Source organism: Cyclopterus lumpus, chromosome 9, assembly GCF_009769545.1.
Source record: "Cyclopterus lumpus isolate fCycLum1 chromosome 9, fCycLum1.pri, whole genome shotgun sequence".
In the NCBI taxonomy this organism is placed as follows: domain Eukaryota; kingdom Metazoa; phylum Chordata; class Actinopteri; order Perciformes; family Cyclopteridae; genus Cyclopterus; species Cyclopterus lumpus.
In genome coordinates, this window is record NC_046974.1 from 6,584,825 (window position 1) to 6,656,245 (window position 71,421).

A 71,421-nucleotide genomic window follows, 5' to 3' on the forward strand; every position below is an offset into this window, starting at 1 on the left:
ACACACACACACACACACACACACACCGAGAGGCATATCCGGAAGGCAAAGACAGATGCGACTCAGTGGTGGCGAAAAAAAGCCTCTGTTTACATTTGGAAATAGTCTCGTTTCGACTCCTCATCGCTCCGTCCCACCGGAGCTCCGCCGGTGCCGGTGCCGGGTTTGTGTGTGGCGGGGGGGGGGGGGGGGTGGACCAAGAAGGCCTCTTTCTTTTGCTTTTTTGTTTCGTCTCTCTGCATCCAAGTGTCCCCCGAAGCTTTGTGTCTCTCTGCCGGTGTTATTGAATGACCGATTGGAGTTCATTCATCAATTTCACTACTTAAGGCACACGGCGGGTGTAAAAGTGTCATTGCCTACAGGCCGAAGGCTTTAAATAAAGCCGATGCGTTCGGGTCCTCGTTGATAAACCGTGTTGAAAAGCGCATTGAAGAGCGTCGGCACGGTGCCGCCGCCGTCCTGCTGGTGTGGACCGGGTGGCCGTCTTGTTATTCTCCGGGCGTGTGCGGCAAGATAATCGGAAACCATAACTGCTGGAGATGACATCTATTCACAAGCCGCCGCTTTTCCTCCAGTCAACATTCAAATGTGTGCAGGTGAAATGCCATTTGATGGCACTCGTGAATAATAATGCTGTTGTACTTTTAAAAGACTATATTTCAACTTTGAATGCGATCTAGATGACAGCTTTTCTCCCCGTTTTTCGAGATTACTTTTTGACAAATAGGGAAAGTGGGAGTGTGTGTGTGTGTGTGTGTGTGTGTGTGTGTGTGTGTGTGTGTGTGTGGGGGGGGGGGGGGGTTCACTTTGTTGCTGTGACAAAAGCCTGACTGTGCTACTGGGCGGCATATATTTCACGATTTCATAGTATTTACCCCTCTTCCATGCTTTTGATGTGTAACTTGCCAATCTGAAACTAAACTATTTTTTTTTTTTAATTTTTGAGGGGGGGGGGAAACTGAGCCTCCCCGAGTGGTCCGGATGAAAAACGGGGAACCGGATCACGACAATCACATTAGTCGCGGTCGGAAAATTGGATGATGACATGTGCACTGGGGCCTGGTGAGTTCACGGTTTAATGCGTTTGCGCGGCCGCGAAGAAGAAGAAGAAGAAGAAGAAGAAGAAGAAGAAGAAGAAGAAGTCTATCTCCGTCTGACATTTTCTTGCCTCCGAGCCCTTCGCATCGCTGCTGGAAATGTTTTCTCATCTTCACCTTGCCAGAAAAAATGGGAGTAAACAACAATAACGGTCGCTGAATTTCACATTACCATTATCAACGTGCGCGCTGCACCTCGCAGCAATTTACGGCACGAGGGCTAGATCTTCAATACAGGAGGAGGAGGAGGAGGAGTGTGTGGGGGGGGGGGGGCGAGGCGCTCGATGTGGAATGGGAGATCAAGGGGCGAGCTGGCTGAAATGGCCACATGGGACGCAGGAGACTGAGAACAATGAGCGTGTGCGTGGGTGTGTGTGTGTGTGTGTGTGTGTTGGGGTCCATAAGAGTGAAATTGTTTTCCAGAGACAGATTTGTAAACCGCTGGTGCAGCTTGTAAGCAGCTTTCACTCAGACGAAACAATACCAACGGCGGCCTGCTTTTGGAGACGTGTGCGCTCTCTGCGGATCAACAGCTAAATACTTTGTGTTATCTTGCATCCCCCCCCCCCCCACACACACACACACACACACACACTCACTTCACTTCATGTACAGCGTCTGCCCTTTGCTGCCCGCGGTGCCTCTCACACCAGTGTGGGTATTAGTGAGTAACTGGAGGGAGGTCGGGGAGCCACTCGGGGCCGGCGAGGCTATAATGATGATCTTCACCATGAGTGATAATGAGTGCTAAGGTAATCCTCGCCTGGGACAAGGACACACACACACACACACACACACACACACACACAGCATGCGTGTGCACAAAATGCCACCAAGATGCCTCACAGACACACATCCAGCCCCCTGCACTCTGCCTGCGTCTTATCAGTCTAGCTAGAGAGCACGCAGGGAAATCAGAGTCGCACAATCTTGCCCCCAGGAGCCCAACTTGCAAGCCCCCCCCCCCCCCCCCCCCCCCCCCCCCCCCCCCCCCCCCCCCCCCCCCCCCCCCCCCCCCCCCCCCCCCCCCCCCCCCCCCCCCCCCCCCCCCCCCCCCCCCCCCCCCCCCCCCCCCCCCCCCCCCCCCCCCCCCCCCCCGCCTCCATCCTCCTCGAAAAAGGCTGTTATGATGATACTCCTCCTCCTCTTCCTCTCCTAACAGCTTCATTCTTTTATCACACAGGCAATCAGTCAGATAGCGGCGCTCTGAAACCCTTCCTCCAGCTCAGTGATGGGGACCACAGACCGAGGACCTTCGCTAATGCAGCCCCCGAGCCCGGGCTTGTTAGCCGGAGTCACATCTGAGGAGGAGGAGGAAGGGGAGATGGAAGAGGAGCAGGGGGGGGGGGGGGGGGGGAAGAGAGAGGAAAGACGAGTGCTGGAGGGGTGTGTGTGTGTGTGTGCGTGGTGTTTGTGTATTTGTGTGTGTGTGTGTATAGAAGAGACACTGTAGTACTTCCGCAGATAAAAACAAGGAAACGTGAATGTTTCCTTGAATCTATCCAATGTGTTATAAGTCTGTCCCGTTGAATGAGACTTAAATCCCTCAAATGAAAAAATCTCTCTCTCTCTCTCTCTCTCTCTTTCTGATCTGATTGTTTCTCTCGACCAAATCAATCTGCCACCCACAGGTCATGCCATCGCGGAGGGGAGACACGGACGAGCCCGCATGGCTATGTGCCATTGCCAGTCCGTGCGTGTGTGTGTGTGTGTGTGTGTGTGTGTGTGTGTGTGTGTGTGTGTGTGTGTCAACCCTTCCCAAGTGTGACAGCAGTCTCCCCGCTATGCCTATGAATAAAGATGATATTAATCCTTAAAACATGGAGCAGGGGATTACTGTGTTTACTACGATGCATGTCGGTGAGTGCTCTCACCCGGTGATGGGGGCACGTCTGGACTTCCAAGGAGCTCCATGAAGCAGGCAGAGAACCCCCTGGCTCTGTGTGTGTGTCTGTGTGTGTGTGTGTGTGTGTGTGTGTGTGTATGTGTGTGTGCGTGCGCGTGTGTGTGTGTGTGTAGCTGCGTAGGTGCCATATGTTCTTTAATTCATGGAAAGTAAGAGACGGGTATTACGGCTCTATTTTTAGCACCCCCAGTCTCAATTCATCTTTGCATGCTTCCATGTTTTCAAATGTGCCCTCGCAACGTGCCAATATTTCCTCTTGTCTTCTCAAAACCCTCATCCGGCAAAGAGAGACTGACTGCAAGGGAGGAACGATTCAGAGACGCCAAGCAACCAATCTCCCAAAAATAGGTCAGTTTGAAAGCACGATGAATTTTATTCGCATATACAGACTCTCTCTCTCTTTTTTTTTTTTTTTTAAAAAGGGTCTTTTTAGGACCGAGCTTTGTGGAGGAGAAGATGCTGCCGAGCATCTCTTTCTCTCAGGCGAAACACACGCAGCCGGCTCAGGGTTTTTTTTTTTTTTTTTTTAAATTTGTGGGAGGACCGGGAAGACTGCTTCTGCCCCCTAGTGTTTGCCACCGGGATAACCTTTCCTCCTTCCAGAGGCTCACCTCTACTGAACATTTGGAGAGGAAGAAGAAGAGGAGAAAAAAAAGCATCCCATCGTGTGGGTTCAGCATCCTCGTATGGGCGGCGTGAAGACGGCTACAATGAAGTTGTGGGTGTCCAGAGCGCTCAGCGAGAGCGGATGAGATGTCCATTTTGCTCCCCCCCCCCCCCCACCCCCACCCCCTCCTTCACACGCCCTCTTTCTGCAGCTCCCATGAATCTGAGCCTACACAAACAACCAGGGAGAGAGGGAGGGAAATCAATGAGGATGTGCCAGACTTGGCTCTCTTATCCAGGAAGGGAAAGGTGGGGGAGAAGAAGAAAAAAATAAATAAAATAAATCAGTCCTCTTATGGGCTGCCGCGTCACATTCTGCCTGCAGGTTGTGTAAGAATAGGGAGGCGCTCTCTGACTCATCATCCTGAAATAAAACCAAGCAATTATTCATATCCCGTTTGGAGAAGAATCAAATAAGTTAATGCCGCCGACACGACTCCCTAATTGTTCTTCCTTTTAACTCCATTCAAACGTGTGTATATATATATATATATATATATATATATATATATATATATATATATATATATATATCCATTTGCTACCGCGTGATTCTTCGGTCTGAAGGCTCGTCACAATGGGGGAACCAGACCTGTGATTAAAGGGTCAAATCAGGTCCATTCATTTGGGACACGCATTTAATTGGTTGAGTTATTCACTGTGTTAAAAGAACGGCTCGGCGCGACTGTTTGATTGAAAAGCTCTGTCCAAGTTAAGCATTCATATTTCACTTGAGGGGGGGGGGGGGATGCGAGAAAAATGAATTTATGCTAATCAGATTTCTTTTGTGCAATTGTATCACGCAGTAGGTGATATGTATTAGCATTGTAGAGCAAACACAAAGCACATTTTGCCAGATACCAAACAGTTGATAAAGATCGATCGTTTTAAAGGTTTCACGGACATCGGCATGGAGCGGCTAAAGAGAGAGAGAGCTCTATACTCCCACAATCACCCAGTCAAGTGGAGGGACACAACATCTCCACATGTTTCTCCACATGGGCAAATAAATCAAATATTGTAATGTTTAGACAGCATGATACTAAATTCAAGTGAAAATGATTCAATTCAAGGTTCAATTCAACCCAATTAAAGCACTCTACTGGCATCTAACCAGGCAGATTTAGTCCAGATTGTAAAGTACCTCGCTCTGGGATGTCTGCGTCCATGTTTTTGTAAAAGCACAGATTCACCTCCAATCAATCCAGGCATGGAGCAACAAATCACATAAGAAATCTCAACACCTGCTACAACCCAAACTATGTGCATGATATGCTTGGTGAAGGAATGTATATCTATATCTATATCTATATATATATATATATATATTTATATATCTATATGTTTGTGATGTGAGTGAATCGAGCCTTTGCAGACACATGTCAGAGAGAGAGGACATTGACATGTTGGATGTGGTGCAGACCCAATAGGTGATGGTTAACTTGATTTACTTTGGTTTAAGCTCGGCTGCCCTCATGCACCTCTGAAATATTGCCCAACAAACCCAAACACCAATCTGGTCGATAGCTGTTTGTTTTGCAGCAAGAAAAGCAGCCCCTCTCTCTCTCTCTCTCTCTCTCTCTCTCTCTCTCTCTCTCTCTCTCTCTCTGCTTTCATCTCAGCATCACTGGTCTGGGTAAATGCTGCTCCGACTGTTCTGGCATGACAATCTTCCCTTCATTTTCTGCGGAAAGATGCTATAATTTCAGTCTCCTGCATGAAAGCGGGGAGTTTCAACACGTCCATCCGCCTCTGCAACGCCCCCATCCTCGCCTTTGAAATTTGCCTCGGCGCATGTCTAACGCACACGCGACTCTCATCAGCACCGGACGTGCATCTCAAAATGCAGATTCGTCCAATATTAGTGTAATTCTACCGGGCTGTTATTTTATGGATGCACTTTTATTTATTTCAAATTAACCGACCTGATCATGATTCGGAGCGGGCAGTTTTCCTTTAATATCACGAGCTTCCACCACGTGGAAAAGTGCATTTGCTGTAATGTTTCCGAGTTCCAAAAAGCGACCTTTTTTGTTCATCATAAAAACCGACGAGAATCTGATCTTAAGAATGCTAAAGTGGCACACGTCGGACTTACTGAGTCAAAGTGCTCGCTAAATTATAACATTGTGTTAGAAACTCAATTTTGATTATCAAACATTTCTCACCGAGGAAGCAAAAAGTGTCTTCTCAGCTGTAAACTGTTGTAAAAACAAACGGCAACCTGCAGGGGCAAAGAAATATGGCCTTGCACGCTCCACCGCCCGGATATATTCACACATATGATCTTTGCACACCCCGAGAAGATGTATGAGTTACCTTTATCCCGAGCTCTATTGTGTACACTCAACATAACCACAGACGCATATGGGCAGACTTGAGTTCAGGTATACAATAAACACACCGACTTGGTTTACCTTCCCTCGGGCATCAAGTAGCCAATTCATCCTGTGACGGGTAATTGCTCTTTTTCTTATTAAAGGAACAGGTGGCCGTGAGATAGACGTCTCATTTGTCACCGCCGGTGCGCTCCATGAGTCCAAACTAATGATCAAAACATTGAGCCGCTGCAAATCATCTCTCACCCCCAGACTGATGGATGCTGGGAACTGATATGGGAGGAGGACCGCGTGTGAGCTCACGCATGAACGTCTTGGACTGGCAGCGAATGCCCTTTTTTTTTCATATCTATATGTTCCTCTTTATGTTTGCGTGGGGGCCACATGTGCTTATGCCAGGGGAAAAAGAAGAAGAAACAACGTTGTTGGCATCTTGTGTTTCTATAGCGGATGTGTCGATTGTCCATGTTTCTGATTAAAAGCAATAAGTTGCGTGAATATGTTTTATTAGCCTCGTATCACGCTCGCAGAAACGCACACTGCTTCTTTGTATATCAATGATTGCTTCGGTTATGGGAACAACACTTGGTTAAAGGAGCCTAATTTGATATTCAGAGCATTATTAGAGCAGCAAACAACTACTCGGAGTGATGTCCATATTCCCCTGTCTTTTGTTTTTCATAGCCTGGGATGCTTTTAGTGCTATGTTCGTGAGCGTGCCGCACTGTCTAGTGAGAGAAAAAAACACCACGATTCGTGTTAAAATAATTACAAAACAATTATAATAACGTAGCGTTTAAATGACAAGCCTGAAGACCAACACTGACCTTTGGTTTCACGTGAGCCGTGAACAGCGGGTGAGTGTCCTATGTCCAGGACTTACTTACAATGTACAATAGCAGTCGTTTGATATATATATATATATATATATATATATATATATATATATATATATATATATATATATATATATATATATATATATGTATAAATTTTCAATGTGTCCGTGGTTTTGTAGAAACAAACAACGCCGACATTTGTGTGCTGGATTTATGCATGGGTGCTCTTCATGCACACACGCACACACGCACACACGCACACACACAGAGAGAGAGAGAGAGAGAGAGAGAGAGAGACAACCTCTCGTCTTCTTCTGTTTTTTTCTCTCCTCCAGTCGTGGCTCATTCGTGCTGCTCTTCACTGTCGAAGGGATCCCGGCGTTCATCTCAAAGAGAAGAGATGAAAGCGGTTTAATGATCTATTATGCATGGGGGGGGGGGGGGCATTTATAGACACGGAACAAAAAGGTTGAGGTGTTGGGGGAGGATTCGCAAACTGTAAGTCGAGGCAAGATGAATTCAACTATACTCATGACTTCAAGGGGGGCGGAGGGTTGAAAAGCCGGCGTCTGGCGTCCATCGCGTTGCTAATTCCTGGAGAACTTTACTCGCCTCCAAAGTGTCATTACTAAAAAGCACAAACCGGTCGGCGATGGCGGACCGACTGGATGAGAAATCATTAAAAAATCAAATTTCATGGGGATGTGTGAGGCGTGTGATGTGTGTTATTTGCATATTTAGTTTCTTTCCTCTTTTTTTTCTTTCTTCTTCTTCTTTTCCTTTTTTTTTAGCCCTCACTTTCACAAGACCTTATAAACGCTCCGCCACACACATCCACTCCGGGAGATTTGACAGATTATTTCAGTGATTTGTTTTTGAAAAGCACAGTGACGACACGTGCAGGATGGAAACACAAAGTGTCCTTCTCTCTCTCTCTCTCTCTCTCTCTCTCTCTCCTCTCCCTCGGCTTTTGATCATCTGTGCCCGTCCCATCTGTTGTGTTTACGACTCATTTGTTTACCTGCTGGTTCACATCAGAGCGCGCCCAGGCCAGGGGGATTCCTTCGGTGCGAAGGGGGGGGGGGGGGGGGGGGGGTCCGGCCTCTGAGGTCAACTTAGCTCAATGATTCGTCACATTTCTCACTAAGTAGCTGTGATGAACAACGCAGACTCCTTTAATTTTGGAAGATAATGAAGGGCAGAGCAGTGGGGAAAACGTGCCCAGTGACAGAGGCCAAAAGGAGAATAGCTGACAGTGCTGTTTGCTCGGATCAAACAACTGACACGCACTCATGTAGCAACAACTTCAAGCTTCCTTGTGGTTACTGTCTTCAGTTAAATAGCTGCGGAGATGAACTTGACAGTGCAGGTGGTGATGGGAAGCAGGCCAGCGATATAGTTTCACATTATGGAGATGAGCATTAACGGACACAGCTGGAGCCATTCGCCATCAAATAAAACAAAGCCGGAAACCCAAAGTTGTCCACCATTATGGTTTTTAATGTATTCCAGATGGGAAATTGTCTCTTCGTCCAAGCTGTTTTTGCACATGCAGGCCCTTGATTTGTCCATCCGTCCCGGGCATCTATTTTTTATTTTTTTTATTTCCCTGTACTCATTCTGGAAACAAGGGAAGCTCATGACATTCGTTCGTCTTGTTGTATAGAATCATCTTCGCACATCGATTGCGTTTGCACGTTTTATAGCCCCGAAATGTCAGTAGTAATTAGTTTTTAATGGTATTTAAATTTCTTTGCTCGGAAATCACTTTTTTTTTTTTTACGTGCAGAACAGTCACAGCTTCTGCAGCTTGGGGCTACGATGGCTCACACTCCTTGTACACACACACACACACAGAGAAAGATATTCAAAGCAAACAAGCCCACAGGAACAAATCATGCTTAATGGGACGTATTATGCTCATTTTGGTTCTTGTAATATGTCAACACGCTTTAATGTTGAATAAACACATTGGATTTCTCTGTCCATCTGAATATATATGTACCTGCTCCGATTGGCTTGAGAGAAAAACGCACCTTTGCAAAGGTAGTTTTCATGGATTGAGATGATGCATCTCCAAATGTATGTGCACAAGCTTTTTAAAAAATAAGTGGTGTTTTTTTTTTCCTGACAAGTCACCTTTAAAGCTCTTTATATATAAATGCATAAACTACGATGGAGGCCATACTTCATCCATATCAATCATCAATGCTTTGAATATATATTTTTGCATTCTTTCATTCTGTGTATTTAAAATGATTTGGTTGGTCTCCATCTGTCTGTCCTTATGTAAAATTTTATCTAAAGGAACGTTAGAAGCTGGAAATATGAGGCTCCTGCCAGCAGGTCGCTAGCTAGGAAACAGCTAGCTTAGCGCTGCCCGTAGGGAACAAAATACACCGACCGCTATCTCTAAAGTACCCTCTTCAACAGGTTTTACCTCATTTTGTGCAATTGTATCTATTCATTCTTTTTACCAGGTGTTATGTGTTGGACTATCGTTTTGGGTTCCTGGAGCTTTGTTAAGCTAACCGGCTGCTAGCTGTAGCTTTATGTTACGTGTGTGTGTGTGTGTGTGTGTGTAAATCTTCTGATCTAACGCTCAGCAAGAAAGAAAATAAGAGTATTTCACAAATATGCCAAACTATTCCTAACTTTCGTTACATCATAGAATCACTCAGGAACTTTTCGTGAGATATTCAATAATTAGCACCAAGTTTCGGGTTTGTTCCTCTGTTGTTCTTTGGTTAGTACTCGGGATCTCGGCCTAATCGTCAACACTTTACAGTGTCTTGCAGAAAGTTACAAACCTCTGTTCTCCTTGTCGAGACATTAGAGCCAAGTTTTCCTCAGATGTCGAAATTAAATATTGACGTGCAGCATCTTCACTGATGCCAATATACTCCGTTATGCTGCGCTTGTCATTCTGACATGGCCATGTAGAAATGATGTTGCGATGATGCTGCAATGTCTGGAAATACAGGCCCCAGTCGTTCGCTGGTCATTCTGAATTGTCTCTCCATCTCCACTGTATTGAAGTCATATGTGTACAGAAGAACCAGATGATTCCAGTAGTGCAGATCACTCCTTGCAAAGTAATGGTAGCTTAAAAAGCAGGCAGTTGGTGAGTGGTACATTGCTACAGTCACATATGTGTACGAGGACACTGGCTGCGGTTCCCACTGAAATGGGAAAAGTGAGAAGATATGTAAATGTTTGGGTTACAGGGTAAGCATATGTTTTAATTTCTTTATGAATGAATTATTCTTCTGTATATTTCAAAACATATTTCTTCTAACCTTTCTCTTCCCCTCTCCTGCCGGAGTGAAATAAAGTTGTAACATTATGCAACTACTGAGGGTGATGATTAGAGCTGTTGAATTGGAACGAGCACGGGCTTTCCAGCTTTCCCGTTGTGTGCACTGTGTGCGCCGGTTATCTCTCCTTTTGCTGCCAAACGATAAAGAAAATACACAATACTCCTGGGCGGCACAAAGCCGTCGTACTCCTTCCTATATCAGTTCATCTATTGGCACACAAGACGCTGATTAGAGATTAAGCGGCGAGCCACTCAACCCATTGTGCTGCAGAAAAGCCACATCTTAACACATTTCTAGACCTGAAGAACAATGTATGAACGGTATGTTTTCAAATGGGGGATCACGTCGCGTCATAATGCAGCTGAGTCCTGAAACCACCGCGGCCACAAACCCAAGGGCACGGCCTAACACACAGGCCAGGACATCAGACCGCGTGGAACCGGTGGCCCGAGGAGCCCGAAAAAAAGAAAGCGGTCGCGTATACGCGCCATCCTTCAACTCGCCTCGTACAACTTCAACATTCATTACGTTTAATGAATTAACCCCCGGCTGACTCCCATCGCATGCCTGCGTTCTTTGAAGTGGAGGTACGTGTGAGATAAGTACCAAAGAAGATGTTGAGCCCCTGCTTGTTTTGATTGACTTGGAACTTGTGTCGAAACATTCTCAACACTTTAATGTGTCCTCTAAATCGGCTTTGCGACTGTAGCTAACGAGGAAAACTCCAATGCCCTATAATAGGGGATTTGTTGGCGAATGTATACCCAAAGGCACATCTTGCATCAAAAGTCGACTTGATTCTTAATTAAACCGATAGAATACAGCAGCGGTGACAGCTCCGTGGCGCTCCGCCTCAGTAAAACCTAACAGCCACTAAAGTTTCTTCTGAGCAATGATTAATGCATCCAATTTCTGTGATCTGTATTGAGCCGAGCATCATGGGTAATTAAAGGATGGTCTACAGAGCACCGACTGCTCCTATAAAATGACAAGGCCATAATTATCATGAAGCTTGGTTACCCTCTGACTCAAATACTAATTGTGTATCAATAACCAAGCGGAAGACGTCACAGAATATACGCCCAAAACTGCAGAAGTCGCGCGGACGCCACACGGCTTCAACGCTGCAAAAAATAAATAAATGGAAGGAGTGTCTTGCTGTGCACACGAGGCATATTTATTCATAGAGAAATATCACAGGTTTGTAAAGTGAGGCGAGTAAAACAAACAAGTGTAATTACCTGCTTCAGATATATTTACATTGCCAAAGATACAAACCGTGCGTGTTATTCCATCAACACGCAAAAGGCCAAAAGGCAGCCGTGTCACGTATTATTTCAACCTCCCAGACTTGCAATACTGAGCTCCGATAATACGGCTTCGTCCGGTACACACACGATACCAAAGGCATCGCACTCTGAGAAGAAGGGGGATGAGCAGCCTGTACTTTCTCTAATTGATTCATAAACGGGCATCGTTTTCTAACGAGCGACCTCAAACACACCAACTGTCCAACAGTCCAAAAGAAATAAAAAGAAAACACCTTAATATAGTGTGGGGGGGGGGGGGGAGCAGATATTGATGTTTCCTTTACTGCCAATTAAATCAAGACTGTTATTTTTATTATTGTTGTCTCTCTCCAAGATCAATGGGGTGATAAACCGGGACGCCCGCCCAGATCTCGTTGACATTTTAGGGAGTCCTTTTGGAGCAGTAAAGATGCCCACTTGATGGATAGCAGAGCTCTGTAGACAACGGGCAAGACAAAATGAGGAATACTTACGGATGCAGAGGCGGATAAGGAAAATAAATAGAGAGGACATGGGTGGTACGCAAAATAAAAGGTGTGTGTGGGGGGGTGAAGGTGTAACGGAGAGGAATAGAAAAGGAGGAAAACCCAGAGAGTCCATCGGCATGAAAACTCCAGGACAGGGTGGAGCAGGAGATGAACATCCAGGGGAGCGCTGTTCAGAGCGAGAGACGGAACAGACAGCCACAGCAGCGGCCGTCAACAGGGAGAAGATAAAATAAATAAGAAATAAGAAGTGGACACGTTGACACACACTCTCTCTATCTCCTCTTCTCTGTTTTCACAACACCGGTCTGTGGAGAAGCTCCCCAGAGGCGAGTCTGCGTTTCAGCTCCTTCCACAGCAGCTCCCTCTCCTTCAAGGCCCCCTTCATGAAACCTCGGTTCTCCTGGGCTCTCCGAGACAGGTAGGGCATCACCTCGCTCACCGGCCCGTAGGGGACGTACTTATAGACGGGGAAGCCGGCCTGGCCTGCGGTCGGGGAGGGTGGGACGGGAAGGAAAGGAAAAAAGTGGCATGATGTGAATGAAGATGAGATATTTAGAAAAAATGCCTCTATTTCTGTACAAATATCGTCAGAGGGATGTGTCGAGACGTTTTTTTTTTTATCCTTCGGATTGACTGGTGTCGTTTTTTTTTTGGGGGGGGGGGGGAGAGCGTTATTTATCCGACGAGCTCCAGAGAGCACGTCGCCACAGGGCGCCGTCTCAACAGGCTTCCCTCGTCGAAAAACGATCGGCCGCAATCCTTCTAATCAGGCAGGTTTGCAGCGTTCGCACAGGCACCCTCAGTTTGCTGCATTTGAATTAGGGGAGCCGGCGCCTGCCAGTCAGGCTCTCTCACACTGTGACTGTTTTGCCGGGGCTGACTCATTGAAATAAATGTCCTTTCAACTAATCCACAATTACTTGCGAAAAACACGACGAGTTAGAAAGACGAAAGTCACGGCAACGACGTCGTGAAAAAGTGAACGCAAAAAAAAAAGAAGAAGATCAAATTCAATGAATAAATAGAAGGTGTGTCGTAAACGAGAGGCAAAAATAATAAGGATCTCAACTCCAACTCGACTGCTTTATGTCTTCGAGACTCAAAAGACGCAGCGCTGGCTGCTCTGCCCTTTGAGAAAAACTCTCAAAAGAAAACACGCGTGTGTGTCGGTTCACATCAATACCGGTCAAGGCCGTTTCAAGTCCACATCCAGCATTGAGAGACAACCGCCCGCCCGCCTCCGCGTCTGCCTTTGACTGACAAACAAAAGTGGTGCGAGGCGGGCAGCGGCGCTTCCTCGAGACAGCTCGTCAATACTGAAGCATCTCGGGGTTCACGTGTCACCTCCGCGGGCTGCGGACTGACTTCTACGCGTGTTCGGTGCGAGCGAGCGAGAGTTTTTTTTTTTTTTTTGTACAGGGCGCGGCAGCAGATACAGATCCCGCCAAGGCTGACCTCAAAAACCAGCATCTCGTGTCCCCCCCCCCCCCCCCACTGTGTAGGACGGGAACCGCCGGGTCCTTGTTGCTTTGTGTGGGCGTGTGTTTTTTTTAGTGTTTTTTTTTAACTCACCCAGCGGGAAGCTGATCTGATCACACATGCCCAGGAGTTGACCGAAGTACACCTTGTTCTCTCTGGCGGAGAGACCGACCTCATTCATTCTGAGATAGAGAGAGAGAGAGAGAGAGAGAGAGAGAGAGTTACAAAAAAAAAAAAACCTTGCACGCATTAAAAAATAAGCAAAAAGGTGAAAAGGCGTACCTCCTCAAGGTGTGTTTCACTGTGTCCTCATTATGGGAAGCCACCATAACGTTGGCGTTTCTGGTGAGGGCGATCTCATCCAGCACATAGTCCAGACACCTGACACACAGACACAGGAAGTCAATTCAACGGCGCTCTTGTCTTTGACAGAAGACAGACGGTGAATTACCGCCAATTTGGGTCCGTGGTTTATCGTTTGCATGTTGTGGTTTTTTTAACGGGTTTGATAGCTCGTCCGAACGAAATCTCTCATTGGCATGTAGGATGTCCATTTTTACATGAAATCCAGACCAATCCATTCAGGGAGGAACTCTGTGTTTTGCTTTCCTGCCAGTGGAACCGTGTGTGTGTAAATATATATATATATATATATATATATATATATATATATATATATATATATATATATATATATGTGCTTTACCATCATCTGCATATTTTTAAATCCTACCTCCCGCGAATCAGCAACACTTTGTGCCTCACACATGTTGATGTTGACCTCACAACTGAACGCTTGAGGGTGAACTTTGCTCTTATTGTAAAAAAAAAAGCACATCGATCTCCACAGGGTGATTTCTTTGGGATTTCCTTAATCTACTGTGCGGGAGTGTCAGAAAAAGTTGCTCCCCGGCAGCCCTGCAGCTGGATGGCACTCTGCAACTTGCACTCGGATTACTCAACGTGGTGGTTAAACCCAGAGCCTCTTGATTGGAGGACGGCTCCCTCGAAAAAATGAACCGTGCCGTCCGTTGCAGCAAGGTTTGTGCCTCGAAGGGGGACCCTGCTTTAATCTTTGAACCTCATGGGAGACTCAGGGTACAAGTGTTGCAAGACACATTTAACTCCAAACTCCTATCCAATGGCAAGAGGCAGCAGCAGCTCGTCGGAAACAGATCAAACTCGGCTCTTACCGATGGTACATTATGTTGGTGGACTCATAATCGGGGTTTATAGGGTCCTCGTAACCGATGTCTTTGGCCCTCTCCCGCTCCTGGTACATGTAGGCCCCACGCACCAGCTTTGCAGCAAAGTGCCAACCCTCCCGGCGAGACAATTCCACGTCCATAGTAACGTTGTCGTAGGCCTCCTGCACAGCGAAAGGAGATTCACACCTTCAGCCAAGAACAAGCAAAATCAAGTCCTTCAAAGTTTAGATGCAAAAGCATTTTTCAATGTTGAGCTGAGCAGAGGAAACTACTGCAGAGCGAACTCGACAACTATTACAGAGACGAATGATGTGGCAGCTCCATTGGTTTTCTTACATCCTGTGTGGGTCTCCCTACGGGTCAGCATTTGTATTATCCGCACCCACCCGAATAATCTGTCCAACCCACAAAAGTATGACCGCCCACTGTCGCCGAGACAGAGGTCAAGAGTCGAGGGCTCGAGCGCAGTGGCGTTCGGAATCGGAGGCGACGAGGCGCACCGTGACTCGCACCTCAAGCTCGTCACTGTCGAGCTCTCTGTTGTTTTATTGCTTTGTGAACTGTGTTTAAAAAAAAAGAAAAAAAAGGTGCTGTATAAAAAGGGCGTACAGACAAAATATATACGGGTGTATAAGTGTTACCAGCAAAACGCCATATACTGTATAAACGGACCTCCTCAATGCCGGGGGAAGGGGGGATTGTAATGAACTAATATCTCGTATTCATGTACTACTTTATGGCCCTCGTACAATCCCTGTTAAGTCCAGTATCCAATGTATTAAAGGTTAATTGCTTACAGGATGTTCAACCTTTAGTTTCATGTCGATACGTGTAACGCTTGACTGGCGTGGAAATATTGACTCTCGTGTATATTTTTAAATTCTCCCGATGGTTCATTCCCTACACCTGTGGTGGTTACCCCTCACATATATATATATCCTCCCCTGCTTCCCCTGCATCGCCTTCGCCCCTTGTTTAGGGACTTTTCCTTTTTCCTTCGACTGTGTATTTCCTCTGAGTCTTTTCCTTACGACCGCCACTTTGACAGCGTACTGTACGAACGTTTGATAGAATAATACGTTCTTTTTTGGGGAAAAAGAGTGTTAATCTCATGAATAAAACTCTGCGGTTCTCATTTGAAAAACGGTGAAATTTGCAGAGAAAAAAAATAAATAAAAAATATCCCCTCGACGTCTTCAGTTTCATCCCCGACGCGGCTGACGCGCGGTAATCTCTTTTTACACACGTTGACACATCGGGAGTCACGCGATTCGCCGCGGCCGCACGCTCCTCCATCAGAAGACTTAGAACTGTGCAGACGCACCATTTGCACATTTAAATGGCTGGTGTGTTCCTGACCTGCAGATAACACTGGTAGGTGGTGAAGATGACAGGCTTGTCTTTGTTGTAGAGCCTTTGCATCTCTAATGTCAGTCTGCTGATAGCCGGCTGGAAGTAGGTTTGCTCTGCATCCACCATCAGGCGAACACCATTCTCAATGGCATGCTGGGAAGAAAAAAAACGAGTATTTAGGATAAAATAGTTGTATTAACGAAGAGATCTTTTATTAAATGACTGATTGTTAACTCTCTGTCTACAGATACACCGTGTTGTCACTGTCCCCCGGGTGTTTTCCTTTTTGTTTCCTTGGCGCGCGTGGGCGTGGCTTTCCTCGCCGCAGAAATGTCATGGCAACCGAGAAGGCGCACCTTGTTTAGCTGTTTGTGGTCATTGTGAGTTTACCTTGACCAGGACGTCCATGCGCTGCAACATCCTCTTCATCTGCTTCTCCTCCTCCTCGGTGAACGCCTTCAGCAGCGGCTCCAGCTCACCTAGCTGAGCAAACGAGACGCTAACGAACCAAGTGTCGCACGCCGTGACACCCGGTGGGTGCTTCTTATTTTATCCACCCTTTTAAGCTCTTTGCTAAAAGTCCAAGGTCAACAGATATGCGAGAATGTTGGAGACGTGCAATTAAAACGAGGCAGCTCGGGGGGCCAAGTGATCCACACTTGGCATCTCATTTATCCCGGTTTCAAAAACGGAGCTTGTTGAGTATAAAACTACTCCGAATATATCTCACTAAATCTTCAATGTTTGGGAGCTCATAAAAAATGTCATAAATAGCTGCAAATTGGTACACATCTGATCGTATTAGGTTCAATGTGTTGTTTTGGCTAAAAGGAGCACAACAAACAGGCAACTCGACAGTGAGGAATAAATAAGTAAAATATTTTAAGATGAATTGTATTTTAACATTCTGGGATATCCTTTTTAACTGCTTATATTCGTAGTCAGTTTCATGCTACTGACCTCCACATTGGGGACAACCAGCAGGTCCGATATCTTGGTTCTGTCGTCTATTAGGCTGTTCCAGTCGAGCATGTCTATGGTTCTGTCGACGCAGAACCGTGAAAGGTATCATGTGTGTTATGGTAACAAGTGTATTAGTGAGTGGAAAATATGACCAGTATCTTGTTTTTGTTAAGTTACATTTTTTTTTTTTGCCCTTTTAAAAAAAAAAAAATCTTCTTCTTTAAATTTATTTAAAGGAATTTGTAAAAAAAAAAAACAAACATAAAAAGCCAAACAAATATATTGACCAATACTGTGAATTTAACTATGAATATGCATAAATAAATATTAAAATATTTTACATGTCGGAAGGGCACTAGTGATATTACTGCGATTTAATGTTGAGTAAATTACAGTAAGAGTTTGAAGTATTACAACTGCAAAAAGCAACACAATAATGACTATTTCTCTTGTAAATTGCCTTGAATATAATATAGTATATAATATAGTATTTGTTCCTATTTATTTTGGTCACTGTGTTCATGCTCACCCTGGACTTTGCTCTTTCTTCCCAGTGAACCAGCCATACAGGTCACCCTTTGCACCCAGTGTGGTCAGGAACTCCTGGGTGGACATAAAGATCTCAAGAACTGCAAAGCCCATTTGTGTTGCAATATCCTCCTATTGTGTGAAGATGATCTATAACATTGGATGTAGAAGATGAGAGAAACAACTCCACCTGCAGTTGTTTCAGCTCCAGCCTCTGCTCTAAGGCCTCCGTGCCGTCTCCCCCCTGCTGTGAAGCCAGGAAGCTGAAGAATTGACGCCATTTCACCAGGACCTCTGAGAACTGGAGCTATAAAATAACCATAAAGTCGGTCCACGACCAGATGAGTATCGGCTCAACTAGCGTGGTTATTATCATCCGGTACTGCCTACCAGAAACTGAGGCCGTCCTAGAGCGGTCATCTTGATGGCAGAAAAACCGTCCATCGAACTCCCACCTGGAAGTTTTAACGTGCATCAAATGATGTAAAGACAAAATGATTCACATTATGGGAAATGGATGCTTCAATTCCCAATGAAACAGAAGTTAGAGCGTCTTTAGCGTCCGTACTGTGTGCCAGTGAAACTGAATATTTGAGCGGTGTACAGTTAAGAGGGATTTAAATTAACTTCCTTATATTTGATTGGACCGGGCTCCCTGTGATTGACAGGTCGCTGCCGTATCCGTGCGTCACTACGTCGTTCCTCCACATTCCAAAAATGGGAACAAAAACACAAAATAAGCAAAGAACCTGAATAATTAAACAATACTACTTAAAAAAATCAATAATATCAAATAAATAGCTCCTAAACTCTTAATATATATATTTTTTGTTGCATGTATTGGTAAATAGGTGCACAATATGGCGGCGATGCGATCTTTAATGGATTAAAAGTGCTTTTCTTTTCACGTCATCTCAGCTTTAAAACCTCTGTTGCATGTAATTAATGGAGTGTTAATTAATTTGTATGTCCTGCACTGTAAATATACAGACCGGAGTTTACAGCTTTAACACCAACAATAGACGTAAAGATGTCGATGTTTGGATGATTCTGTCGACGTACCAGATGCCTTGATGCATTTGATGAAAGTCTCCATGTGCTGGTCACATTTGGCCTCATCGGCGTAGAAATACGTGCGGGCTCCAGTCACGCCCCCCCGACGATCGCTGAACTGTTTGTGCGCTTTGTATTTTTTCTCTCTGTGGTCCTCCCCTGAAGGTGGTGGAGGGGGGGGGGGGGGGGGGGGGGGGACAAATCTGCATGCGTCTTACTTCTAATTACATCATACACAAATGAGAACAAAAACAAGGCATCTTACCTATGCTCTCTTTCTCTGCAGCGGATACACATGAGCTAAATTAGAAGGAATGCAAAAGGATGAAATGAGTTCATTTGCAGTTTTTAGAAATATGAGTTACGGCAGAAATACAGCAAAAGTCTTATTTTATTTTTTTTTTTTTTAATTGGGGAACATTTTGGCCTTGTGGCAACAGCATGCCAGAGGGTGACATTGTGTTTAGTGACCCTTTTATATGCTGAACTGTCCTGCTGTCGGCCTGCTGACCCTCCAGAGAGGGCAGTTTGTAGCATCACACCACATTTGACCTATCCCCCCCCCCCCTCATCACAGGGCACTGGGGAGCTCATGTAACCAAATGGATGACTGAACACTCGGCATGCTTGACATTAGAGACGTCAATAGGATTCAAAGCCATGCAGGAAACAGAGGGGAGTTATCTCTGACACTTTTTTGTTGTAAATAAAAATGTGGATTTAACTGCAGTGGAATCCATTGGCAGAGAATGTGTTGTCTAAGGCCACTCGTTTTCTTTATGTTCACTTTATTGTATCTAAAAATAGTCGGGCCGAGTCAGAATAATCAACACATCAAATGAATTTATTGTCAACAAATTCAAGAACTAAATTCAATAATGATTTAATGTAATTTATTCAGGAGAAATGACTCTGGAAAAAGTATTGATTTGGTGCTTTTCTCTGTTTTATATCATTGTAAATTAAATGTTTTGGTCGGATAAAACAAATTACTATAAAATGTCAACGTGGGCTCTGGGATCTTGTGATGGCCATTTCTTTATTGGTGTCTGACATATATATTACTTACCGATTACTCGGTTAAAAAAGAAGAAGAAAAAAAAAAGAGTATAATAATAAGATTCATTTTTAATGCAGCCTTCCAGATAGAAAACAATCTCAAGAGTTTTACACAGCAGCGAGTAGCTGGATAATAAAACCCCGTTGTCAGTACTGGTTCCAGTTAAAGTTTTAACTGGGCCATGATTTAAATTCTGTTACACCACCAAAAAAATAAAACTACGCTCGAAGCACTGATTAGTGGTGGAACGTTGTCATGAAAAGGGATATTTAAATATGATTTATTGTTTCATGGCAGTTTTATTACAATAAACTCACTGCCGCCCTTCCAAAAGACTCTATTAATGGAATATAAACTGTAAAATCCGGAGAATGTATTTTAAGTCCAAATGGCCGACCGAGCTGAAGCACATTGTATGCGTCACGCTCTCAACATCAAGCCAGGCCTCTGTTCCTCATTCCTTCTTTCTGTTGCGAAGGAACTAACGTTGTTGTTGCTGACGGATCGTTTTGGGAGTGGCTGTCAACCCCGACTGCCTTGAGATCAAGCCGGGCTTAAAGTATCTGGTCCTCCAAACTGTACGTTTGAAGGTGTACGTTCACCTAACAAAAGCTTTCCAGGCTGAGCTTTGATACTTCTTTTGATGTCTGTCCAAGCAGACATCCCCAAGACAAAGTATATCAAAGCTGGGTGCGGTGATGTCTTCTTACGAGTGGTGTGGTATTAAAAGAAAAGAAAAAAACATACAGGAGAGGTGTAAAAAGGGCCCGGTGGCTCCGCCTCCTTACGGAATGTGATATAAGACGATAAAACAACCACAGAAGTCACTTTGCATCAACAGATTTAAGCATAAGCATAATGGCGAACACCCTTGTTTATTCACTACGTCTGACCTTTATGAATCTAACGATGTTGTGTGAGATAACAAAAAAAAAGATGAGTCTTCGACTCTGCCCTTTTGAGCTAATTATTAGACTCACGCTGAGTAAACCTGACAAGTGCATTTGTCTCCTTAACTGCAGTAAGGAAAAAAAGGCTCCAAATATATATATATTTTTTATTCACTGATTTGACGTCGAAGCGACTCCTAAGTGGAGCCAAAAGAGTACATCATTTATTTGGGACTACGAAGATGTCCCAATTACTCATAATGCATGAACGCCCAGAGCTACAACTTAAGTAGCATCGCCGGCGCCTCTAACCAGAGACGCTGCTCTCATAAGGTCGGCACTGTCATCCGAGTTAACATCAGCTCACGGATCAAATGGCCACGGCCTTGTGCCCATGTGACGGGATTCCCGCAGAGTGATAAACACTCTCCGGCCGGCCAATCGGGAGCGAAGGGGCCGCTACTGAGCCGGCGAATCGTGCTGTGACGAGTGACGAGTGTTTTGTTTACTTCCTGGCTGTGAGGCATATTAACAGGAAGCTATATTTGACATCAAGCAAGTGGAAAATACTCTTGAGTGGAGGTCAGTTTACTTTAAAGAGTTCAAACGGGAGAAGATCTATGAATTTCTACGGCCAATTTGAATGTTTATATAACTGTACTGGCTGTATATTTGTACTCCAATGATTCTTCATTTTAATACCAACCGTTGACGCCTAATAAAATTCTGAAAAACACACTTTTGAAGACCCCAAAAACATATTTAGCTGCATGCAATATCTCCTGAAATGTGTGGCAAAAGCGCAACTTTCATACTCCATCTCTTTCTGCTCGGCTTCCTCCTGGCTGATGTCCTCCTCCACGCTGTAGTCCAGGACGGAGCCAACGCCGAAGGCCTGATTCTTCTGGATCAGCGGCCGGATGGCCAAGTGGTCCTCGCCGGCCACAAACTGCCCGTAAAATGTCATCTTCATGAGTTGGTCGAAGGCTCGCTGGCCCAGGATCTTCTTACCGAGGGTCATTATCTGAGCAGAAAGGGAGAAGACTTTGTTTTTTAACCGGGTCGTGATATATATATATATATATATATATATATATATATATATATATATATATATATATATATATATATATATATATATATATAATGTGCTAATGTGACGGTTTTGAAAGCAACAGGTTCTCCTCAGAGAATACGAAAAAAAATAAGAAGACGACAGCACACCACACTAAAGCAAGGGACAACACGTGAAAATTAAACGGCTGTGAATCTGAGTTTCTCCAGATTACGTTACTACTACTTAACATTCTGCGTCGCTGCTTGCTTTCAGAAACCACAGCCGAGCTCTCCATTGATCACATGTAGAGCGTGGAAGGAATGAACATTACAGTACTGTCCATATGCACCACAAGAAAAGAAAAGAAAAGAAATATATATATATATATATATATATATATATATATATATATATATATATATATATATATTCTTTTTTTAAACCAAAGTGTGTATTATGGTTTATATATATGTGTATTAACATTATAAAAGGATCTGAGATCAGGCTTAACATATGCAACATGGACTGCAGACGTAACTTGAGGTGTGGGCGTTACCGGTGAAGCTCACCTGTTGAGGTCTTAAATTAGTAATTTGAAGTTTCGTTTTGTCTTGAACGCAACGCGTGGACTTCCCCGCTTGCTGTCAACCACAAAACTCCCACACATGTAGAAACGATGAACAAATGCATCTGCGCCTGCGCGTAAACAGTGCTGTATATAGCTCTGAACATGGAGACACGTTTTTTTTCCTGGCGTCTCGTGCCTCTTTTTTTTTTGGAGACTCGTTTCTTTCCCGTCTATGTTATTAAATGTGAAAAAAAGTCACATGAGAGGAAACATAAAAAAAAACAAAAAAACAAGTGCTTAAAGTTGGACACGTTGTTAGTCCCCTTGAACGCATCTCTTAAACGTGGTTAAATGGCCCCGTTACCTCTGTGTTCTTTTCAACCAGGAAGTCATAGGAGCAGAGTTTGAAAACCACCAAACTTCTGAGCAGCTCTAGTGAGTCTTTGCTCTTATACGCCCTCTGCGTCTGGTCGAAGTCTACGGAGGCGGCGGGCCCGTCTCTCCCCGGCGACCGGGCCGAGTCATGTTCAGCGCCGCCGCCGGTCGCGGAGGTCGAGGACCGGAGTCTCCGGCTGAGGTACAGCGGCTTGAAGGGAAGGTCCGCCGCCGACCGCGCGAGCGCTGGCCCGGCCTTGGCGTTAATAAACATCAGCCTGGAGGTGGAGGTCGACATCGACGGTGCGGCGTGTGTCCCGTTATAACGGGACATGGAGCCAAAGCACGAGCGTCTCTCGGTTGGTGGAGATGGCCTGTGACGCAGGAGTTGTTTGTGTGACATCATACTCCCTGTGGGGTGTCCTATAGTCGTTGATGCAATTAGGAGTATTGTATATATCCCTTGCACTACAACACAAGTTAGTTATTTACTTTACTCAGTAAAGGTAGTATAGGATACTCACTATGCAAGTAGTTACCGGTTAATGTGTGGATTCAAAATATAGCCATCTATTTAAAAAAAACAATACTGCATAGCATGTGTTACAGCAGTGAAGATACATACACCACTAAAACAATAGAGAATGCATCATTACATGATAAATGAACCAGAAAAACACAACAAAGGCCATCAACTGCATTGTATAATTCACCCATAACATCACACTGGCTACATTAGTGCAGTTCTGAGAGATGCTCTTGTAAAGTATATTTGGCTGAATAAACCTATGTAACCCACTCTTACTTTGTGAAGTGCTGTTCTTTTACTTGAAGTGGCGTGTTTATCCATTATGCCATTGCTATATTATATATATATATATATATATATATATATATATATATATATATATATATATATAGTGTGTCTTGGCAATGGCTTTTGTTATGGATAAGGTATTATGCCAATGTCATAGTTTGTGAGGAGTGACTAATAACTTTATTTTCGTCCTATAAACCCCCTCAAAAAAGGGTCTCTGTTGTAAGAAGAGAAGATACTCTATGGACTGTGCCAGAGAAAGGCATTGGACTGGGTGTTATAATGCACCTTATTTAATAAATATATACCCCACCCCCACCCCCTTCCTGCTAATTAGCTTCCACTGGTCAAGAGGCCTTGAGGTGCCAGATGCCAAAACAACTTCGTTGGAGTTAACAGATGGGGGAGCTATTGTCTAACATAGTTATTACACTGCATGCCCCCTCCAACCCCCACACACACGCGCACGCACACACACACCCACGCACACACAAAGGCACACGCAATCTCCTGAAATGATGTGTTAAAAGAAATGTACTGCAAATACAATCCATATCTGCAAGTCCGTCCATTTTTTTATTTTTTTTATTTGACCATTCACGGATGCTTTAAAGTACTGTGGTGATAATGACACTAGTGGCAACTTCCGCGTGCACGTGCTGTGCTTTTCCTTCCTCCTTATCGCCCACGTAAACTTTTTGTTGTTGTTGTGAAAAACAAATGATGCCACTGGACATATAGTCGGAGCCCAGGGCCGCTGTACAGACCCGGTTGCACACACACGCACACACACACACACACACACACACACAGGCCGATGTGGAGTTGGTGGCGCACGCATGGCGCACAAAGCCAAAGACAGAGTAACAAATCAGGAATGTCCCTCCTGCCACTCCTGAGAAGAGCGCACGAGAGGACAGAAGTTAAGGATTAAGTGCGCGTCTCCTCCCGAGAGGAACACACGGGAGAGGCAGCTGATTCGCCTCAATGTTCGCCTCTTTTTCTTTTCTTTTTTTCTCATCTTTTTTTTTTCTTTTTTTTTTTCAAGAATATCAACATATCGACACGTTTCCACGCGCGTTGAGGGCATTGTTTTGGACTTTTTGGCTGGAACCAACGTGCTTTTTTTGTGTTGTTGTTGCACGATGGCCTCTTTTAGAAACTTTGGAATAAACTGCGCAGTGCAGGAGAACAGCGTCTATCGAGAATATTGTGCTTTTCAACTTTGGCTTTTCTGACTTGTTTCCAGCTTCTTCTTTTTTTTGTGTTGGTCTTGGGATTTGCTTGTCGCTGGTCACTTCTTTCTTCAGCTGCAGAGTTTTCTCGATGGCGTAGGTGGTTGCGAGAGTTTGTTCAATCTTCTTCTTTTTTTTAAATTTTTTATATCAAGCAGACACATCTGGATTATGTGCGTAAAACCAATCGGGAGTGTTTTAAAACCCCAGTGAGAAGCCGTCGTCGTCAGCCTTTCGGAGAAGGGGGAATGCGGAGTGGAAACGGCGTCTAGGAGGATGCTGCTGCTCCCACGATGGAAGTGAAGAACTCTTTTGCTGCTGTTGCGGTGGCTTGTCTCTTCGTTTGCTCCACTTTCAGCCAAGAGCTCAATCCCAAAGGCAGGAATGTATGCAAAGCACCCGGGTAAGCATGCAGAAGAAAGTTTGAACCGCTGGTTGTTGATGCAAAACCAGCTTGTGTTTGAGAAGTTTCTCTCTCGTGACATTCTACTGTACTTTCAGGGTGCAACTTTCTTTAAAAGAAAAAAATTTGCACTATCAACTAAAAACTTTGGGTTTTTTTTAATCTCACATTTCTCTATGTTTCAATTTCGTTGAAGGATAATGACGTTTTTTTAAGCACACTTTTAAAAACAGAAACACAATATTGACATGTTCTTCTTTGCAGCGTTGGCCTCATGCGCGAATGGAGCGGTGTTCACTAAAAGTGAAATAAAATCGCCGTCAACATTTGAACTCAACCAGCTGCCTTCATTCTCTGAACTTTAATATTAGTTATTCTTGAGACCACATTGGATACATAATAACTTCACGGTGAGCTCTTTCTTTACATAACGTGTTCCCAGTCCGCTGTACAGCAGGAGGAGGAGGAGGAGGAGGAGGAGGAGTCCATTGATTAAAGGAGCAATATACAGATGTGTACATCTGGAACAGGAGCGTGTGTAGGGGGCGCTCTCGTGGGCCGTCACGGTATTCGTGGCACGGTTTGATAACGCACGTGTGGTTTGATAATGCACTTTTTTAAGAAGTTACCTTATTTTGAGTTTATGAAATGATTTAAAAAGGAGCACATGTTGTTTGACAGTTGATATATTCCAAAACTAAAGTCAGATAATTGTATTCGAGGATCTCTCTCTCAAAACGTTAAGGGATCCAAAAAAGCATATCTGGATGACTTCTACATGAAAAAAAAAAATTGCTGACTGCAGCATCCCCACTTGTTGGACTGATGTCTGCGGATATTGAAACTGTGTTAGGAGAGAACCGGCCAAATGTATTCCAGGAGGAGCTCGTTCTCCACTATGCCGTGAAATATGCCTGATAAGAAACCATGTGCTTTACTGTTCTACCTTTTTTTAAATTTTTTTTTTTTTGTGTTTCTTGGAACACCAAGTAGTCCAAGTGTTTAGATCTGAAAAAGCCACGCGCTGCGGTCACAATGAAATGCATCAAGAGCTGCTTTTCACAAGTTGAAGCTGTGCTGTCATCTCATCGCTGAGCAACAAGTCGTCACTCACCCGAAACATATCGCCTTCGGTGCTTTGTGAAGTTTCCAGTGTAATATAAATAGCGCCGGCCTCCACTGCTCTACAAGTTTGACATGTTGCCCTCCTTCCAGTCCTCAACATTCATTGCGGTGAGCTTTCCACTCACCTGTTTTTTCCATTATGGTTTTTATTTTTCTTGACTTGAATGCGATGCTTTCAGCACTGATGCAGGAGGAAAAAAAAGGATTTTCAGAATCAGTTAAAGAGCATCTATTGAATTTCTCGGCGTCGGGGAGTTGAAACATTCTTTATGTCACAATGAAAGGCGAACAGCAGTGCAGGCGCAGGCCCGTGCTTCCAAACACCATCGTGAAATTCGACAATCAAACCTGACACGGATTGGCTGTGCGGTTTTAAAAAAAAAGAAAAAAAAAAAAAGGTCAACAAGAGTCAGCTTTATACATGCGGACTGGAGTTTGTCAAAATCCCGGAGCAGCGCAGTTGCAACACGTGCCGTGTTATGTACGTTAAATGAAAAAAAAAAAAAAAGGCCTATTTAGAAACTCTTCCGTCCGCAACGAGCAAAAGCACACGGAGCGCAGACCTGTGATCTCGACCACGCGCCGATTTTGGCAGCCTGAGTAAACGCCGTTTTGCTCCCCGCTCGTCGACCGAAGGCGAACTGCCATCTTCAAACACTCTGGGGGAAGCTGACGTGTTGCAGAGGGCCCCACAGAGGTCGGCAGGCGTGGGAGGAAGAGGAGTTTCATCCGTTCTTTCCTGACAGGCCTAAAAAAAAAAATTCATCTGGAAAATATTGACTTTGAATATTCACATTTCCCCCCCCGAAAAGGCTGAGCGAGCATAAAGAAAGTGATAAACTACACAGATGCATGGGGGGGCTCGGGGGTTAAGGGCTGCTAAGTGTACACAGGACCCATATTCAGATAATTATACAACCATGTTCTAAGAATTTGCGTCGTGTACAACCCCCCCCCTGCGCGTATATTTGCAGCATGTTCGCCACATCAGGAGGATCAGTGAGATCAAAGAGGCTCCAGCTGGGTGTGGATGTGTTTGTTTCACTGGAACCCGGGTTCCTCATCACAACCCCCCCCCCACTCCCACCCCCCCCCCCCCCCAACCCCCCCCCTCTCACTCTCAATGTCCTAACGTTTCTTCCAGATCACCGGGACTCGCGTGCTGCAGCGGATGGGGGCAGCTAGGGGACGAGTGCCTGACGCGTACGTACCGTGCAGACCCGCCGTTTATCAGTACAGCTCAGTGTGCCAGCAGGTTGAATAACGAGGACTCTTCTGTTTCCACCCAAGCTCTCTGCGAAGGCAACTTCACCTGCAAGGAAAACGAGGTGTGCGTCAGGCCCAATGAATGTCGCTGTCGTCACGGATACTTTGGAGCGAGCTGTGACACTAGTAAGAGATTTGCTTAAATGTCAAGAAAATAGAATGTTAAATGTTAAAGACCTGTTCAATATACACGTAAATTAGGTCTCTAAAAACTACAGCAGAAGTATAAATTAGCCATGCTAGAGTTATTGTTCTGTCTCTACGGGTCCACCACTGACATATCTCAACAGCTATTAGATTGCCAAGAAATGAGCGTATGTTTGCTCACGTGCTAAACGAAGACGGCGGCCGCGTGGTAAACGTTGTGCCCGCTAAAACATGGCCGTTGTGATTGTGTTGCCAAGCTGCCTTTAAACAGGCAGAAATGGCCTAATATTGTTTTTTTCTGTTTATGGCCCACTTAAAAGACTTAGGACAAAGCAGGAGGGGCAGAAATAGTAAAATAGTGACAACGATAATTTTTACAAAGATGAAGTCGACATCAAGTGTTTAAATTAGGATGTGCAATGCACATACAGTAGAATGTATTAGAAACACGCTCAAGCCATTTACAGGGCCATTTAAAAACATGCAGCAGGCCGCAGTCGGCCCGCAGGCCGTAGTTTGGCCAGCTGCAGGCTCTTGCTCAAGGATATTTGACGAGTCAGAATATTGTTTGTCTTCCAACAGAGTGCCCGGCCCAGTTCTGGGGCCCCGACTGCAAGGGGAAATGTATCTGTTACCCCAACGGCCAGTGCGACGACTTGACCGGCGAGTGCACCTGCAACCACAACCGTTGGGGACACAACTGCGAGTACCCTTGCATGTGCCAAAAGGGCAAGTGCGACCAGCAGACGGGCAAATGCACGTGCCACCCCGGCATCTGGGGTCCCCTGTGCAACAACAACTGCTACTGCAGCATCAACTCCATCTGCAATGCCAAAACGGGGCGGTGCATGTGCAACCCCGGTTGGACGGGGAGGAACTGCGCAATCCAGTGCAACTGCAACAATTCGCCGTGCGACCAGTTCACGGGGCGCTGCCAGTGCCGGGAGGTGCTGTGGGGCCCCCGGTGCGAACGCTACTGCCAGTGCGTCGAGGGCAAGTGCAACCAGGGGGACGGCTCGTGTACCTGCACGCCAGGGTACCGTGGGAAGTTCTGCAGGGAGCCGTGTCCTGCCGGGTTCTACGGTCAAAACTGCAGGAACAGGTGGGGGGGGAGAGAAAAAAATAAATAATCTTGGCAGAGAGTAAATGCACCATATTTAAAAAAAAAACACACACAGGAAATATGCAGTTTTACAGATGCCTAATGTTCAATTCCCTTGTCCGATCCATATTACGGTGCAGCTTTGTGGTTTGAGGAGGAAATAAGATTTGATACATGCTGCAGGTGATAATCCTTAAAAGATCTGAGTGCGTTACTTAATGGAGCAATAATGTAGTGAGATCTGGGAGTTGGTATTCACATTATCCCATCATCATCATCATCAGCAAACATGGAGAAGCAATTCAGGTTAAGTGCTCTACCTCTCACGGTCTGTGACATTCTCACACAAACCTGTGGCTGTAAACTAAAATGAGCTCGGTGAGTGTTTTTTATCTCCCTCTTTAAATAATCATTACAGCGACGCATACAAACAGAGTATTTCCATCTGGTTTCACATCCTTTAACACTTTTACTACACGAGGAAGACATTCAATAAAACAGGATACATATTTTTCTTTTTGGGGGGACCACAGGTGTGGGCACTGCAAGGGCCAGCAGCCCTGTAAGGTGACGGAGGGACGCTGCATCACCTGCGACCGGGGCTGGAACGGGACACGGTGTGACCAGCTCTGCTCCAAGGGCTTCTTTGGCGACAACTGCCAGGAAGTGTGTCCCTCCTGTAAAGACGGACACCACTGTGACCCCATTCGCGGCAAGTGCTCTCACTGCAACCCTGGCTGGATTGGGGACAGGTAAGGACGCGACAAGGGTAGCCCGGTATCACGGCGGTTCGTGGGAAAATGGCCGCAACATGCAATCTGTGGGTTTTTGTGGGCATGGATGCGAAATTTCGTTCGGCCACGGAAAAAAAAAACGATGTCAATTAGGCAAATTGGGATCTTTCTTTTTTTTTTTGTGGGGAGGTGGGTGTGGACAAACAAATGAAACGCATCAACGTGACAATGCAGCGGTCAGAGCGAGGGACATTAAATATCCCGAAAGACTCGGGATTCAGGTGCTTTGACACGCAACGTTTGTTTTGCTGCCTCAACCTAACTACGCGTAGTTATTTTAAGCCCGACCGTGGTGCTTCTTCCAAATAACTACCCGATTGGTTTTATTGCACGAACCCACATTTTAATTTGTAAGTCCTGCGGGAAATGGACCATTCGTGCCTCAGCACATTGCATATCGTGACTACTTCAAGACCTGCAAGAAACGTGCAAAACAACACATTTTTATTGTTCAGTCTGACCTTTTTTTTTTTTTTTTTAATCGTCACATTTCTCTTGTTCGATAGGTGCGAGGTGCGCTGCCCCAACGGCACGTACGGCGAGAACTGCGAGAACAACTGCAGTCACTGTTTTAACGGCATCTGTCACGTGGTCACCGGAGAGTGCTTGTGTGACCCGGGATTTTACGGCACCTAGTAAGTCACGAGACACCTCGTACCTGAAAAATGCATTACAATACACAGTGGGAATGGTTGATGGCTTTCTTATTACTTTTGTCACACACTTGTATTGCTTGGGAATTGAATAAGCGAGCGTGTTTTCAGAGGCATATTTGTACCGATACTGATAAAGAACCCTCTTGAAACGCAAAAAAAAAGCGAAATTCCTACATACTTCCATCCAAGGACACACATTTTTTCCTGGAACAAATAACTGATCCCATTTATGCTTTTTCTCTTTTTCTGTGTCCTTTTTGTCTGTGTCCTATTTCATGCATCTGTCACTTGGATTGCACATTAAACAGATGTTGTTTTTGTCTGTGCTCAAGCTGCAATATGACCTGTCAACCCGGCCAGTATGGAGTGAACTGCAACCAAACCTGCTCATGCAATGACAAGAACTGCGATCCTGTGTCCGGTGCTTGCTATCTCCGTAAGAAAAATCTCCTTTTTTTTTCCTCCACATGCTTTGTAGTTACGGCGTTTTTTAAAGCGTGTTTCTGTTGATCGGCGGTCGTCAGTAACTAGTGACAAATGGCTATTTCTTACTCGGACTACACTTGCCAAAAGAATTATAACCCTCTGAACTGCATGTCCAAAGAACCAGATGCCTCAAGTGCTGCCTGTGTATTAAAATGTCTAATAGTTGGCGGTAGCAACAAGCACATCTATTCAGGTCAGCGTGTGAAGTGGGAGCGTTAACGTAGCGGGGCCTTGATAGCGTTTCCAGACCCAGACCGGTGTCCTTTTTATGGCTGTGTTTGTTGGCTCTGTTCCTGTCCAGCCAGAGAGGAGTGGGGGGGGGGGGGGGAGTGAGAGAGGGGAAGGAAGAAGAAATAAAAAGAGTGAAAATATGAGAGAAAATGAGAACTTGGAAGGGAGACAGAGAACAAAAAGAGTGCACTGTTTGGACAGGGCAGATATTTGAAGGCATGCTAAGGAGACGAGAGTTGTTCAGGACACTAAGGCAGCAGAGGTCTTGGCGAGTGGACACGCTGGTCAGCGATATCGTGAGACCTCATCACCTTTTCCCATCCTTTATCCGGCTGTGAGCGCAGAGCAGTGACAACACGGCACGCCCAGACTGCCTCATGTGACAGTGTAAAGACCCGAGGGCCTCCGCCGCCATCTGATGGCTTTGCCTCTCGCCTGGTGTCAGCTGTCCATGCGAGCGTCTCGCAATTACAGCACGTATTATCTTTGGGGTGTATCCCACTTGAAGAGGGAGGGGCGCTAATAAATCATGCATGAGTTATGGTGGTGGGGCGTCTAGTAAAGAGAGGGCTCCGAGGAGGGGAGGGGGGGGGGGGGGGGGGGGGGTAAGACTCTCGCAGGAAATAAGCAGCGAAAGCGTAAATGGTCCCGTGTCTGCAGGGAGATAAGATTAATAGTGAATTATTTGCAGCGAATTTCCGCCCGTTGCATCATTCCTCAAAGACGCTTCATGCCAAGCAGCTATTGAAAATCAAATTGTTAATGTCAACACGGTGCTCCGTCTTTATTATCTCACGCTAACTGGCACATTAATACGGATCATGCAGTGAGCCTCACTCTCTCCTCGAGTCACGTGAACCCACTCGTTCGGTAAATCACAATCATGTCGCCGTACGTACGCCGAGGTCTTCTGGCGCTGGTTGATGACAGAGAGGGACATTTGTCCAAAGTGGCATTAAGAGTCAACCCGGGGCACGCCCAAGAATTCCCTGCCTTCTCGTCTTTCAGAGCCCAACCAGCGGATGGGTGTGATCGCGGCTGGAACCCTGGTCTCCTTCTTGCTGATTGTCCTCCTGTCGCTGCTGTGCTGCTGCTGCCTGTGTCGACACAAAGACGACCACAAGTGAGTGACGGATGGGTGTCTGCCCCTCTACGCCCCCTGATGGGAGCTTGGCCTGGTTGTGGATATAGAAGAACATGTTTTCTTTTTCTACTCTCTCTATCGTAGGAACCAGGTTGTAAAATGAATAAATGCATGTACTTTAAAGCAAGCTTTTTATATATATTGACATTACCGTGCGAGTAGCAATGTGAGCAGCCCTCCGGGCCCTCAAAGGAGAGGCACGGGGCCAGGTTTAATATGCCTCTTTTTGAATGATTCATTTGGCTTTCCGTGGCGTCATCCCTTCTCGGTCCTAACCCAGACAACTCTACCAACAGCAAAAAAGCCAAGCGGATCCTGTGTGGACGATTCAGCCGAATCAGCACGAAACTCCCCCGTATTCCACTGAGGCGACAGAAACTGCCCAAAGTAGTCGGTAAGCCCCAAAAAAACCCTCTTTTCCCATATCCCGCCGCAGTGTTTCATGTAATCATCTTGCTTGCACAGGCTGCTGAAGCCGGATCACTCTTGGCTTTTGATTATTAGGCGACTGACATTCACGTTGACGTGTGTGGGGGGGGGGGGGGGGGGGCAATGACACCGATGGGTGGCAGTCAGAGTGCTACCTTAGTCCTTCTCTTAGATGATGAATAGGGTTGAAAAGTGTATGGTGGCTGCCAGGCGAGGATGGGGTTTCATTTGAAAGGAATGCACTGGTTTTGGATCCCCTTATTATTCTTGGCACCCTCGAATGCCATGTGTTCATATTATTACAACCCTAAACTGGGGCTTTCCCCCCCCCCCCCCCCCCCCCCCCCACTATGTTGTTTTTTTTATACTCGTTTCCATCGTCTTCTTCCCCAAGAAATGTTTTTTTTCTTGGGCCGAGGAGCAGGCTGTGTTATTAAAAGAAGGCCCGTGGTTATGGGTGGTGGTGGGGGGGGTGGTGGGGGGGGGGGGGGGGGGGGTGGTGGTGGTGAGTGACGAGCTATCAAAGGCCGCACTGTTTGGGTGAACGCTGCGCCACCGCCGCTCCATGCGGAGGTCTCGTGGTCTGTGACAGATCTGTCTTTGCTCCCGGTCTTTTTTCGTAATAGACGGAGGAGATATGATGATCTTTTAAACCCCACCAGATGCATTTCAACATGGCTGCTTTTGTTCAGGGTACAAAAACAATTTTAACAAGTTTAAATATACACAGTTATCTGGATTTCTCTCAGAACTCTACTGTTTGCATAAGCAGTAAGTCGTCTTGCTCCTATTACCTATTTTATACAAAGGGGTGTTCTTCATTGTATGGAGATCCAGGGTAATTGTATTGTCAGCAACAGCAATATATTTGTCTGCACAATCGAATTTCCAATATTTTTAAGCCATGGAAATGTTAATGATCCATATTCATGATGCAAATGTTTTTATTTGCTATTTTGAAGTAGGAGATTAATAATGTTCAGCTAACATTGTCATAATATAGAGGTGACATTTGCAGTTGTGGATAAAGCAATTAGTCAACTAATGAAATTAATCCACTGACAGAAAGTTAATGTACAGCAATTTTCATGATCAATTTATTGTAAAAAGTCATTCATCAAGGGGGGGAAGGGGGGGGGGGGGGGGGGGGGGGAGATTCTCCGGCTCCAGCTTGTCCAAGCTGCTTCTTTTTCCCGTTTGTCATTGTAAATGAAATCCTTGGACTGTTAGTCAGACAAAACAAGGGACTGGGAGAGGGCTCTCGATTTGCTGTAATATAGTTTTTAAATGATTGTTTGGCTTCTCAGAGCATATCTATTGCAAACCACACGGCTCTCAGCGCGGCGACGCCGGGGGCAGCTATAGCGGTGCAAACAGCGCTAACGGCGGCAACAGCGCTGCCAGTGTTTACAGCGTTTCCCGAGGAGGAACCGAGCGGATAGGAATAGGCCATGAGCTAGCCATTGGCGCCCGCTCACATACACTGACGTGCACTAAAAGGCCGATGTATTCCCAGCGGTGTTGCATAAGCAGTTTCCTGACGTAGCTTCAGCCTCATTACGAAGCGCTGCAATGCGATTCTTTAAAATAAAAGAAAGGGCCTTACTGAAGTCGGTGTGCTGCGGAAAGGAGTCGATGACCTGGTTTCTTTTTCATGTCTGAGCGGCATGCGCCCCCTCGGTTATCCAGCTGATGCTTAAAGAATCTGTCTCTGTTATGCCTCGGGCAAAATAAACTGGCACGTGGTTGCCTTTTGTCGTCACGCTGAGGCTTATTAATACGCTTGCTTGTGGAGAGCTTGGCCATGTGAAGCAATGTGGATCTGAGCCAAATGCCTTCGCGTAAAGACACTGATGTGTGTTTACACTGTAAGCAAACAGACACAACTAAATGTTTTTTAATGCTTTTAAACTCAAGATTTCCTGCACAAGACCACCATCTCGTCAATATTTTAAGAACAGGCCTCAATACCAGTTAAAGTCCAATCCATCGCCACGAGTGTGCGTCTCGTTTCGGATTGCCCGGTTCGTCCTATCCAAACGTTTGCCACTCTGCTTTCTGTTGGGCTGCCCGCAGAAGTGTGGTCTGACAACATTTAGGAGCTCTGACTGGGGCTACACAGTCCTGCACACACGCATTCCAGAGGGGGCCCGATGGGGCTGGAAACAGGAAGTGGTCAAATTTACCCCAGCCCGTGTCAGAACTGTGATTTATCCACACCAGGGTCAGTCGCAACAGATGTGGCAATGCAAAATGAAAAGTAATGAAAAGTTAGCACACTCGAGAGGAATAGCTAGGCCAGCACACGACAGTGTGCTACGACTTTGGCATAACTAAGGCTGTTTGCTTGTAATTTGGCATTCCATTCGCAGCATATTTACTCCACGCCCAAGAGATTCACATCTGTCCTGCATTCCTCACATCCTCTTATTTAGACAAATAGATTATTTCAAGCAGAAAAGTGTTGTTTCTTCTTCTTATTGGAAAGTAATAAATATAATGCCCACATTTCCCCAGCTGGACCAAGCATTTGAAACTAGCAACCTCCTTGTCCCAGCCCAGCCCCTCTGGCCTTTGGTCTACCTCGGCCTGTTAGCGGACCCGCCCCCCTCCCCCACTGAGCAACTGTGGTGGCGGAGCTCTGCAGCTGGGATGTGTCAATAATGCCCTGTTGTGTGTTGGCCTCCATGTCGGAGAGGGATCACAGTGACAATCTGCCCCAGTAGACCCACAGTCTGGAGGGAGCAGCCTTCAAGGGGCAGCAGTTGTTCATCGCTACGTACGAGCAATGTCGCAAAATGCCCATGTGTTAGCTCGCGGACGAAGTCTTTGCATAGGTGAGCTGCTCTGCATTCCTCGGTGGCTCAGATTCTCTGCCTACCGGCCTGCTGCCGACCCTGCACACGGCGATACGTACGTACCCTTGTCTTGCTCGTTTATTTATTTTATTTATCTCGTTGAATTTGGGCTAAATATTATTTCGTCATCCACACCTCTGGGTTAACGTTTTGCTGCGTTCTGTATATTATTATTAATATACCACATCCACACAAAGTTGACTTTTGGGGGTCATTCTTGTAGCCACACAAGTCCAACAGGAACACATGTAGAGAGAGCAGGGTGCCATTATTCTTGTAAACAGGATATCCTTAAATAATCACATAAATGGGTGCCCTGGGATGGAAGTCCCTTCTACATTCATATTGAAAAGCTTGTTATCCCCCCCTCCCCCCTTTTTACACACATCTGTACTTGCTTATTGTAGACATGTTGCACCTGTGTTGACATTATCCCCCCTACGAGCAACACAAAGACTTCAGGCTGTCAAACTGACACAAGTTGTTTAAAGGTTTTGTTGACTTCTTTTTGAAGAATGTAAGAACACAGATCCGTGGAGCAATATAGATTTGCCTCATGTGTCTTATATTTCATGTCGGCAAGGCATTAAAACAGATCTTCTCTCCGTGATGGTGACTAACACAGTTAACATCTATAATTTGGAAAAGTAGATCAAACCCAGGAGCCTCGAGGAAAAAAATAAACACATCAGGGTCCTTGAAAATTGCTTTGTGCAATCACGTCAGTACACAAAATATATGTAGCACACACACACCCACACACTTCTGAGCCATTTCGGATTTGACCATGAATAAATCTAGTTGTTGTTTGAAAAGATATTGAAAGCAGTTGAAAGAAAGAAAGGCACAAAGAGTGGGAGTATGTCTATGTTCCCTCAGCCATATGTTCCCTCAGTTCTATGTTTCCTCAGCCCTGTTTCCCTTAGCCTATGTTTTCTCAGCCTTATGTTCCCTAAGTGTTCCTATTGTGGGAAGGCATGACCCTCCCTACTCTGCCTCTGATTGGCTTACCCGGATACTCTTAGCCTAATCCGAACCAATCTAATTCCTCATGCCTAAACCTAGCCAACCTAACCAATGTCTAAGAATGTCTCCTCGTACTCTGATATTACAAATGAAATACAAAGTAAATGCAGTTTTTACAGTTTCGTTAAAATCCGTCCGTAAAGAACTTCTTAAAGGCTGATCTTTTTAGTTATCGTCAAACAACAACGGCAAAGGAGCTCCGAGTTGTTCCTGGCAAGGGTTCTGGCACAGTTTTAGGGGATTTCTTCCATCTAGGTTTCATCGGCCGTCCAAACAATTGGATCGACCCAACGTGTCATCGGGCGTGTAAACGGGAGCATCTGATGTCAAGTTAACGCCCAGTAGGATTTAAACTAAAACTCACGCCAGATGGGAAGATCAGCTTCAAGTTTACCTCAGAAACCACAGCTGTCCTGAGACAGAAGGGTCAGCAGAGTGCTGCGGTTTGTGAACGGGGAGGAAGTGAAAGGAAGACTGGTGGAGAGCGAGGCGGACGTTCAGAGAGAAACAGAACTTGACCTATATATTGTTCAGGGAGAGGATCCTTTGACGAAAGAACCCGTTTGCCCAACACCCAAAAACAAAAAAACTATCAGAATAAGAGGTTTTTTTGACACCACCATTGCTGCAGTTTTACTCTATACTGTATTAGTATATCTGATAGTATACAATACATTGCTTTTGTAATGACAGATTCTCAATTATTAAAGGAATAGTTCACATTTTGTTGATTATGCTTATTGTGGACAGGCTAGCAGGTGTATACCTATTTCTCTCTGTTTCTTTCTGTCTTTATGCTAAGCTAGGTGAAGATCTACTTATTTGCCTTTCTAAATAATGAGACGACATTGGTATAGATTTTTTTTTTACCCACTTTCAGATAGAGACGCCAAAATATATTTCCCAAAATGCAAAATGCTTAGTTTCAAGTACTTTTGGTTTCATTTTGATTTTGATTTTCACTTTCATTTCATTATTTGACAGAGTGTGTGCTTTAGTGTCTCGTAGATTGAGAACATAACATTATATGACAGCTCACAATTTCCTTAATAATCTATTTATTCATGAATTAATTAATTATTTAGTTGTAGCTGCAGACCCTCCAAAAACAATGCGTATAGCCACGGGTGGCATGAGAATGTATTTCTCGTATGATTATCAGAATGCCTGCTCCTCTTTTAAGCTGCTCAGAATAAAACTGTAAAATCAATGTAAAAAAAATAGATAAATAATAAAAAAATTGAAAAAGATCCACATTCGCTTACAAAAACCCATAATGTTCGAGCCTTTGTGAACTCGAATTGAAAACCAATTGAAAAACGCTTTTTTTTTTTCCCGTGGACTCAATTAAACTAACAGGTTCTGCATCTCGGGCAGCAGTTGTGAGAGTGAGTGAGAACAGACTGTTGTTCTTGTAACACGGTACAATACCCTCTGGCTGACCTTTTGGCTTCTGCGTTTGTTTTCTGTTCCCAGTAGCGCACCACGACCAAGAGAACACCTTCAACTGCAGCTTCATCGAGCCCCCCTCGGCGGCCGAGCAGCCTTCCCCCTCCTCCTGGTCGTCCCAAGAGTCTTTCTCTTCCTTTGAGAGCAGAGACGAGGGGCCAGTTTACTGTTTGCCCCACGAAGGTGAGTCATCGTTAGAATAAATAAACACTTCAGTTATCTAGAATGACGCACATAAATCCCTAATTTGTCTTTGGCACGGGGTCTTTACACACACTCACACACACACACACACACTGATACACACACGGTGAAGAAGTCAAGTCCCCCAGTGTGACCGTTTAGTGACTCACCCACTTTCTGTAAATCTCATTATGGAGATAGTTTCTTTATCATATGCCATCTCGACCCAGGTTTTGCTTGGAGAACGAGTATAAACAGGAAATGGATTGGTCAAGTCAGCACCTGGCACCAATCCAAACAATGACTAACTCCTTGAAGTTTGATGGAAAACACCAGTTCTGTCAGTTTCTATTCTGGATGTCTGACGGTGCAAGTCAGGTTTTGTTTTGGGGGATTTTTGCTGAGGGATTGATGTTTTTTTTTATTTGTTTTTTTATTCCTCATTTTTCTAATGAGGGCCTAGAAACAATTTTGAGTACAAAGCCCGGGGCAAAAAATAACTGCTGTAAACATCACACAAGTAGGGTTGTTAGTTATAGTCGCACCAATAGGATCTGTCGCTTTGGAGCCGCTGCAGTCTCAAGTATGTGTAAACAAATTAGCAAATGAAGTGGTACAGATATCAGTCTTTGAATCACGCGGAAGTGAATTCCTGCTATTTGGGGAGGGAACAGATAAATCACATTGTTTAGATTTAAAGGATGCTGCCCGGTCGGCAGAATAAAATGTTGGCGTTGTACGTTTCTGCAAACCACGGATGTGTTGAATATCTCGACGTTCTCTGAACCAAAAATAACTTCCATATTGAGATTTTTAGATAAAGCGCTTTTGCCGTTTCAGAACTGCATTCTCAGTTTGCATTTAGGTACTTATTTGGTAAGGTTTAGGGAAAGATCACGGTAGTCTCCCCACATCACGTCTTTGATTAAACACATAAATCATGCATTAAATTATGCATGAGGTACACCACTGTCTTTCCCTAGACCGTTGATTCAATTGGGAAACAAAAACATAAATCTTTTTATTGACATAAAGTGTGATTAATGTCTTACTTACTACATCGAAAGTTGGCTAACATTAACAAACATTAGCCTCAATAAGCCAGAAGTGAACCGGGCCAAGAAGAGCTGTGCGGTATCTCGCTTCAATTGATCACTTGTATGGCTGTTTATATGATCTGATTATCTAATCTTGGACTAATACCTGTTGGTCTTCTGATGATCCACAGAATCTTTGAATGAAAGCAAAGAGAAGGGCAGCCCCAACCCAGCAACGGAGAAGCCAGAAGCTGTCCCTAATGAGGATGATGCAGGGGAGTACACCTCCTTGAAAGACACCAGTGTGGCAAAACCAGAGGGCGGTGAGCAGCCCCTGCTCAAGTCCTCTGACAGCGAAGGCTCCACCAGTGGCTCTGAATCCACCACTGCGGCTCTCTACGCTCGCATCGCTCGCCTCTCCAAGCAGTCCAAGGAGGACGATGGCAGCGGCAAGGACGGGGATGGCACTCCAACACCGGAGGCAAAGCGCAACGGGAAGCCGCCGCCTTCACCTGGCAAGCCCAAACCACGCCCACCAGACCCGTCCACTAAGCCCAAAGTGTCGTGGATACACGGCAATACCATGGGGTCTCCACAGCCAGAGAATCAGGGGCATGGGGGATTGAAGGCACTCGCTGTGCCAAAGGAGAAAAAGAGGAGCTCCAGCGATGGCTCGGCCAAGAGCGAGGAGCGGCAGAAAATGAAGGAGAGGAGTCGTGAGCAACAGAAGAAACAAGAGGGGAAGGAGGCAGACGTCAATGGCTCTCCCAGTAGACACAAACCTCTGCGAGGTAAGAAGTCTGGGGATGAGCCGAGCAGTCCCAGTCACATGGAGCACATCAATGGTGTGGTTCATAATGCCCTCAAGAAGATAAGCAGCTTCCACAGCTCCTCATCTGAGAAGAAAGGTGCTGAGAGTCCAAAGGAGAGCCGCAAGGAGCCCCCCAAGAGCCCCAAGGTCATCCACCCTCATATGAACTCTGAGGCTGCCACACTCCTGGCTGCTCAGCTCAAGGAGAAAACCCAAAGCATCAACAGGAACGAGGGGACGGGTTTGACGAAGACCAACGGGCTTTCCACACCCAAGGGAAACCGGGAGAAGCCAACACCTCCACAGAAAGCCAAGAGGAACCCCTCCAGTGGATTTAGCCAGCAGAGCCCAACCAAGCCCCTGCTGCCCACCTCGAGCAGCCTCCATAAGATGGTGACACCCGGCGCCAATGACCTCGGGACCCCTGAAGCCAAGAGCCCGGAGAAGCAGGACTTGAACGGCTCAAGGGCAGGGGACCCGATGTTTGATCCGACACCAAAGAAGACTCCCATGAAAAAGCCACCCAGGAAGAAAGGCAAGGAGGGTACTTTGGACACTTCAGAAAGTAAAACACCCCAGCACAAGACAGCCATTATGCCACCACAGGTAGTGAAATAAATGTGCTCATAGACAAATGTTGTGATGGATACCAAGGAGACTATAATGGATTTGTTGCAAGGTGAACGCCGTAGTTTTTCAATCAAGGAATTTAAACATTTTCTGAGTGTGCTGCGACTCCAGGACCAGTCAAGAGTGAGAAATGCTTCTAAGTCAAAGGTGCAGTTGAGTCGTATTGGTGAGTTGTATTATAATGACCTCTATACACCATTGTATTTCATTTCAAGAATCCCTTTTAGTGTAACGACTATGTATCAAGCTCACGCCACAACCTGTGGCTAAGCCGGACACAACAGTGGCGCACAGACATAATCCATAGTTCATTCATCTCTATCCCTCCACCACTATATTTATATATGGATTGCTTTTGGGGTTGCATTACTGTAATTTGCTGAGGTGTCAGAAAAATAGCTATGTTTAATGTACGTGTTCCGAAGGTACTAAGGGTACAAAAAATAACAAGAAAATTTAGATCCTCTGGGTATTGCAAGCTATTATGTTTAGTTTTTTGTTTTGTTCTTGGACCAACATGCATTAATACGGTTCTATACCTTAAGCTGCCCTCATCATTCTTTATGTCAAGGCCATTCTTTGCAGATGAAGGTCAACTTAATTATGTCAATTAAGAGCAATACCTTTTGTTAGAGAACGTCTTAAGCAAGAAGTTATGCTACATTTAGGACTTACTCTGTGCATGTGAGTCACCTTGAATTCATCGCTGAGCTTTAGCGTTGGTCTCCAGGCTCTTACCTCCAGCAATTGTATTTCAAGTCTTTTGTCCAACTCTATCAAACATGGTTTTGCAGAACCCTTAAAAGTGCTTTGATCTTTCTGTAAAAAGGGCCGTTTTAAACCTCTTTCATACTCCGGCTAACACCAAATCACCAGAATGTTCTCTTACTGTACCCTTTTATTCAGTCAGCTAAACCACGAAACCAAAAATGAAATCCAGAGCTATTCTATTTCCTCTCTTTATGCCATGCTTGTAAATCACTTAAAACTCACTCATTTTCTCTGTAATAGAGGAACATCTGCAATTTCTCTATGCTGTATTTCAGAAAAACAGACTGCGTAATCCAGCAAATCAGATGCAATAGATGGTTTTGTCAAAGTAATGACTCTCAGTAGTATTCTCTACAAATCTGACTACAGAAGGAGACTGCCATGTGCCATAATCTGTTCTTTTAGTTTTGTTGAGAAACTAGGCCAATATCGCCAACTGAGCAACTCCCATTTCATATGTATTTGTTTACGCCATCGGGTGTTGTGTAGAAAAGAACATCTCGCCAAGGATGTTTTGTCCCTTAAGGATCATTTTATCTTAAACTAGTAGACTCAAGCTGAAATGACAGGGTGCTTAATTTCATTTTCTTTAGGGTGAGACTGAAAGGCTAAATGGTACCGTGCCTCGAGTGTTACAATGTGCCTCAACTGTGGATCAGTTTAAGCAAAAGAAGCCATGTTTTACTAAATGTTGTTGATCCTTAAATAAGTAAACCAAAGAGGGCAGCGGGTTGGAATACTTAAACTGTTGGTGGATAGCTATTTGGAAAGTAGCATTCAAAACATGAGCTATGAACAATGAATGGTGGGTAGTGTGTTAACATGCCATTGGTATGTTTTGGGCTAAAGAATATATTACATTTACACAGTTAATTTGAAACATTGTCTTGGTTTTATGTTTGTTTTTTTATCAAGGTACAACTTATTTTGGTTATGTGTTCAACTTGTATACATTGTGTACTTTTTTATTATCTTTGTAAGCTGTGCTTATATGACTTTTTTTTAGTTCTTCTGTTTTTCTTGGTGTCAATGAACTGGCTTTCATGTTGTTTTTTTGCTTTTTTTTTGTTGGATATGTTGCTTATTTTGAGCTTTGAAGCAAATCTACAGTATGAGTACTTTCCATCTTGTAAAGTTTACATTGGCTTTTTAATTGTTCTCTGTTGATGTTATTGTTTGTGTAACACTTAACTGCATGACGCAGAGTGTAGTTATATGGCATTAATGGCTACACCGGAAATCTGTAACCTTCTTGTTCCCTCCAGTTGTTATTATTGCCTCCCATAAAACAAAACAGAAACTCATACAGAAAGGATTGTACAATACTACTATGATACCACTGTTGAAACAATTGCATATACTCAAATCATAACATTGTGTAATTATGAAGTGGCAATTTTTATCTGACTGGCCCGTGCCTGTTTTTATAGGCGTACAGTGCATTTGTGTAAAGAAGGGCCTGAAAAGCTGCAAAAGCATTACCAACTGTAAGGTATATTTTGTTTATTTTTGGCAACTTTGATTTCCATTTTGTGTATGGTTCATTACATTTTTCTTTTTCCTCATTTACTTTTTTTGGAATAAAAAAAAAGCAGTACATGTAGCTCTGGTCAAACCAAATTTTTATTTTCTAAGACCCCATTCGTACTCATTCAGCACGACCTCTCCTTGGCATCTTCGCCAAATGTCTTACTCCAGTGTACAGTGGACAAGAATATGGTGGAAAGGAAGGTATTGGGAAACACATACATATCTTGTAGTGTTCTTCAAACAGATTCATACGAATGCTGATTGATATTTGACCCTTTTCCTGTGACTCTTGGCTACCAGACTGCGGAGTTCTCAGGGACAAGGAGTCATTCGGTCACAGCGGCCCTTCAAAGAGCCCGAGGGAACCAGGGAACTGTTCATTTGGCCCCTTCGGCATTGGGTTGGGGGGTGGGGGGGACAAAAGGCTCCTTTCATAAGGGGTGAAAACAGTGGAAACTCTGTGCTGAGGAGTTAATCACGCGCTGCATATGTGTCCTCTTTTGGCAGGGGGAAGAGGGGTATAGCAGGACCGGGCCACAAGGCAGTGGGGGAGCATGAGTGGATGGATATGAAGATGGATGGATAGGTCATGTGATGGGTAATTGGAAGCAGAAGGCGAAGCCGCTTTGTTTTAGGTTTGACTCCTTTTGACACGGTGATTTGACTGGATGTGTACATGCGGTGGGCATCGTTCACAAATGTTGACTTGTATGAACAAAGTTCAGAGCTGAGTCGGATTTATGATCCACTCAAGGACTCGCCATTTTGATTACGCCTTGTCTTGATGTTAACTACTAAAGGATGTGGTTATGACCTTTATATTGACCATTCTTAGAAGATAGACGCCAATGAAGACCTTCTTGTTTTTTTTTCGAGTTAGATCAAACCGTTTAATAATTACCTCGACCATCTTCATGACCGTGGCCTTTTTATCGATGTGGCTTAACAACTATTGGATGGATTGCAAAGAAAAAATTGTAGGGACATTCATGGTCGCCAGAGTATGAACCCTGATGCCGTTGAGTCACCATGACCGTGACTTTTTTTTAAACTATTGGATGGATTGAACGGACGGACACTAATGGTCCCCAGAATAAATAGTTTGTTTACTCTTTAATATTGTTCTTATAAAACTAATGGCATTCCCATTGGCATCAGCTGCATTTCATGTTTAGTGTTAATCTGCAAATGTTAGCACGCAAACATGGTGAATACATGACCTGCTAAAGTTTATGACATTGTAATTGTAACATCCTCCAATTAGCTCAAATAATCCCAGAATGGTCTTCAACAGGTTGTTTTCCATTGTGTGCCCTGTTTTGGGATCTTGTGTTGAATCTGACTCGACTACCACGACCTTGATGCCTCCCATTTGATCTTCCGTTGAATTTCATAGACAACAACACCCGAATCATTCCATTTGTCATGTGACCGTGGCTTGAAGTCTGATTCATTGCCACGATGACAAGGAATGTTGTCACAACTGCCTCCATCTGCTCGTCCTCCACCCCGCAGATGGAGAAGATACTCAGCTCAGCATTCCAACACATGCTCTCTGGCTTTTCATCCTTCCAAGTGTTTTGAGAAAAGTCACAGCTTTTGGAAAAATGTGCGTTGCTTGGCGCCATCGCCGCCGCCGCCGCCGCGCGTCATTTTCAGGCCGAACTGTGTCGATTTAGCGTGCGCGTGACTTGTGATGGATTTCTGTGCCTGCTGCTTCTTGAATGGATTTGAATGCGAGAAGCTTGCGTACAACTTTTGGAACATGAAATCCACTTTGACGACGCAACACCGAGGAACACAAAGGAGCGACTATGCAGGATATTGCAAAACGTGGTCAAAAAGTCAGTGTTGGGATCGGGGGTTCAATGACTGCCAGTCTAAACATGACTTGGAGCAGGGGCGCTCTCGGAGTGCCAAGTCTATAGAAACAGAGAGGTTTTAAAATCAGGCCCTATGAGTCAGCCAAAAGGCCCTGGACTCAGAAAACCTATTCCAGTCCCTGTGTTTCCACGGCAACGGGAACAGATTGGAGCCACATCTGGTAGCCATTTCAGTCCCTGCAAAGAAGAGGAAGAAAGAAAATTTATGAGTGAGGGGGGAAAAGACAAATATTTTCTGCAATGCAAAGCAGAAAGAAAGCGGAGTCGGGTTACACCTGAAAGGGGTGGAAGATATTAATTGTACCGCGGTCTCGGTCGAGAGCAGCTTTTTTCGGTGCCCGTGTAAGTTCCTATAGATGATGGGTTGAGCTTTACTCCGTTTTGAGTTGAAATCTTTGTGCGAGGCATTCGGTGGAAAGTATCTTCTATTGGCGTGCGTGGATTGATGTTCTCAAGATGCAATGCCATGATTTCATGTGGTCACAGAAAGCCATTTCTTTCCCTGTGCAAATGAACCGTATTTGTTTTGAAAAAAAACCCTGTTCCTGAAATGCGTTTAGTCTCCACGATAAGATATTTCTTTAAAAAGAAAACACAACGCAACAATCTGAGGTTTTAGACGCTTCTTTTTGTGTTCTAGCGTTCAAACCACCGACTCACTGTCTGACACAGATGTGTCTACTGCAGCACGCATGCAGTCATATCCCTGTCTGATTTTCTGCATCAGAAACGACCACGGGAGATTTGAAAATGCTTTTTTTCCTGTTTTTTTTTTTTTTTTTTTCTTCTCTTATAACCCGTCCGGCACGCCGTCTGCGAGAAAACACGGTCTAATTGCAGTCCTCCTCACACGTTAAATGTTGTTTCTCTCAGCACTGTGGAAATGCAGTAACTATGAAATGACATTTACTGGAAATGGAAGCTGGTGCTCTTCTTCAGCCAAAACCACTGAGAACTGAGGTCAGCGCACACAACCAGAATGGGGAGGAGAGGCAGCACCATCATCAACTGTGTGTTTCCTAGATTCCCAGTGACATCTGCTCACTTTGCGATTCGGGACCGCCATTTTAATAGAAACCCCGAAACTCTCTCGCTAAGGGCCACCGACCAAGAAAAAGCCGCTCTTAATTCACCAAATTAAGAGCCACCGCACGACAACCCCGACCTCCCAAATAGATTGGCTACACCCCAGGTCAACGTATGGTGCTGTAAGCGGCTGTTTACTTGAGTTCAACCCACTCTGCGTCATCCGTGACATGTCAGACTACTGTGCTAGAATAATGATGCATGGGTCCGGTCTCAGTGTTGGGATGTAACGCTTCTGGAAGACACACACACACACAAACGCGAGTTCTAAAAATGTGTAAATACAAATGAATAGAAATAGCTAGAGATGTAATCAAGCCACAGTTGCTCTCTCTCTCTCTCTCTCTCCAGTTGGAGATTTTCTTCCCCTTTTCTCTCCCGTGAAGGGGTGTGCAAAAAGTTGTCCGGGGCTTCAATTTGCCCTGGATTTCTTTCCCCCTTTGTCAGCATAATTCAATGGTATGAGTGTATTAGTGGGGAAGATTTGGATGGCTAATAGAAAGCAGATCAGTCAGATGCTTCTTCTCCCTTCTAGTTTCTCTCTTTTCCGTTTCTTTCTTTTCAACTCTCTCCCTCTCATGTTTTTTCATCAGCCTACTTTCCTCCTTCCTCATTCACTCCTCCTCCTCCTCCCCCCCCCACCCCCCCGGCCTTTATTCCCTCACACACCCATCCATCCGCTATCTGTGCACTAAAGTGGGACTTCAGACTTCATAATGTGGCTTGAGGTTTCAGCTTTCACATAATTCCACAGGCTGTTCCAACTGGTTTTTTTCTTCTTCTTTTTCCCCTCATCGCTTCTCACTCACTCCAACCTGGAGCAGCGGAGAGAGAGAGAGAGAGAGAGAGAGAGAGAGAGAGAGAGAGAGAACGCTGCTGCCTTATTCCAGATATCGAGACGGAAAATGATCACAAGACCAAATGTGTCCAAACCCAAGGAAAATAAGCAGATGGCTTATGTTTTCATGCACTGAACCCCGACTGTGCCGACAATCGGGCCCGTCTGCGACCGACGGACTGTAAGCTCGCGGCAGTCTTTGTTGTCCGAGACGCAAACTTACACTCCAAATATTCCTTTTGCCAAAACCAGTCTCAGAAACACATGTCCATGCAGAGTTTTTTTTTTACTCCCGCGAGAAGATTATCCCCTGTTTTTTTTGTCCGCTTTGCTTTGTGACTCGGAGGCCGCGCAGGTCAAGCTCATTCACACCCTTCTCATCCGCGGCCCGTGCGGTCGGATTCCGTCTGATAACAGAGCCTTAACAGAGGCCGTCTTTGCTTTCATCACGGATGGCAGGGTGTGTGTATTTGTTGTGTCTGCAGTTGCAGTGCACCGGCATGTGAAGGAGAGTGTTTCGCTGTGTGTTTACCGTCACATGGTGTTGCTGGTGTGCACCCGACCCCCTTTACAGCCCTGTTCTACTTCACAGGACAACACTGGAGCCATTATGGGGGAGCCATGTGTTTCTGATTACCCAGACACAGATTAGAGGGAGGGGAGCAGCGGTTGCTGTCTGCCGGCTCCACAGATGTGGCCCGGCAACTGGACACCCTGTCGGTGCAAATCTCTCCTGCCTGCCACCTCTGCGCCAAAAAAACCTTCACGTCCGCTGTGATGTCACCGCGGAGGCCCAGCTAGCTATCGCCTCATCCTGTTCCCCATTTAAAGATGCCGACACTTGAATCTCGGCGGGTGACACGATTCCCACTCGGCCTAGATATTGGGCAAAGAGCGGCGCACTGTCAACGCTGTATTCCCGGACGAATGAGCTCTCGCTGCGAAATCGTAAACACTGTTGTAGCTCTCGCATGTGACCACAGAGGACGTGGGAGGTGTTTTTTTTGTTGCTTCGGCAATGTGATACTTACTTGACCTACGCACAGGTGGTGCCCCCTTCTGTGGGGGGGGAGGTGAGGGGGGGCAGGTCAGGGTCAGAGTGTTAGGATCAATGATTTACAGGACACTTTAGCATGGTGGCTATGTATTAGCATAGCACCTGGACCCAGACTGATGGGACAATAACTTTCAAAAGCACTAGTACTTACTGATCCTAATATGTTTTTAAGATATTACATCCCAAACATCAGAAGTGATAACACATACATTCCTTTGAAGGTGTTTCATTCAAAATTCAGAGCATAAGGGATTGAGGGATTGCCTCAACATGGTGTCTAGCAGCTAGCAGCTAACAGTGCGAGCAGAGCAAACAACGGCACCAGCGCTGACAGATATAATAACACCGTTTACTTGAGCAAAATTAATAAAGACCAGTTTGGATTTTCCAGGCGTTAATGCAATTACCGTGGAGTAAAAAGCTACCATGACGCCGTGAATGCAAGTTTGCACACTTGGACATTTGGACAAAATGATCATGTGACGTTTAAGTGGTTCAAATTCTATGAATGGCTATTTAATGACATATTTGTTGTCCCAGAACAAAACGTGAAACTCTCTTAAGCTCGCGGTGACCACAGATCTTATTTCAGGCATCGAATTCCTACTCGTTTTCATATCAATCATCTAACTCTGGGCAGAAAGCTAATATTTCCCAAAAGGCCAAACTATCCCTCTAAGTAAAGTAATAAGAAGTCTCCTTCAAAGTACAGAAGAAGTATCTCAACATTATTGTTGTGTCTGGTCGAGGAGGAGATTATTCCACCTCAGTAAAAGACCTTCAGCCTTGTCCCACCTTCACCAACGACATAACAAAAACCCTGCAACAAGGTCACTGGCAGCAAAGCCTCCTGGTCATCCGTGCCTGTGCAACACAGATGCCCCGGCCAAGGCCAGCAGCGCCTCGCCGCCCTGTGCGGGTCGGAGGTTCAAGCTCAATCCAACTCAGTGACGTCTTCATTTAGTCCGCCGTGAGCCGTAAATATGCTCATATTCCCCTCTTTGTGTTGTTTTAATTCAACGCGTACTTCACAATCATGACAAACAACATGCCGCAGGGTTAAAACATGCACAGAATGAAACAAGTATTCTACTCCTCCCCTAATAAGAATACAATGACCACGCAGCAACTTTGTAATTTTCTTAACCCGACGTGATGCTATTTTTTACGCGTTGTGCTGGACAAACTAAGTTTTCCAAGTCGAGTAAACATTGTTTTGAACCCTGTACAGTACACGGCGCGGCAACACTCGCATTGTATTTTTATTGAATGAAGCCCTCCACATGGCCTTTACTTCTTTCAACACTGCCTCTCTTCTTTATAAGCAGACTGGAGCGCAGCAGGCAGACAGGCAGCAGGCTCTCCTCTCACCCCCCCCCCACCCCACCCCCATGTTGCCCCGAGGCTCCAGACAGAAAAGCACACACACACACACACACACAGATAGATAACTGTTTATACTCAAAGTTATATATCTTTATTCATCTCCCTTTGGTCATCCTTAAACATATAAATACTCGCTCAAATAAAGCACAGAGAAATAGACACCGGAGTCGAATATGCACATCAATGTGCACATCACAAGACAGCAGACACACACAAACTACTGTCCCGCCGGCTGTGCGGGCCGCATCCGGTGCTTTGGAGAAACAGGAAGTGTGTGCGTCTTCGTGTAACAAGCTCTCCGAGGGAGGCCGGATTACAGTGAGGTGTTTTTTAGCGTTTGATCTTTCTTTCTTCTTTTTTTTTTTCCAGCTGCAAGTGTTTGCAGAACTCCTACTGGAAGGAAACAAAGTTACTAACTCATTTCTGCAGACGTCTTCGTCGTCTCTACGTCTCCGTGACCCTCGAAGTTCTAAAAACGACTGCGTTTTCCCCCTCCGTCAGCAAATTTATAGGAACAACATCCCCTTTTTTGGCGTGCACCACATGATGTAAGCTGGAACATGCCGAATGTGAGCACATATGGTATGCATCCACACATATAGAGCAAGCACTCGGCCCCACCCCCACTGCTCATTGTGCTTTCTCCCCTCTCTCATCGGCTCTTCCTTGCTTTCTTTCTTTCTTTCTCTTAATCGACTATTTCGGTTCCTCCGGGCCCTCGATCGAGCACTGTGAGAAACTGTGTAGTGGGAAAAGAAATACAAACAAATGCAGAGTTTGAGAAGTACATAGGCCCACGGATTTACGATGGCTGCCAAGGGGAGGAAACCCTGTTAAAAAAAGGGGGACTGTTTTACTGCCATTTGACACATAATCTGTAATAGAACATGCAGAGCGCCGGACTCTGAGCTTGCAGAGCTCCGTGTCTGGAAAAGATAGAGGCAGAGTGATGGTTTGGCTTCGGCATTCCGGGCAGGAATGGTTTATTTTAGTTGGAAACATAATTGTCTCTGCGGCTTTCGGATTCACAAGTACACACTTTACCCGCCAAACTGCCTGGAAGAGTCCATGTGGGTGCTGCTGCTCTCTTGTGGTGACCTGATGCACTTGCTTTTTTTTTTTTTTTTTTTCCTTTATTCTTTATTTTATTCCCGCGCCCAGAAGTTGTGTAAACACAGAATGAATGCTGCCCCCCCCCCCCCCCCCCCCGCCCCCCCGCCCCTTTCAGGGTGTTAACACGGCGAATAAATGTGCCGCGCTGTCATGAGGTCTGATTTCATACACGAGAACACGATGGAATTAAACGTTTCCTCTCGTGCGACACTGTGAGGAAAGACTAAACGTCCGTCGCGTTGTCTCCTTGTTTCCGTTGCCGATATGTTACCGGTCTGCGAAACTACTTTAGGATACAGAATGCATTGGTATTCCAAGAAACCTAAACTCTGCAGGACACCATGATATCATTGATTTTTTTTTTTTTTTTTTTAAATCTGCAGATATAATTTAGAGTTCATTTGGGCTGTTTGGGCAAGAAAGAGTTACCACGTGTAATTAAAAATAATGAATGTTAATTACTGAGATTGAGGAGGTTTGAACCGACTGGGCGTCTTGTCCCCTTCGTTCTTCGTGGTATAGCTTCGACGAGCAGCATTCATTCTGTGTGTGTGTTGGCGGCCCCCGTGGACAAAGGCCACTGCGGCGCTTTTTTTTTTTTTTTTTTTAGAAAACAACTGACAGTCTACCCGGTCCCGGTTCTGGTTCTCCCGTGCCTCCCTTCCCTCCAGTGGGCCCTAGATATACATACGGCCTGGGGGGTCTCCAGCAATGTGGTGTCGGTGTTTGCTCCCGGCAAGGGGGGGGGGGGGGGGGGGAACCGATCACTGCCGGAGGCCCCGCTGGGGTTCCTGTTGAACCCGGCGTGCCTCAATTTGGTCTCTTTTTCGGGGGGAATCATATCCCCGACGCCCAGAATTAAGAACAACCATACGAGGAAGCAAAACAAATAAGCATACAGTATTTTCCAAAAGTTAAATATCGGTTACTAAACAACCCTCAGTGTTGAAATGTGCTTCATCAGACTTTCATATGAGAGTTTCTGGTGCATTGCTGTTACAAAAAGTTTGGTTGTACATTTGTGAATATCACATTTCCCGTGATGTGCTGATGATATGCAGCAGCTACGTGGCGGCCTCTTAGTGGTCCTCGACCACTTGCATGTGAACTGTATGGGAAAAAGTGATAAGAGCACAGATGTTGCGCGGTCGATGACATCCGATGTGGAAGAAACCATAAACCCTGAAGCCAGGGGCCTCTGCGTGGCCCCCCGCGGGATCAAAAACAACCTAATGACTCTTACGGCAACAGCCAAAAGAACAACTCGGCTAACCAGTGACCTCCTTCTCTGTTTATAAAGACCGCGTGATGGAAAACCAACCAGAAAGAGTGAGACGCATCCAACACGGGAAGGCACTGCCCCCCCCCTACAGGAATGTGTCATGGTCCTGTCCACCCTGACAAACCGTCCCGTGTGGATTAAAGGGTTACATACAGTTGGTGATAACTTAGGCGAAAGCACTTAAAGAAACTCAAATGTGGGCCTTCTTGGTGCTCACTCTGGCCCTCGGCGTCAGCGCATCAGACACCGACAACGACACGGCGGTGGAGGAGAAGCTCGACATCGCCAGAGGTAAACTTCTGGTGAGTACAGACAGACATCTCGTCTGGTGGGGGGGACACGAGTAAGATGAGGGATAAACCGTGTGCATACAACGCCTGCTTCTGGCGCCCTTTCGATCCCCTCACAAAAGAAGGACGCCGTTTGCTTTAACGACCGTCTTTCCTGTCGTCCCTGCAGGCTCCCAGTGTGGTCGGATGAGGCATAAAGAAAATGCCCGAGCTCCATCACTTTCTTCTGGAGCGCTGGGCATTATAGTATCCTTGTGCGCATCTGTTCCTCAGACGTGACCTTTCCCAAAGGTCACGTCTGTATTTGTATTTGTCTTGCTGATTTCTCACCTTCCCCTCCAGATGCTTCTGGACATGTTTTATTTCTGCTGTCTTCATGTTGGAAGTAGAGGTTAGAAGGGTGGCAGGGGAAGCAAATATCAATCATAAAACAAAGCATACATAAATCCTTTGCAAAGTGGGAGTTCATTCAACTCGCTGGCAAAAATGCAAACATCTTCATTTTTCTTTTTTAGATTGATTTGAATTTTTGAACACCAAAAACAACAACAACAACAACAACACCAACAACACCCCCGCATGTGTGAGTGAATAGATGAGAGATAAATAAAAAGCGCTCTGTGGAATGAAGGTAGACATTGCCAGAGGTAACACACACACACACGACAAGAAAGGTAGTATTAATGATGCACTGATAAGAAAAGACTACAATAAATACAACTTTTTTTCTCATGACCTCTTTCATGAGCAAAACAATGTTTCTAGTAAGTTGCCAAGTCCCGTTGCCAGCTCTCTGAGCTTTTTTTCCAAAACGCTTCCAAGTAGCAATCATGTGGAGCTAGAATTTAAAAAGTGCAGCCCAAAAAACACGGATGGATGCTTTTGCTCTTCGCCCACGCTGCCTACCTGTCGTTTCCCTTGATGCGCTCCCCCTCCCCCCCCCCCCGTGCAGCCACAACTTGGAGTACGATTCATCGGAGGAGAAGAACCCCCGTCTCATATTCTATAACGAAAAGGACGAGGTCGTAAAGGTGAGTTGTCGGAGTTCTGTGAGGATCTTGTGTGTGTGTGTGTGTGTGGGTGTGGGGGGGGGGGCTTATCTGGGGAGCTTTGGGATGTCGAGGCGCATTCAGTAATAAGACGGCTGTGTGTGATCTCCAGATCCTCCGTCAGATACCGAGTCAGGCAGACCCCGAGTGTGTGTTCGAAAGGGCGAGACAGAATGACAAAGATTTATATATTTATATAAAAAACAGACGGCAAGAAACGGGGAGAGTAAGAAAGTCTATAAATGGGAGTTTCTGACATATTTCACGTTGACTTCAAGCGCTTGAATCTGTATTTAGGCCAGCATGAGACAATAGACATGTATTGGGGGGGGCGTCTCTTTGAGTAAACTGTTATCATCCTTTACTGCTGTCATGAGGTTTTCACCTTTTATTTTTTTACTCATAAAAGTCAACAGTGGGAGTATTTCTTTTGTCACATTAATGAGAATCTAATGTTTCCATGTTTTTATTTATTGTTTCATAATGCGGGCGCCCTTTTGAGACTGTAATTTGACTTAATACGAAGATTTATTCCTCGCACTAAATTATTGAAAACAAATAAATGAAAATAAATGTGCAGTACAAGCGCAGGCTCAACGAGTTTGAGTAAAAGTAAATCGGAAAGATATTGAAAGTTTGCAAACACATACTGGCCCTGCAGTAATGTAACTTACATGGCAATGCTCCTTCAAGCCTGAAACCGTGTGTGCGCGCGCGCGTGTGTGTGTGTCTGTGTGTGTGTGTGTGTGTCTGTGTGTGTGTGTGTGTCTGTGTGTGTGTGTGTGAGTGTGTGTTCCCCTCCCGACACGTCAGACTGTTCCCGTGAAGGAAATGAAGGCAGAGGAGATCAGCAGCTTGTTGGACTCACTGGGTTTCTACAAGAGGTCCCAAAAAGGGGAAGAGGTGCCAGAGGAGTTCCAGCATTTCCCCCTGCGCCCCCCCAGGGACGAGCTGTGATGACACCTGGTGGCCGAACCCTGCCGCTGCACCCCGCGGTCACATTAATGACGAGTGTGGGCCCCAAGGCCCAAGACGACAGGCCAGGCCCCATTCCGAGGACTCGCTGGCTGCGTGCAGCGTGCAGTGTGTTAGTCGATGCTGTCTCACTCTGTGTAAAAGCAAATTAAAATACATTAAAAAAAAAAAAAGGCTGTAAAAGACCTTCAATGAGTGGATTGATGCTTTTAATAATCTTGATGTGTCAATGGTATATATGAAAACAGCACAGAATATTAAACACATTGATTACTCATTAATATATATATATAATTAGTATTATTAGTGTGGTCGATATTCTATTTCTGCAAAGCTTAAAGGGACAGTGCAGCCCAACTTGTGTTTGTTTTCCTCCCATCCATACTGCTATTCATCAATCTAGATTTATTCGGTGTGAGTTGCCCTTTTGGAGATATCAGCCTCCTCTTCTTTAATAAATGGGACTATGGCATTCTCGGGATAAACAAAAAACCCACTGTGCATCATAAACGGGCCACTTACTTCCTAACAAGCCCCCCCCCCCCCCCACTAATCCTCAAGCCTCCTCCCTCGCTATAATCTGATTAGCAGTGGAGTCTGCCAGCGTGCGTCTCTGTGTGTCCACTTCTATCCTCCAAGCTGTTGTGTACTCGTGTGACTGAAGACGAGGAGGATTGGCAGCAGACACGGGGAACGCAAGTTTTGGGACCGGCATCCCTTCCCGGACCCGTGGGCTCGGTCACGGTCACCGGCTCTACCCACAATGCCTGTGTTTTACTCACCTGTCCCCGAGAGCCTGCAGATGGGTCTGGCCTACGTGGGAGGCTCTGTGTTCACCAACAACCGGACAGCAGACAGCGACTCCACCAGGGAGCAGGAGGACGCCTCCGGTTGGTCACGGCTTCCACACAGTGTTGTGCAACATTAGTATAGTTTAGTCCGTGAAAATATCATCGTAAAAATACATTATATTAGAGTGTATTATAGTATATTTTTGTATTGTAGTGAGAACGCATATGGAAAAATGTGTAAATTATAGCAGTCCATCCATCATTGACTTCTGGATTTCTGTTATGACATATTTTTTTTTTTTAAATCCAGCTAATTATTAATAATTAATTACATTTTCGTTGTACGATGCTCCTGTGATAAATAATGCACGCGTTGGTCTTTTTAACCATTTATTACTGGTATTATGTCCCTTTTTAAAAAAAAAAAAAAGTCATATGACAAAGTTCTGATGAAATAGCTGAAAAAAGACGCCGCTTACTATTAAAAACATTTGCAGTGTCGGTAATCGTGGATGAGTCATAACGATGTCTGCAATACAGGCACATCTCAAATGGTGTAAACTTGCATTAGAAGCAACTGTCTGCTATGACGAGTTCAAGAGCGCATGACTAGTGAACCCCATGGATACGTGTCGTCTTCAAACCGCCTCCCGTTGGTCTTTGTCTTGCAGTGGTGAACGAGCTGGTTTCTCACCTTCCCCTCCAGATGCTTCTGTACTTCAACATGTTTTATTTCCCCTGTTGGTGGTTTTCTGCTGTCTTCATGTTGGAAGTAAAGGTTAGTAGGGTGGCAGGGGGAAGCAAAAATCAAATCATAAAACAAAGCATAAATCCTTTGCAAAGTGGGAGTTCATTCAACTCGCTATTTTTTTTTTTAGATCCTTCAATTGTGGATTTATTTGAGTTTTTTTTCCTCCTCCTCCTCCTCCTTTCCTCCTCCTCCTCCTCCCCTGCATGTGAATAGATGAGATAAAAGAAAGCGCTCTGTGGAATGAAGGTAGACATTGCCAGAGGTAACACAAACAAGACAGGAAAGGGAGTATTAATGATGCAATGATAAGAAAAGACATACAAATAGAGCAAAACAACATGCACATTTACAAGCACGGGGTAATCAGGACTCAGACAGGAGGTGCAGCATGTTGGTGCAGTACGGCATGCTCAGCCAGTGGGGACAGCGTTGAGCTGGAGGGACCTGGTGGCCACAAAGTGTTAATATGAGTTGTTCTCAGATCAGTTCTCTTGGTCCGGAGGATAGAAAAGAAGAAGAAAAAAGGTTTCCCCATTAGATCTGGTTATGTATTGATCATGTAGCTCATTTATAGGACAGTCACGTTGCATCATTAGTGTGCAAAAACAAAAGAAAAAGTTTTATTTTGGAGGAGAGAAAGAAAGCATTTGTTTTGTGGTCTTTTCATTTTTTTTTAAATTAAAGATCTTTTCAATAATTCTCACCCATAAAGTAGGCTGCTACGACACCCCCCTCATGTTCTATGAGGGTGGTGTCACTCCTCTTTCAACCCCCCCCCGGACCGTATCTTTGGCTGTGTTTGTCCACACGTTGAGAGTCCCGTGAACTGCAAGTTAAAAAAAAAAGAATAAAAGAAGATTCGCCTGACCTCCCCGCTGTGCTTTATTTCCAGTTCTATTATCTTCCCGGGTACTACCAGGCTCTGCTCATAACGGGGATGATCCTCCTCACGCTCGTGGAAGTGGTCCGACTCCATCTGGGCTACATTGGCAACCTTAAAGAAAAGGTAATGCGAACCGACCTCCCCCGTGAACCTCCACTCGGAGCTCCTTTTGTGGACTCGTCTCCCGGATAACGCGGCGGAGGAAGTGGCTGCTTAAGCATTGTGTAAACAATCAGCCCTAGGCAACAACTGTCCTGTTGAGTGTGTGTGTGTGTGTGTGTGTGTTTGTCTGTGCTTTCATCTGGATACAACTGAAGCCCTTGATGCCTGACTGCTTTACTGTATCTTTGCATCAGGTGCCAGAGCTGGCGGCCTTCTGGCTCCTGTCTTTCATGTTCCAGCTGCCAGTGCTGCTGTTCTTCCTGACCGACGAGGGAATCATCATCCTGCCCCTGGAGAGAGCCGTCCACGCCCTCTACCTCCTCTTCCTGCTCGCCCAGATCCTGGCCTCGTTCCTGGCGCTCAGGACCATGACCCGGAAGCTCACCTTGCTCTTCCATCTGCGCCAGTTCGGCAAGGTGGAGAGCTTCCAGCACGCGGGGATGAGCCCCGTCTCCGGGCTGCCCTACCGCCGCAGTGTGCTGCCCGTGACACTCACCCGTGACGTGCACCGTTAGAGTAAAAAGCTGTTTTCAATTAAACCACACACACACACACACACACACGGTATTCTGGGTATTCTCATCTTTTTAGGTGTTTGCGATGTGTTTACAGTACATTCAGTTCACTCTCTGGGTGTGTTTCCGTCTACCTGTTTGGATATTTTAAAATGTGCACATTAAAAAAAAAAGACGATGTAAAATTGGAAAAATGTAATATCTAATATGACTGGCGTTGTTTTAATTGCCTTAAGAGCGCTGCATGAACGAGTCGACAAACCCGGTTCCCTCGTCTCGAAGGCAAACGGGGTAGTGGTGTGTTTTTTGGGGGGTTAGATTGATGAAATAAGGTCTGTAAGGGGTTTTAAAAGTTATGTTCTACAATATAAAAATAAAGTACATCTGTAAATACCGCTATTAAAAAAAAGTGGCTTCATGAGATTAGGTCGTCACGCCGACTAGTCCGACCTTCACAGCCTCGTTGTGTACTCCGTGGTTCGCTTGTAGCCCAATGTTAGCTTCTTACTTCTGCAGATTGCTTTCAGGCTGGATAAAAAAAATGAGGGTAGTGGATGTAAACATGCATTCTGCTAAATATGTGCTTTAACTTTCCCAGAATGCCTCTCTGCAAAACGTGGTTGTGTCAATCTATATGTGTATTGTGACAGCATTGCATTCTGGTCCTTTGAGACCACCTCTGTGCCACATCTCCTGCATGACTTCTGATCGCTGGTGTTAGATGACATCCCTGGAACGAAGCCCGGTGCAATTAGAGCGCCACATTTGCCGTTGGCGTTTAAAAAAAACAACAAAAAAAAACAAGATGAAAAACACCATTTTAGGCCCACTCTAAATGTCAAAACCTGTCGCCGTGCCAACCAAACACAGCAAAATACACCATCAAACGGCAAAAAGTACAAATACAAGGCAGCAAGCACATCGCCTGTAGCTGCTTTTATCCAAAAGTGTTCATGTTTCTCTCTTCTTTAACGATGGTGGATGATGGCGGCTGAAGTGTCGGTAGAACAGAATAGTTTTTATTTCCAAGGTAGTTTATTTCGCCCCCTGAGACAAAGATTAGCAGGTACGTAGAGCAACCTGTTCTTTTGTTTCTTGGAAGGAACAATGTGAGGCTTACACTTTAAAAAAAATAAAAAAACAACTCTCCCTACTCTTTGGTAAGGCGTCCCCACAGTGTACGCTATTACCATTACACTCTGATGAGTGGGACGCAGGAATAACATTTCTTGAGGCCTTTTTTTAAAAAAAAAAAAAAAAAGGGAAAGAGTCTTAAAACCAGCAGAATTGTGTTAAATATTTATGACCACACAGTGGCAGTCAGCGACCGGAGGAGGGATGGCGGAGCAGTGCTGCAACGTCCAACAAGAACAGATCATCATGCCGCACGCGTGCTGAGCCGTGGAAACCCCCCTCTGGCTGTGGAATAAAGGTCACGCCTGTCCACACGTGAATATGATGATGTATCATTTGATAATCTGGGAGATGGGACATCGATTTCATACATCTTGTTGTCTGCACCTCCTCTCTCTCTCTCTCTCTCTCTCTCAGTGTTCCTCCAGGTTTTGGATGGAAACACTCGTTTGTCACACTTTGTTCTCACAGCGAGCTTACAGACACTCTCTGGTGCTCTATTGTTTCTTTGCCGGTGAGAGATTATTTCGTCAACAAGCTGGTTACGGGAGGTTATCCTCTCTACTTTACATTCAGGAGACAACAAGCCGCAGCGGCTGCTGCTGCACTGTTCACGCAGAACAGAAAAGAAAAGACACACACAAAAATAAGACAAAACACTCAAGAGTGGAGGATGTAATGTGCATCCAAAGATAACCTGAAACGTGGAAAAAAAAAACTATTTACTTTTCTTAGATCTATCTTTTGGTTGTCCTGAAGGTTAAAACCTGGACAGTGAAAAAGGGAGCCAATGCAGAAGTGCTTGAAACTTGCATTCTCTCTCACGGCCATCAGGGGGCGACTCCTCTGGTCGCAGGAAGAAGTTTGATCGTATAGAAAATCTATGAGTTAATGACTCTACGTCCTCTGATTTATTCCCTCAGTAAACATCGTAAACATGAATTCATGGATTCAATTGCGAGATGATGATGATGATGATGAAGCAGCTCAGCTTGGTGTTTTAGCACAAAAATAAAAATTAAAGAGCAGAATGAAAAAAAAGAAGAAGATTTTTAGTCCTAAATAAAATCTTGCAAACATATTTACACATATAAATTGTGCCCCTACACATATCTACACTTCCATATCCATGTATGCATCCATACATATTTATATAGCCGTACACATCACATCACATACATATTGTTCGACTGGGAATTACATTTCTATCATAAATGGTATTCAGGGACATCGTTGAAAGTTGTGATCTATTCATTTGGCCCTGTGATATTTCCTTCGTTAATCACCTGATTCTGTTCAACTGCCGGCCAAGCTGGTCTCCTCCCAGTGTGAATACAGAGGGCGGTCTTCAGGTTGTTGGTGGTGTGTTTGTGGTCTGTCGGTACCCGTGGCGCCCGCTTAGGGACTCTAATAAAGAATGATGGGAGCAAGTTGATGGCTTTGGTGCGACCCGTCTCTCTAACATAGGAAGAGGTCAAAACCCTTTTCCCTTCCCGGGGGTCCAACACCTGATCTCAATAATCCTCTAATTGATTATATAGGCGAGCACAGGACCCCAGAACAGCTCCACCCAGTGTACATATTGAGTAAATGCATGTAATTACCACATTTGGCTCTCACAACGACTTTACACTCGACAGAGTGTCGAGTGTAAAGTCGTTGAGGCGAGCGAAGAGCTCAGGGAGAAGTCACTTTCAGCATGTTTATCCCCTCCAGTAAAGCCAAAGAGAAAACAAACAAACACACGCAGGCTGGCAGACGCCGACAAAAAGGAAGCAATTGTGAGAAAAGCTGCAGGCGTCAGAGCCGCGCTCCTCTTCTCATTACTCGGCAGTAATTATACCAAGGAAGCTCTAATTAATCTTATTGTCATCTACTGATTTATTCTGTGTGTCTGTGGCGCAACTATGGCTGTAAAGTGACATCAACGCGTTCAGCAGAGGCTTTTCTCTCTGATGATAATAGTATTTAGTTGCGCCTGTGTGTGTGTGTGTGTCACCTATGAAGCAATAGCTCCTCTCAAGTTCAAGACTGTCCATCACAGAAAGCCGTCGCTCCCGTCATCTCCAATAAGGGTGCGAAGCTCAAAAGGCAGAAAAGAGAGAAGCCGACATCTCCAGTGACACATCTCACTACATTTCAACGTCTTCCGGCAGTAGCATCCACACTGACACAATCTTATAGTTTTTAATGCTACTTTGTCTCTCCCACAATACAGTGAACATATTATCAAAAGGGGAAGTTTACCGGTCCCGATGTCGAGCTCCTATCTCAAAGTGACACGAGTCCGTACTCTCTTAGCGTTGTGGTTTCACCGGGCTGCCGCGGCCCATTCGGCTTCTCCCGTGTCCGGTTTGAACAAGTATGGACTCCTGTTGGAGAGGAAGAAGAGTAACCAGCTGGTGGCGGACAACGGGGTAGGAATTCACAGTGGTCACATCCGCGGCGCCTCGGACCTTTTCGCCAGATCAAAAAGCCTTTGTTTGGTGGGAGTGTGGCGAATAATTGCCTCCTATAGTCGAGGGTCATAATGTTCTTTATCTCGACCAAACATATTGTGTCCCTCAACGCCTTTTTTCTTCTTTTTTTTAAGCATCCTTTTTTTTTTTTTAAATGTGCAACTCCTGATCAAGTCTTCTTCTTCTTCTTCTTCTTCTTCTTCTTCTTCTTCTTCTTCTTCTTCTTCTTCTTCTCCTCTACAATACGGTGACGCAGTGGGTCGTCAGCTGGCCTTCATCGCCTTAATTAAGATTGGGGTTGCAGGCAGCTCGGAGGCAATCATGGGGATGTGACCGACGAGGCCGCGCTTCGCACCAGCAGGAGGAAAATATCAAAGACATGGCGGAGCGACGTCCTCATCGCTCATTTCGGTAATCCCTCAAGGTGGAGACCCCGGACCAAGAGCCCGGAGATGTGCCCGTCCCCTTGATCCCCACGTGGGCGAAGAGCTTTAACCTTCACACACTGTTGTGGTTCAGCTCGTTGTTAAGAGGACTGGTTCGCTCAACACAAACATGTTCTCACTCATAAGAACGGTGCCACCAAAATGCTCAAACACACCCAATCATCTGCTGGGAAAGTGTTGCGCGTTTTGAAATCAACCCACGCTTCCCTTTTTTCTTCTGGTATTCGTGACGACCCCCAAGCAAAATCCAAGAGATATAGAGGGAGTAGATGAATAAAATCTGTTTCACACCAAGCATGGTTTTTCAATCTGGAAAAAAAATTCCGATTCAATCAGCATTTTATTTTGTGTTCTCATTAAAAAAAAGATTGCACACGGACCGGATTTTCAGCAGATTTTCCCCCTAAAGGAAATATGTTTGTTTTAAATGAAAGTGATGTCAAGGTCGCTTGCTGCCAGAAAGGGGAAAAGTCTTTATAAAGACATAAACATAAACATGAGAAATACCTAAAGGAGATTATATGGCTTGAGATTACCCAGCAGGTTGTAATATAGCTAATAACTTCATAGCACTGCTGAGAAACTGCTTTAAGGGTTCATCCCTTGAGTTACCTCTTTTAGTCCTTAAGTCATTTTGGGGTCTGGTTGTACACGGGCTTAGAAACCCTCAGACCAAACGCCATGTTATAAAACCCTTAGTAAATTGGTTTAAGACGAGATTGGATGATGATGAGAAACTGGAAAGCTGTACAAGGCCCATGTTCTCATTTTGAGAGAATATCCAATAGCCTGAATTAGTCGAACCTCTCCATTTAATTTTTTGTTTCATCCACCTCATGGAATGGTGGTGTTGGATTTTCTATGGTGCTGCTGAAAATGACAAAAAGAAAATTTGAATTCAATAAACATTAAGTCATATTAAAGCAAATCTCAAAATTAAGAAGTTCTGCCTGATTAAACTTCTCTGTGTCAAAGACCACCATTATTACCAAAAGATTTAAAAAACACGACATCGAGCAACATCGTAGAAGCTGAAAAATAACCCCCAAAACTGTCCTTGTTTACTCCGGTTTGAGTAATGTTTGCGAAAAGCAACAGTGCCCGACTGTTATTCATTATTTTTTAATTACGCAATGTATTTACGAGCCGCTTTTAGTGAAGATTTGCTCTTCAGTAGCATCGCATGAGCTTATCCTTTAACTCCCTTTTTAACTTCCCCTTTCTTTGATTTCTGTGAGCACCACAATTCATATTCTACTCACCTTTTTTTGATTGTATTAAGGTTGAAATATCCCTCAAATGTATTTCAAAACCACGGGAAAGTAAAACGATCGGCTTTGGTGTTTATTTCTTTGGCTTCTTGAAAAGCTTTCTTTCACCCACTCTTGTGGTTAAAGTAGCCCAGGTCTAATGGTCACAATACACACAGTACAAAATGTACTCATTTGTACACACAAATAAAATTTGTTTGTGGGCACAAATTAAATAATTAAATAATATTGGTGCACAAGGACATGCATTCATTCAACACGCCACCAGCCTCAGGTCCTTGGTGGGAGGAAGCTGTGGATAGAGACTCTTTAATGAAGCTTTTCTTTATCTTGAGCATTGATAAGTCAAGTTGATACGACTTGCTCTGCAATGGAGTTACTGGCTTTCTGTTTATACACAATTTAATTCAATTGAAGCCACAAATTACATTTTGTGTGCACGAGTTGACATAACGTGGCTTTCAAAGTATTTCTATACTGCTATTCAAACACGTCGGCAGTACTAGGAATGCTGTTTCAACACATCTATTTCGTATAATTTACGTAACACGTGTTTTACGTGTGTGATGTTTTTCAATTTTAACAAACTAGATGTAAAAAAATATGGTTCTTGCATTAACTAAAAGGCTCCTACGCCAGTAACGCAACTCATTAAACCATAAACCTAGTCACACGTTTACAACTGACCCACCTCCACAACCGTTTCCATTAGCAACCGACGGAAAAATACTTCCCGAGAACATCCTGTGAGCCTGCAGTGAGCGTCAGGCTGTGAGCCTCCGGCTAAATCCTCCGGGACATCGTTCCCCTTTTCTTACTCGTGTCCCCACATACGGCTGATAGAAAAATGACCTGGCATCTGAAATGAAATGGCAATATAATAGTTGATGGGAACATATGCGTGGCTCCATTCTTTGAAGCCATTCCTATGATCCAAGCATAGCGTCTTTTAAAAAAAAAAAAATTGAGGGTTACAAAATACATATTGCCCCAATTACTGCCTCGAAATGATGTTGGGAAATGAAATTCAAATCACACTCATAAAGCACTTTTTATGTTCTCCACATTTCACAGCCGTGCAGGCTCGGTGGAAAATGTGACATCATACTGGCAGGCAGGGAATATTGAAATTTAGTGGCTGGATATTTTCAATTTGAGGTCTTATTACCTGGGTGAGGGAGAATGCCAGCGCAATCCCCTTCTCCCGGTGGTTTAAATGGCCACTCACCATACTGTTCATATTGATATTGTATCAAGGAGCTATACTGTATTAAATATGCAGAGCTTGATGACACAGGACAATGTACTGGATTCAGACCAAACCACATTAAAGCTGTTATATTCAGTGTATGATTGTTTTTTCCTCTATAATTTGAGGTTTTGAATGGAGCCATTTGCATGTTAACTGGATTCGCTCTCTGCATGAGGAGGATGTTCGTTATGGTCTGTCTGGCAAACTGGAGACAGCCGTGTAAAAGTTGACCCGAAAGCACGAGATGATGAGGATCCCTGCGTTTTGTTCCAAGAGAGGATTTTTTTTTTCTTCTTTTTTTGCATGTATCTGTAATATGCTATGATACAATATAGGATTGCAATACGTCAACGTCGACCTTGCATTGGAGAAAAACCTCTGATTTGAGCTTGAAGGACCATCTCCTTTGATCCACATACTGTATTCCCAAAGGTCAGTCAGGTTTACGTTTGAAAAAGCTTGTTTTATTAGTGTGGTCAAGTCCATTTTAATGATATATCTGGAAACTGACAAATTGGCCTCAGAGGGCTTTATAATCTGTACAGAATACGACATTGTCTAAGCATAGACACTTTGGAAAGGGGAAAAACTAAAGAAGAATACAAAGAAAACAAAGTCTTTAATGAGAGGAGAAAAGGAGACGGTACTTGCCGTGTCAGACGGACATAACAATAGTACAATTACAATACAGAGAACAGCTTGTTATCGCAGTACAGACGCCTTTCACGGGCGTCAATTGTGCTACTTTAACTCATCTCCATTCTTCAAATGTTCCACTTGAGCAGAAGCAGACCTTTTGCATATCTCTGGCAACCCGAATATTATCTTTGGTGGACAAGAGCAGGATGAGAGTTTAATAGTTCAAATGGAAGTTGCCTAGCGAGCTCACAGAAGGAGAACCTGTTTTTAAAAGTTTGGAGTGGTATATTAGGAGATGGTCAATGTACTTCACCTTTTTAGTCTTTTGACCACTGAAAGCGCTTCACACACACACACACACACACACAGTTATTAATCATTCACACACGCCAATGGCTAAGCCTTCGATTGCAGGGGATCGAACCACCGATCACCGATTTTCATATAGCTACATGCATTACTAGAATAACTGCATGAAATATAGACACAAAATAATGATTTCATGTATATTTGCCCGTGCCGTCCTGAAGGTTTGGTCCATCTTGCACATTGTGGAAACACAATAACGTTTAGCTAACCAAAACGCAGCGAAAAGTTAACCTCGCCCCCTCCCGCTCTCACTCCATTACATCCGTTGCTCTGAACATCTAACGGGTGGGATTAAATTAAAGTTAGTTGAAATCCCAGTGCTTCTCATACGGACTGCTAAAGGGTGCCTTTGGCTTCGGCTTTAATACGCCGAGGGGCCCAGGAGTCGGGATATGACCACCTGAGATTAAATTTTTAATACGGTCCTTCAAAGTCCGGCCAGCCATGCGGCACTATAGAAGATGTAAACTATTATATTTCAAACGTAACCACCCATCCAACAACCCTGTCAAATCCTCCGTCCTTGGTGAATTCAACGTGACGGCGTTATTAACACTTACTGAGAGGCAGAGAGTGGGAAACGGTATCTGAAACTCCAGCCAATGGGCCTAAAATAACAGAATGGAATAGGATGTAACGTCTGTGACTCTGATGTTAAAAAAAAGGGACGATTAAAACATTGTGTTTTACAAGTTGCAGGAGGGAATTTCATGAAGAGAGAAAGGAAAAAAAATAAATATTCAAAAGCATCCAATATTCCATGTTTATTGGAATCCAGTGGAGCCTAGAAGAAGACAAGCTGGTATGTCTCATGTTTACTGGCAGCACAACTGATGAATGTAAAGCAAAAATACTTTCTGTCTCCTTAGTTATGAAATGGTCCCAGAAGCCAGGTTGGTCAAACTCAAAACTCACATTACATGACGAATATGTTGTGGCTTTAAAGCAATTTATCGCTTCTTTTGCCAAACACGGAATTAATCTGTAAACGTGTCACGGATTCGGGACAAACGAAAATCAAGAAACATCGTACTTGAGCCGGTGTGAATTGGTTTAGCCCTTTTTTAAAAAATTAATATCTGATGATCAAAGGGTCTGTCATTGAATGAGCAGATGGGGGGGGGGGGGGGGGGGGGTCAAGCATCTCCAGCCTGACGATTGATGGATCTACACAGTAACCTTCTGTTGCAGGGACTGAGCACATGAACCATCATTCTTTCATCCCGCTACAGGCAAAGACAGAGGGTACGCCCCCAAGTCTCTTAATCGCATCCCCGTTTTCCGGATGCACGGAGAGACCAATGGAGGAGAGAGGATGCTGAACTAGAAAAGCTATCAAAGCTGCCAAAAAGTAGCCTACTGATGCCTTCGTTTGGTTAAAAGGAAGGTCAAAAAGCTTTTTAATTTGTCGTTAAGTAACATGTCATACAGAGTTTTGAAGTGCAGGTACGCTGATATGGCATCACATAGTATTTGTGGCATCCATTGTTAATCTATGATATGGACAACTAAAATCAAATATATATATATATATATATATATATATATTTTTTTTTTTTCATCTCATTGTGAAGTTCTGAAACCTCATGTTGCATATTTCCGTATGAACTTGGAAGTCCAAATCTTCTGACATTGGTGTCTCTTGATTGTTACTTTCTTTGATCTCAACATTCTTTGATCTCAACACATCTCAACAAAGAACGTGAAAACTACGAAATGACTTTGAATACAACGATATCATTTGGCTCCTTTTTAAAAAAATATATTTGGCATCAGAGTTATCCAAGCGGAGACGAAGCGGTCGCCGGCCCGCCAGACGGGACTTTGAGGGGAGTTCAGACAAAAGTATTCAAGCCTTTTTTTTTGGTCCGTGAGATTCCAGGAGGATAAGAGGAGTCACGCTAATTGTGTGCAAATACCCCAAAACAACATATCTTTTAAATATATTTTTGAATTATACTATTATGCAACTCCTAACTCGCCAAGAAGTACTCTCATTTTAACCTACATGTTGTGTTTTGGCCACTGAGTTTCTGAGAGTTCTCCACAGGCGCTGATGGGAAAACATGTTTTAACTGTGATCGCTGGCTAGATGATCGAACTGCCTTCAAGCTGACAAACGGCCGAGGTAAAACACGGCAGAGGGGCGATGCAAGGTGTTTGAAGAAATATATATATATATATATATATTTTCCATCCTGATAATTATCTCCGCCCGGAGGGTCATGCAATCGAGTCACGTGTGTAAACGGCATTATAATTATGGGGGGCGGCTTTATACTGGCATTGACTGCTCGCCGACTCCTCGCTCACCACTCCTAACCAGTAGGGGCCACTGTTGATCACACAGCTGAGTGCTTTTCAAACTTCCCCCGACAACGGATGGGGTGTGGGGGGGGGGCATACATTTGTTTAGGTTTAGACCCCTTTCAGGCCATTCATTAGCCTGCACTCGTGAAGCACCAGTCAATCACAGAGCGGAGATTAATATTCATGGTCGTGAGAGAGGGCATAACGTAGAGCAGCATTTAGATTGTTCATAAAATATTGATTCAAGCCGCGTAGATTCCAATTATGAACGGTTTGTTGATATTCTCCGGCTCGGTCTGAAACCGTGTCGACTTGTATTCCGACCACGAAAAAAAAATAATGTGGACGAAGAAAAAAAAAAAAAAAAAGTTTTTTAAATTCACTGGCTGTTAACCTCTTTAAAGCCTCCAGTTAATGCACCTTAACCATCTCATGCATATGCGTAATGCTCGGCCTGGTATTGCCTAGCCCGGGGGCCACTGGTAGCCTCCTGGGACGAGAGCGTCTTCAATTCAATTAAAACTGGAAGTTCGGTGACTCCTGATCCAATCAAGCTGTTGGCTGCGGTCCATGACCATGACGTGAATGATAATGCCACTGAAGACAATCGCAGAGACGGACAGAAACATGAGACTCTGGTAGAGACGTGTCGTAGGCGAGCGATGCACATCTTAAAAGAACTGGAGGTGAAATCATAGAAACATTTGAAACCATTCGTATATCTATAAGTCATTGAATAGAGCCAGTTTGAATAGAATTAAAGACTGGGGAGAGGGAAAAGCGCTCGGAACCCTGTCGGCTAAGTTCGCTGCTCATTGTCAACGGTCCAATTAGTCAATTAAAAACTAAATATTATTGGTTTTGGGCCCAAAAATATTTAGTATTGGAAGTTGTGATCACAATGTCAAACTGTGTTCAAAGCTCAGCACTCTTCCTGGGGGTTTAATAACTATACAAATGGCACGTTTCATCCTTTTTTTTGTCACGTTTGACTCAAAAATTAATTCACATTTAATCAATACAGGCGTGCGTCTACACCAGCCATAAAATGATTTAACTCACATTTTAGAAACATAAATGATAAGTGATCCAGGTGTCTTCTTAGATTAGATTAGATTCTTAGAATAGATTCCTTCCATTTCATGCTCTCAACTACAATCATTTACTTAATATGATCATATTTTTGGAGGGATCTACAATATGCGTTTTGAAGGATCCACCATGTGACGCTGATGCGACAGAAAAAAAAAACAACGCTATAGAAGCTGAATCCTACAGATCACAGGGACTGGCGTTGAAAGTTAAAGGGGTGTGCAGAAGTGTATAAAAGAATAAATTAATGAGCTCACAAGTTGTCTGATCAACGAAAAAAAAAAGTGGAATTCTCCTCACGGCATCTCATTTTGTGCTGCAGCCCAGAGAGGAAAGATGTTCCTCTGCTGCTGGATGTTATAATCCATAGTGTGGTGCCACAAGAGAGGAGCTTTCTGTTAAAATATTAATGATATATATACGTGAGGTTGTGCAGTCACCACACAGTACAAAGCCTCTAATATTTTTACCTCGTGTGACCGCCTTGTGCACGGAGCCGCTGAGCCTCTGAATCTGCAGTTGGTGGATAGTATCCCTCCCTGCAGAGGAAGGCAGACAGGGGTCACCGGGGGTCACGTCTCTCTAAATGCTACGATCCACGCTCCGTGTATTATAAAAAATATTACCAACTGCTCGTGAAACTGACTACCAGTGGCCTTTTTTCCCCCGCTTGCTGTGACCTTAAGCTTTCAATTAAGAGCTTTGTAAAGGTGAAATGACGAGGCTTTTTTTTTTTTTTTTCCTAACTCGATCTCATTAGGTACAGGATCACCTTTCCGTCTTTCGTGGGAATGGAAAGTTACAGAACCTCACCAACAAGCTCTGTCGCTAGTGTTCACAGCGACTTTTGGTCAAAACACAGAGCTTTTTTAAAAAAATACCATTATTTTTTATTTTCCCAGTACATAAACTCTTTTTATAGATATTGACATACTTCCAGTTTAAGGCCCCTCCACGAGGCGTTACACCACACAGGTGTTTTCACTTATTTGGGCTGATTAGACGTCTGACATGTACAGGCTGCTCTTGATTGACAATTTCCTTTCGCTGGCCTGTTAATTAGTTTGTTGCACCTTTTTTTTTTTTTTTTGTTGCTTTTTTCAAGCCGGAGACACCGCTACGTAATTAAATAAAAACGTTTGCGAGGTTAATTTTCTCAAAAAAAAAAAAAAGATGGTCTCTTTGGTAGTTTCATCAATATGTCCTTGTTTACAGAACGGCTTCCAAAAAAAGACCAAACGATGAAGCTAGAAACTCGTACAAAGATGGTACAAAGTCGACCAATATTTCACAACTGCAGCCAAAGTATAGCAAGTGCGGTATGTAGTCCAAAATATGAATGTGGTACCTCCGATAGAGAAATACACACAACACACACACAGAGAACAACCTCATCTTTAGCATTACAATCAAGTATTTGGGGAAATGTGTTCAATATTCATATCATTTTGTTTCTGTCATCAAACAGTCTTTGATGCTGTATGAAAGAGTACCAAGCTCTCTAAAAGCATCATCGTTCGCAGTCTTGTTCTTAAAACACATCTATTACAGTAAATGCAGATTGGTAGGGAGTAGGGGAAAAATTAAAATCGTAAAATGGATAAAAACATCAATAAATCACCAACAATAAGAGAGAACATTAGACCGACATGTCGTTCCAGTGATTGAATGGTTCATAAGCTGCTTGAGCTGCTTTTATGTCTGGCCGTGTGGAAGCACGTTGAAACTTGTTTGTTAACATGCAGTTTTAGAGTTCGGCATTTCGGCGGATGTCATCTTGTTTTTGTTAAAAAAAAAGAAAGAAAAAAAGAAAGAATTTGCTAAGCTCAACCGAATGCTGAATAAGACATTTTTAGGCCATCAAAATGTTACCGTTAACTTCCTGTGTAAAAAAAAAAGGGTTTGAAGTTGTGAGACAAAAAAAAAAAAAAACGACGCCGCCGCCGCGGTCGAGACCTGTCAATCACAAAGGGGGGGAAAAAAAAAAAAGTTGTGAATAGCAGCTGTTACTTTATTCGTCCCACATTTTTTTGTCGAGCAAGAGAATCATCAGTAGCTCCACACGGGCCCGTCCTGCACCCAAAGAATTGTCATCGATTACACGCTGTTTATTGGGGAAAAAGGTGTTTTATTTATTTTTTCTGTCAAATTTTGACTCTCATAGGAACACTCTGTAACAATACGCAACAGATTCTTAAGGGAGGTTGAGCAATAGCCAATGTACGTGTCTGTAGCGAAGGGAAGGATCTCATTTACAGAGCTGTTGCGTTCACTTGTGCCGTCGATAATATTGATCGCTGAACTTCCCTAAATAGTTTTTAGTTTTCTGCACATTGTGTTTGCTATTAATTACCGCGGCTGATATAATGAATGTCTTTTTTTTTTAAAAAAGCACATTTAAACAATTCTAACTCTCTGCCCTCCACTGAAGATTGAAAGCATAAATCATTCATATGCTCCGATCTACTAAACAGGCTCATCGGTAATGGATGAGAAATGTCTTCTGCCGCTTCTGTGAGAACTCGTCCTTTTTTTTCCTCCTTTTTTTCTTTCTTTAATCACTCAAATCTGTTGAACTCTGACGCCGCGATATGCACCGATACACATTTCGGGCACTGCGGGTATGGAGAGCTCGCTGCATGTGTCCATAAAACTAAATAAAAAACAGTGTTCTGCATGCGGCCCGGGCAGCAAATTGACGGTGATTGGCAAACGATGCCGACGGTCCCCCTGAAAACTTACTTAGCTGGATAGTATTCACCACATGCACACACATACACATTCACCACATGCACACACATGCACATTCACCACCTGCACACATGCACATTCACCACCTGCACACACATGCACATTCACCACATGCACATTCACCATCTGCACACACATGCACATTCACAACCTGCACACACATGCACATTCACCACATGCACACACATGCACATTCACCATCTGCACACACATGCACATTCACAACCTGCACACACATGCACATTCACCACATGCACACACATGCACATTCACAACCTGCACACACATGCACATTCACCACATGCACACACATGCACATTCACCACCTGCACACACATGCACATTCACCACCTGCACACATGCACATTCACAACCTGCACACACATGCACATTCACCACCTGCACACACATGCACATTCACAACCTGCACACACATGCACATTCACCACCTGCACACATGCACATTCACCACCTGCACACACATGCACATTCACCACATGCACATTCACAACCTGCACACACATGCACATTCACAACCTGCACACACATGCACATTCACCACATGCACATTCACAACCTGCACACACATGCACATTCACCACCTGCACACACATGCACATTCACCACATGCACATTCACAACCTGCACACACATTCACATTCACCACATGCACACACATGCAGCACATTCACCACATGCACACACATGCAGCACATTCACCACATGCACATTCACAACCTGCACACATGCACATTCATCACATGCAGCACATTCACTACATGCACATTCACCATCTGCACACACATGCACATTCACTACATGCACATTCACCATCTGCACACACATGCACATTCACAACAACACAGCAATCAGTGTGTCCCATGTGAACATTTGCTTAATCCATCGCAATACACTCTTTATAGATTCTGAGATCCCCAGAGCAAACTTTTATTTGCACTCTAATTCATCCCCTTTGATTAGCACATGGGCTTAAGCTCCAGTGGTTAT

General features: G+C 44.6%; 4 protein-coding genes across 5 annotated transcripts; 3 read left to right on the forward strand and 1 right to left on the reverse strand.

Annotated features, from left to right (window-relative positions):
- Window positions 1-11,320: 11,320 nt before the first annotated feature.
- On the reverse strand, window positions 11,321-22,886 carry prodhb (proline dehydrogenase (oxidase) 1b). 2 transcript variants are annotated; one of them, XM_034542323.1, is made up of 14 exons: window positions 22,489-22,886; window positions 21,315-21,523; window positions 18,815-18,849; window positions 18,559-18,708; window positions 17,887-17,951; window positions 17,687-17,803; window positions 17,498-17,571; window positions 16,966-17,047; window positions 16,396-16,488; window positions 16,012-16,158; window positions 14,638-14,813; window positions 13,727-13,825; window positions 13,538-13,626; window positions 11,321-12,448 (listed from the first exon to the last, which is right to left on the reverse strand). In XM_034542323.1, the coding sequence occupies exons 1-14, from the start codon at window positions 22,831-22,833 to the stop codon at window positions 12,258-12,260; spliced, it is 1,872 nt and encodes a 623-aa protein (XP_034398214.1). In that variant the 5' UTR covers window positions 22,834-22,886; the 3' UTR covers window positions 11,321-12,257. The 2 variants fall into 2 exon arrangements, with proteins under 2 accessions (XP_034398214.1, XP_034398215.1); XM_034542324.1 differs by lacking the exon at window positions 22,489-22,886 and adding an exon at window positions 22,126-22,454.
- A 1,500-nt stretch (window positions 22,887-24,386) lies between these two features.
- On the forward strand, window positions 24,387-41,755 carry scarf2 (scavenger receptor class F, member 2). The gene is made up of 11 exons (XM_034542322.1): window positions 24,387-24,954; window positions 27,224-27,282; window positions 27,370-27,471; window positions 28,075-28,594; window positions 29,128-29,346; window positions 29,895-30,023; window positions 30,377-30,480; window positions 31,770-31,884; window positions 32,202-32,299; window positions 37,695-37,850; window positions 39,079-41,755. Exons 1-11 carry the CDS (start codon window positions 24,845-24,847, stop codon window positions 40,314-40,316), a joined length of 2,850 nt encoding a protein of 949 aa, XP_034398213.1. The 5' UTR covers window positions 24,387-24,844; the 3' UTR covers window positions 40,317-41,755.
- Window positions 41,756-51,468: 9,713 nt separating this feature from the next.
- Window positions 51,469-53,570, forward strand: selenoe (selenoprotein e). The gene is made up of 4 exons (XM_034542337.1): window positions 51,469-51,576; window positions 51,734-51,810; window positions 52,517-52,595; window positions 53,427-53,570. Exons 1-4 carry the CDS (start codon window positions 51,469-51,471, stop codon window positions 53,568-53,570), a joined length of 408 nt encoding a protein of 135 aa, XP_034398228.1.
- A 681-nt stretch (window positions 53,571-54,251) lies between these two features.
- Window positions 54,252-57,085, forward strand: zgc:112294 (transmembrane protein 17A). Its single transcript, XM_034542340.1, has 4 exons — window positions 54,252-54,478; window positions 55,051-55,157; window positions 56,023-56,136; window positions 56,370-57,085. Exons 1-4 carry the CDS (start codon window positions 54,352-54,354, stop codon window positions 56,688-56,690), a joined length of 669 nt encoding a protein of 222 aa, XP_034398231.1. The 5' UTR covers window positions 54,252-54,351; the 3' UTR covers window positions 56,691-57,085.
- Window positions 57,086-71,421: the final 14,336 nt, after the last annotated feature.

Coding starts and splice junctions, on each gene's coding strand:
- prodhb (XM_034542323.1), bottom strand. CDS start 22,833: ATGTCCCGTTATAACGGGACACACGCCGCACCGTCGATGTCGACCTCC. Junction 21,524..22,488: donor TGGTTGAAAAGAACACAGAG/GTAACGGGGCCA, acceptor CTTTCTGCTCAG/ATAATGACCCTCGGTAAGAA. Junction 12,449..13,537: donor TCAGATCAGCTTCCCGCTGG/GTGAGTTAAAAA, acceptor CCCCGACCGCAG/GCCAGGCCGGCTTCCCCGTC.
- scarf2 (XM_034542322.1), top strand. CDS start 24,845: ATGGAAGTGAAGAACTCTTTTGCTGCTGTTGCGGTGGCTTGTCTCTTC. Junction 29,347..29,894: donor CCTGGCTGGATTGGGGACAG/GTAAGGACGCGA, acceptor CTTGTTCGATAG/GTGCGAGGTGCGCTGCCCCA. Junction 37,851..39,078: donor TTACTGTTTGCCCCACGAAG/GTGAGTCATCGT, acceptor GATGATCCACAG/AATCTTTGAATGAAAGCAAA.
- zgc:112294 (XM_034542340.1), top strand. CDS start 54,352: ATGCCTGTGTTTTACTCACCTGTCCCCGAGAGCCTGCAGATGGGTCTG. Junction 55,158..56,022: donor TCTTCATGTTGGAAGTAAAG/GTTAGTAGGGTG, acceptor CTTTATTTCCAG/TTCTATTATCTTCCCGGGTA. Junction 56,137..56,369: donor TTGGCAACCTTAAAGAAAAG/GTAATGCGAACC, acceptor TCTTTGCATCAG/GTGCCAGAGCTGGCGGCCTT.